Below are 72,089 nucleotides of genomic sequence, written 5' to 3' on the forward strand. Positions count from 1 at the left end.
TGCCGGTGCATCTCGTATCGCCGGTACGACGATTGGATTCTCAACTTAACTGGGAATTCTTTTTAGACCCTGGCACCACGTGCCTACGTCACCTACTACCAGTCTCGGGGACTAAGTGGGCACACTTCACCTTGTGGTGAATGTGTTTGTTTTTCGACCTCTACGCCTCTGATGATCAAGGACGCTACGCTTTAAGACGCACTTACATTTCTTTTCAGAAATACAAGTGGGCACACTTCCCGGGACGGAAATCTTTTTCTTTCTTCTTAAGAGCACCATACATTCTTTGGACAACCTACTTCTCCGGCGATAACGGTGGTCGGAGATGTCAAGAACTCAAGTCTCACTGTTCGGAGAAGGTTAAAATGGCGTGTCGCATCAGAATACATGGCGCTCGGGGACTAGCTGTGGGGGATATACCCCCGGGTACCACAAGATGGTACATGGGCCGCGCCATCCGAGGTGGCCCAGCCCGTAAGATCAAGACGTGCACATCAAGATTACAAGTTGTACTAGATATTGTAATAGTACCAAATTGGATACTTTACTTGTAACCTTGTCTCTTCGGAGTATATAAGGAGAGACAAGGGTCCCCTAGAGAAGAGGTTAATCTGTATACATCCCAATACAATACACCAAAGACACAGGACGTAGGGTATTACGTCGACCAGACGGCCCGAACCTGTCTAAATCGCTGTCTCTGCGCCTTGTGTCACCATCTGGTTCCTGATTACACGCATCCTACCGATAATCTACCACCACGGGCACCCCCCTCGGTGGACTGCCGACCATATTTCGTCGACAGCCACCCTCCCCTAGGAGGCCGTTTGCTCCTGTGCTTCTCTTGTCTTTAAATACGCGGATCATGTGCAAAACTGGTATCCTTCATTGTATAATGATGATTAGTTGTTTCATTCTGCATTTTATTTACTGAGGTTCCGGGGTTGTGGGTTGATGAACTTTTTTAGACCGAGACAATGGAATTGTGCAATGATGGTTAGTTCTTTCATTCTTCCATGATTCTTGCTATTTTCATTAGTTCTGTGATGACTATGTCATTGTATCTTAGCAATTCGCTTTTGCATGTATTATTTTGTTTTCATTAATTGCTACATTTTGTGTGCTCGTTGCTGACCATAGGTCCATTATCAGTGATGTCTTTACTTCACATAATTTGTTCGTTGCTCTATTACTGACCACACCTCAGTGCCAATGATGTATTTATTCATATCCATCTCTATCCACTTTCTTGCAGGTCTGGAACATCTGGACCTAAGGTCATGTCGATCAGCTGCATTCGATCTTTATACTGAATTGGTTATGCTTGTGATTTTTTAGTACATACACTTGCTTGCAAATCCACTTGCTTTTGACAGTGATTTTTCATTACATATATTATTGCTATTGCGGTGAATTTAAAAATGCTCCATACATGTGATCAGCTCCACTTCGATCTTTGCACTGAAGTGGTCTTGTTTAGAGGCCTCCTATTACCCTATTCATTATTGTTTTTTCATTTTACTATCCTTCTGTTTTTACAGCCCTTTGCACCGGTGTCTGTCGATCATCTAGATTTGATCTTTGCACTGAATTGGTTATGGTTGAGATTTTTATACTAATCAGAAAACTACCAAAGATTCCTTTATAGTTCTATATAATTTTTTCTTTGTCATCGTCTCTCTCATTGAGAGGTCTCCTAGTTTTTGGCGTTGGTGCTGGACATATCACATATGATATACCTTCAGTAATTACTCTGATGCTTGCTATTTGTTTAGTAGGCTATAGCTACAGCCAAAACCATGAACCTTGCTGCTTTTAACCTTTTTACTATATGCTGCGAACAAGTTTATCTTTCAGAGATTGATATAAGTTTCGACCGCTCCTCGCATCTGTGCTGCGCCGTTCGTCTCTAGAACCTGTTGTCCGTGCTTCAGTGCTTCTCTTAGTTTCTACGTTCATGAGAATTTGCAGGTTTCCTGTTTCCCTTTGCTGGTTGCTGATGCTTATATTATGCAAGGTGGTCAAGGAAGACAAGGGATTCTTTCTAGAAATCTGTTCGTGTAGCCTAGCAAAATCCGAGGTGACCTGGTCCTTTCTTTCGATTGCTCTATGTTCTTATTCTTTTAGATTTTCTATGTGGTATCTGCCGATGTGTGTCTGGCATCAGATTGCTTATAGTTGTTGGTCTTTACAGGTCTCAATTTGATTATCTCGATCCGTATTTCTGTGGATGCTTCGCGCCCCAGGGGCTCCTAGGATTGGTTAGTGACTTCATGTCTCCTGAAATATATGTTTAATACTATTGTTTGTACCATTGTTAGTTCCCTCTTAGATTACCTACTCATTTTTTGTTTTTACCCGACATGGTGCCATTGTTAGCTTACTCTTAGATTAACTATGTATTCTGGTTTTATGTATAGGGAGAGCATGTGTTTTGTAAGATGGTTTTTCTTCTCTGTGCTTTCCAATTCATACTTTGTTCATTTCAATAAAGATCACAGGTAGTTTATGATTCAAACCTAATCAAGGCACATGTTGAATGCGTCCATAACTGTGCTGATTCATTAGCGGTGCCTCCTCTACCCTGAATATTTGGATGAGTGCCTTCAAGATTTTTGATGAAATGTATACGTGGATGCACTGCCTAGTAGGCACCTCCTCGAGTAATCAAGTGCTGCATCTTGCCATATATGATCTGCGGATTAGTGATGATGTAGAAAAAGTAAGAAGCCAATAATGTTTCTTCATCCCAGTTTTTTTGCAAAATTTAAAAACATAGTGCTCCATACTCCTATTCTCACTATTCTAAATTCCAAGAAACGTCACACTAACAAACCATTTCGTTTTGAAAACTGGTGGCTTATGGAACATGATTTTCAGGAGGTGGCCCAAACAAGTTGGAATCGCTCCATATCCAAACCGTTCAACCAAAAAGCCAATTACCTCACTGCCGACCTCAAGAAATGGCGCAAGGCTAAACCCAAACTTGCCGACCAACTTGCTACAGTTGAGGACCAACTCCTTTAGCAACAATCCAAGCCCCCTCAACTGCAAGACTACGACCTCCAGAACCACCTCACCCAACAGCGCCACCAACTTCTTGCTAAAGATGAAGAATTTCATCTCCAGCGTGCCAAGAAGAATTGGGCCATCCACGGTGACCGCAGCACCTCTTTCTTCCACCTCTCTATCATCAAAAGAACCAGAAAGAACACAATTTCCTATCTTCAGAATACTGATGGTTCCCACTCTACCACTCCAGAACAGCTTGCCGATACCCTCACAGCCTACTTTCAAAATATTTTCAGCAACCAACTTACTCATGGCCATCCCCAACAAACTACGACCTCCTCTAATGCTGTCAATAGATTTGAATCCAATTTTGCAGATGAATACGAAGCAGGGCCTACACAGGATCAGTACACCAACTCCATACCAGAAGAGCACGAATTTCATACAATCATCCGGCATATGCGTAGCAACGCTTCTCCTGGACCTGATGGACTCAATGCAGCATTCTATAAAGCAGCTTGGCCATGGATACATGATGTCCACAATCTGGTACGTGATTTTTACACTTCAGCTTTTCTCCAGCCTGAACTCAATCACACGTTCATAGCTCTAATCCCTAAGAAAATGCAACATGTGCTTCCGCAAGACTTTAGGCCTATTAGTTTATGCAATGTTATTTACAAAGTCATTGCTAAATCTCTTGCTGAAAGACTTAAGCCTCATCTGCCCAACTACATTGACCACTCCCAAGCTGCTTTTATCCCGAATAGGCATATTTCTTCCAATGTTGTTATCACCCGGGAAATTATTCATTCTTTCCATCTCAAGAGTTGGACCCAGAAGGCTTTCCTCCTCAAGCTTGACCTTGCTAAAGCCTTCTATCGTCTCAACTGGGACTTCATTGTTGATGCTCTTAGACGTTTGGGCTTTCATAACAACTTCATTCGCCTTATTCATGCTTGTATCTCCACCCCTACCTTCTCTATCCTGGTTAATGGCGAACCTACTGCTTCCTTCTCCCCTCAACGTGGTATTCGTCAAGGCTGCCCGCTCTGGCCTTACCTGTTTGTTGTGGCCATTAATGAGGTATCCATTCGCCTGCAAAATCAGCTTTATAGTTCTAATCTTTCTGGCATCACCCTTGTCCTAACTGTCCCCCTATCCATTCCCTTCTTTTTGCTGACGACCTTATCCTTTGTGGCACTGCCTCAGTCCACGAGGCTACTAATAATCGAAGCATCCTGGATGACTTCTGCAATCTGTCTGGTCAGTCCCCCAACCTTCAGAAGTCCTCCATCCTTTTCAGCAAGCATGTTGACAGCCATACCAAAGCTCTTATTACTGCAATTTTCCCTGTTCCTCCTCTCCTCCCTCACACCATGCACCTTGGTCACCCTATCATTTTCAATCACAACGACAGGAACACAGCATATGAGTTCATTATTAACAAATTCAAAGATAAGTTGACCACTGTCAAGGCTAACAAGCTCAAACCATGCTGGTAGGCTCACTTACATTAAATCAGTCCTTGCTTCCATTCCGGTCTATTATATGTCCACGGTGCTTTTCTCCAAGACTTTTATTGAAAAAAAGTAATTCCATCATTAAATGGTTTTGGTGGGCCGGTATCCAGGAGGATAACCCTACCTCTCCTATTGCTTTTAGATCTTGGGAGGACATCTGCCAGCCCAAAGATAATGGGGGATTGGTATCAGGGGCCTTTATACTGTTAATAGAAGCCTCCTCACTCATGCGGCCTATGACATTGCCACGAACAAAAACCCTTTTCTTACTGCTGTCCTCAAGGCCAAGTACTACCACAATAGTTCTTTCTGGACTACTAACACCACTGGACCTAGGTCCATTTTTTGGTCCTCCATTTTGCAGGTTAAAAAAGACCTCTGCAACAACGCTATCTATCAGGTATATGCAGGTCTGCTCCTTGGTGCCCCATATGGAACACCATCCACGACCATTTGCTACTTCCTGTCACCACTGCGCCTTTGCCCTCCAAAGTCTCTGACCTCTGGATATCCAACACTCAATCCTGGAATATGCAACTTTTATCTAACACTTTTGATACCCAGGCGATCCAAGCCATCACCAATGTCCAACCTGTTCCCAATGATCAGCAGGACATTCTTAGATGGATACCTTCCAAGAATGGTCTTTGTACTACCAAAAACATTTACAGGTACCTGTCATCCCAGCAAATGGTTCAGCTTCCCCAGCAGGGCACCAGAAGCATTCTCCCCCAAGCCAATCAAATTCTGCAGCGAGCATGGAACAGTAAGTATCTACCTCCACTCATCAAGACTTTCACATGAAGACTTATAAGAAGAGCACTTGCCACTGCGGAACGGGCAGCCAGGTATTCCACTCACATAGACAAGCACTGCTCCTACTGCGGAGCAGTGGAAGATGATGCTCATCTCTTCTTCCACTGTAATCTATCCCGGGCTGTCTGGTTCTCAGCTAGCCCCTCTATAAGAACTGATACTCTTCCTCTTGAAGCTGATAGAGTCCAAGTAACTCTCCAAAGTTTTATTTCAAACTAACACCCGACTCTTTGTTTCAAAAGATACTAATCACCCTGTGGTATATTTGGAAGGCTCATAACGATAATCGCTTTCAAAGAAAGTCATGGACCCCTATGCAGGTACATCAAGCGGTAGCTGCACACATCAACACCCATCTGCAGGCACAAGCATCAGGTTTCAACACTACATGCGCCAACACCACAGACACGGCACCAACACACTGTTCCTCATCTGTACTGGGGACATCAACAGGAAATGGAATGAATCAGCTTACAGGACATCCTGACCACACCCAGCGAGGTATGCCCTCTACCAATGCAGGAACGGCCACACCCTATGAGGCATTGGCCAACACCATGACGCCCCTGCTGAACCAGAGAAGTTGGCCATCAAGATCGCCAGCCCAAGCATCAGGTATGAACACCTTAATGCTGCAGGACCACATGACGAACAGGTACACAATCTCTACTCCAGCTCTGCTCTAAGGCATCAGATGCTTTGTTGATGCATCCACGCTTCCTGATCAGCCATCAGTGATGCTGAGACAGGCTGGACTAGGGGTTCTCATTGTTAACACAGAGGTCCAACCAACGCAGACGGTATACATAAAAGCTAAGCTGGCTGCATGTTCTTCTGTGCTCATGGCAGAAGCCGCAGCCCTTGCCTTAGCAGTAAATGTCACTCAGCACAAGAACCTCACAAACATCACCTTCCTATCAGACTGTGAACAATTGGTGCAATTCCTCAATGCAGCTGACCACTCCAATCCTCCTGACCGGAGGATCAAACATTTCACTCAGCTGTTCTCCAACCAATAAAGATGCAGGAATCTCAAGATTTTCAAGATCAACAGGCGACTAAACACCACGGCGGATGCACTGGCTCGTCAGGCTCTCTCAGACTTAGCCTCTCAGGATATAGATTCTGAGTCTAATTGCTCCTATGAGCATCATGGACACCAGTGCTCTCTTCTTCAAGCTCTACAATCTGTAAGCTTGATCAATGTAAAGCTACTCTCAGCACGTTGCTGCTGATAATAAAATTGTTTCTTGTAAAAAAAAAACATTACTAGTGCTCATGTAGGAGTGGGAGACGTGCACACTGCGCAAGGAGGCGGACGCCTACCACCTCCTGCGCGGGCTCGATATGGTATCACTGAGGACCGTAGAAATCCTCTCTTGTGTTGCGTGCGCGTTGCTAAGTTCGGGCTTTGACAATCGCCGTCTGACCTTCCTAGGCCTGAACCTGCATGCTTGAGCTGCTGAGCACCATGCCAAACCACCATGACCAGCACATTGGACCTCGTATGGCTAGCCATGTTCGCCAGGTAGGAGCGTTGCACAAGGAATAGGACACGCAGCACCATTGTATGGGCCAGATCCACATGCGTACAGTAGATCAAAAGAAAGGGAGAGGTAGGGGAAGAGGAAAATGATGAAAGATAACACTATGTGGTATTTCTATCTCCGTGTCAGTAGTTAAGGCCCCATTTGGCCAGCTCTTTTAGGCCCCGGGTTCACGCTATCTCTTAAGTTCTCGTTTCGTGAGGAGAAAGAAAAAGAGCTCTTATAAATAGTGTTGTTGCATTTGTTACTGTAGGAGGCGCCGGAGCCGCAACGTGCCAACCCGGCCCTGAGTGACGATAGTGACAAGAGGGGGAACCAAAATTTGTACATGAATGGTATGGAGGAAATTAAACAAGCTTTGTTCATTTGCATCATTGTCCATGTCTCGGTTGTATACCGAAACTTAAATCTGTATGTTAGGATGGTCCAACCTTCAACTGTAATGTAGATCTCCTAGGGCTTTCGTCAAAAGCACACTCTTTTTCTTTAATTACAATTATGAGCAAATTTTTTGGTATTCGAGGAAAAAACAAGCTTACATCGTAGTAGCTAGAAGAAAGTTGGTGGCACGTGAGAAATTATCTTAAAAAGGATAAGAAAAACGGAACAGCATGAACAGGACCATGAAAATGGAGGAGGCATCTACGAAACGAAATATATCTTAGCTTTAAACAATCTCTATAAGACGAAATGAGGGCCAAGCTCTGGCCCCCCATTGGGCCACGTCGCCTCCTTTTCTTCACCGTTGATTCTCAGGCAGCGTCTCCTCCAGCCGTTGATCTCAGGTCTCCAGGCTCCAGCGGCTGCCGACTGGAGTTTCGCGAGCTTTCGCGAGGCTGCCGCTTTCCCCTTGCTGCGCCGCCGAAGCCTCCCTCCGCGCACCGCCTTCGGCTGACGGCCCCTCCTCCTTCCCCATCTCCTCGACCGCGGCCTGGGACACCAGCTTCCTTACCATGCTGTCCGCAAACCTCCACTTTCTTCTCTGCCCGTGCCATCCTCCACCTGCCGCGCGGCCAGCGCCTTCCTTTGCTTGCCGCGCTGCTCGCCAACCTCATATGCCTGGCCCGAATCCTTCAGGATGGGCCCTCAGAACGGGTGTGCCGTGCCCGTGTGCGGCGGACGATGTGTTGCTACTACACATTCATAGAAAAGACCTATTGTAAGCATTTTTCTAACATAGCAACATATCTGTTTGGCAGTTCCACAACCAAACTCCATTGATTTTGTCCAAATGGACCCTGTTTACTTTTAGTGATGGAAAATTATAGCAGGTTTGGACTTTGAATTGGGAAAGAATTCATAGTTGACAACAAGCTCTAGATTGTATTAACTTAGGAGTGATTAGTAACAAGAAAGAGCCATTTTTAAGTATTGAAACTTGGCGATGGCTGCATCATAGGGCCTTTGACTACTGTTGGGCATTGTGTCAATCCTAAATCAAACAATCAGCAGATATCGTACAGTTCTCAACTGTTGCACTTCCATTGAGAGGCAACAGTCAAACACCATATTCTACACTGGTCCAAATCTCACCTCATCAGCCTTTTGTGCTTTTTTTTTTTGTGAGATCGGTAGAGCTGAACGCCACAAATATTTTGTTTGCATTTTTCATGCATCATAAGCTAATAAATTTAGATGAAATATCTTACCGAATTTTTTACTATTTGGCCCTTTTTTCGAAAGTTTCTCTCAAATAGACCCCTGGCGGAAAGAATTCCGGAAATGGACCCTTGGCTCGGCGCCAGAGTGAGCTCGGCGCCACGGTCACTGGCGCCGAGGTCTTGGGCACGGGGAAATAGCCTGCCAGGGGCTTGGCGCCGAGCTCGGCGCCGTAGTGAATGGCGCCGAGACACCTGCATTTAACCCAGCCTGCACTTCTTCTCCGAGCGTTCTTTCTCTTATTTCTCCTCCGTCTCGGGTTTTTTTCTCGCCGCTTCACCCTACCTCACAATCACCGGCAACTTAGAATTTTGGCTATTTAGGGACTTAGCCAAAATTCTAAGTTGCCGGTGATTGTGAGGTAGGGTGAAGTGGCGAGAAAAAAACCCGAGACGGGGGAGAAATAAGAGAAAGAACGCTCGGAGAAGAAGTGCAGGCTTGGTTAAATGCAGGTGTCTCGGCGCCATTCACTACGGCGCCGAGCTCGGCGCCAGTCACTCTGGCGCCGAGCTAAGGGTCCATTTCCGGAATTCTTTCCGCCAGAGGTCTATTTGAGAGAAACTTTCGAAAAAAGGGCTAAATAGTAAAAAATTCGGAATATCTGAACCTACCACTACTCTTGTAAGCCATATTCAACTAGAGAAGGTTTATTGGTATATAATGTATCCTGGCTTTTCTTCAATAAACTGTTTCTGAAACAATATATGCACGTCATCCTTTTAGAGACATTTGGAAAAGATAAACATTAGTACTAAAGACATTCTCCCAAAATGCCAACAAGTTTCTGAGTGATATGGAAAGAAGAAATGATATCTTTGCCACCTGTTAAAATAATTTAATCACTACTGGCTATGTAAATAGAGGGAACTTTTTTTTAATGATTCGTTGTTGTTTATTCGATATCATCTTTTCATTATTTACGTTACTTAGTTGATGTAATGGATTTCCATTTAATCCTTTGCAATGATTGTTAATTCACACGGATGCCAATTGATGGAAAGCTACTATATGTTCAGTTATCCTTCCCGGACTACTTCACCACATTATCTCGATCTGTTTAGAGAGCAGTGAATGTGATACCTGACTATGTTTATTCAGTGCTTTGGATACAATTATAAAACATACAGTGAGTTGTTGTCCTTCAAAATTCACCTAAATCCCATTCAATCAAAGTTCCCTCCTATGTTATTGAAAAGACTATAGTTCAGGAAAAAACTAAAATAATCTATGAAATCCACAATCCAAAATAAATCATTATTCTCTCACTAATAAAATGTGTAGCTTGATTCACTCCAAAGAGCACGGGCTGATTTCACTCTGAAGGGCGTGGCAAAGCTGTGCCTATGTTTCTAGTGTTCATCATAACGGGACGAGAGAGATGGGCAGATGGCTGGGAATTTTGCAACGCGGATGGGTGTCCCAGTACAGAATGATGAGCTGCACTAGTTTCGGGTCTAGATAAAGGAGAGCAAGGTGGCCTTGGTGCCTGAAATGGGCCAGATTAGGCCTGCGATTAGCTTCACTAGCTTCGAGCTTTTTTTGGCGGCCAGCTGTGCAGGCGTAGACATTGATGGGCTACTTTGGTGTCACAACCTGTCATAATTTGCAAGGAAAAGTGCACGTTACCTTCATCAACTTTTATAAAAATCTGTTTTTCCTCTCTGAACTCTAAAACCACGTAAACCGCCTCCTTGAACTTTTAAAACCGTTCGTTTCACCTCCCGGACTGGTTATAGGCAGTTTTCAAAGACGGTTTTGTCTTTTTTGTTTTTTTTATTTCGGCTGAATCTTTGGAAAAAACATAGTAAATCACAGAAAAATCGTAAAATAAAAAATCTAATTTTGTTGGACTCCACATGAGAAGGTCTACACATTAAATATATAATATGGTATGCTTTAGTATATTTTTTTTGTTGTATCTTTAGATCTATATTTTTTGTAATTAATTTATAGCTATAGTTTCTATGGTCTAATTTATAATATAGATTTATAAATACTTTTAACAAGTATACACCTAAATAAATATATAACTAAGTTATAAATGATCCAATGAGTATGAATTTTTTACTATAGTTCAAGCATACAATAATTAGTCCACCATAAAAATTTCACCACAATTGGACTATGAAAACTATAGCTATGAATTAATTATAGAAAAACATAGATCTAAAGTAACAGTAAAAAATTTGTACTAAATCATATCATATTATATATTTACTGTGTAGATCTACTCATGTGGAGTCCAACAAAATCAGGTTTTCCATTTTATGATTTTTCTATTATTTACTATGATTTTTTAAAAATTTAGCCAAAATAAATAAAAAAGAAAAAGACAAAAACGCCTTTCAAAACCGCTTATAACCGGTCAGAGAGGTAAAACGAACGGTTTTAAAAGTTCAGGGAGGAGGTTTACCCGGTTTTAAAGTTCAGAGAGAAAAAGCAAACTTTTGTAAAAGTTGAAGGATATAATGTAGACTTTATGTCTAAGGTGAGACTAGTGTGACCAACTTTAGTGATCGTTTGGCTGCCGCACAAGTGTAGAAAGGTTCACTCATGGAAACAAATTCTATGCGACACCCTTGCACAGGTCTGGGCGATCAACAACCAGACGATGTGGACGCGTGGCCTGTGCAACGGCATCACATAAGATTTTTTCCTTCCCTTCTAATAACAAATTAAGGTCTCACACATCAATGACTCCAAAATATTGATAAGATTCTCTTAGACTTTACTTGCAAAAAAAATTGAGAACCTAAACTTTATGGCTGCGTTCGCCGGTCTTATCGGACTAGCCAGCCGGCTGATCCCCCCTCTCAATTTACTGTTCATCAAACCAATCAAACAGTGTTTTCCTCTCACAACAAAACAGCCGGAACAGTGTTTTTAGCTAAGTTTCAGCCAGCCGAACGGGGCCTATATTACTGATGCTTGGAAATGTTCAGTGCTTCACATCAAACTTGTTCGAGTGTTCCACAAAACAGTTCAGTCCTGAGCTTTACCCACTAAACTTGCTAGTCATCTTTCATTCAATTTGGTTGGAGCAGATTGTTCACGATAATCTTATTCCTAGAGCTTTGCATCCTCAATGAATTGAAGTACTACGGTGCATTTGTTAGCATATTCACTTCAGTACTGAACATACGTGTAGTGGTTTTCCGGTTCCGGTCTTTACGCCATCACCGTCGCCAAACCGAAATATACAAGTTGTCAATTATTGTCACCTCTCGACTAACAGAAGACGAATAAACAGCTTGTTCGCTTAGTCGTAAATGGTCGTGGATTATAAGCCAGAATAGTATTTTTTTTCTCACACCAAACCAGTCAGCAATAATAATCTACGATCATATACGATTATATCAGCACCAACCGAACAGGCTGAAAGTTTTTACTTGCTCCCTACCCTGTTTATCCTGCACCAAAAGTTACTCTGATGTCATCTCTGTCTCTTGTCCTTTTTAGCAACACTGTATGATGCTGACAAAAATTACCAGCAACAGTCATGATAAAAAAAAGAAATCAATGATGATACTTGGGGCAACGCAACCAAAAGTTCAAATATAGAGATATACACTATGTCTAGATATATAGTAACAATAATATATTTAGAAAATTTAAAATATCTTATAATTCAGAACGAACATTACAACAACCAATACAGTGGCACTCATACCACGCGCATGTGTGCTATAGAGGATCCGATATTCCGATCTATGAACGTTGCCATGGTGCACCGAGTAAAAATGTAAAATGCCACTCATACCACACGCATGTGTGCTATAGATAGTGGCGGAACCCGAACTTTTGATAAAGGGGGCCGGATAATGCGATGACACCTCGTAAATATAATAAATACATACAACAAGTGTATATATTTGGTATTCATAGCGAAAAAACACAATATTATTATAAAAAAATGGTGAAATAATAATTTTTTTACTATGCAATTGAATTTTTATAGGTATTAAACATTTTTCACTGTGCTTGGGGAGGGAGGCATGGCCCCTGCTGGCCGCTTAGTTCCACTGGTGGCTATAGAGGATCCGATATTCCCATCTATGGAATGTTGCAGTGGCGCAACGAGGAACTCTTTTTTTAATAAAGGAAAAAATTGGCTTCATTTTTATAATCAAGAGAATCAACCACTTATTATAGCATAAACAGTAACAAGAAAAACTCAACTCAAAACTTAATTCTAGCATTATTTGGTCATCCAAAGAAAGAAAGAAAAAATGCATCACGGTCGTGTCAAGTAATCGACGAGTCTAGACGATGCACTCCTTGTTGGCTTCACCATGTTCATTAATTTAACATCCATTGCAATACTTGCAAATCAACACATGTTCCAATTACAAACATTTGGTTATCACCTATTTTCCTAAATATATATAAAAAACGACCTCCATGGAAAGATCACTCCTATGGCATTGCGTTAAAAAGAAACTTCTCGTGCACAAGCCCAAAAACTTCTATTAGTCTTCACTAACATGTACTCCTATTTTCTTAAATATATGGTAGTATAAAGACTAATAGAAATATAAGGCCAACCCCAATGTGATTATTAGGATAATTCCTATAGGTTGTCATTTAAGCAAAATAATGATGTGGTATTAGAGTTAAAGAGGGTAGAGAAAATGGTTTCCCACGCAAGAAACCAGATCTACACAAGAGCCAAGCAAGAGAGAAATGAGGATAGAGAGATAATAGGAGAGAGAGAAGAGAAGTGATTGGATGAGAAGTTATTTTTGTAGAAACCATCGATTGAAAAAATATAATTTATACGTGTAATATCTATATAATATGAGATATAGAGATAGCAACAGGGAATTTCTCACCCGGAAATGTCTCCCCAACCCCGTCGCTACAGGGAGACAAATTCCGTGTCCTATCCCTGCAAAAACTTGTGGGGAAGCTTCTTTTCCATCCCCATCCCTACGAGTTCCCGCGAGGATCCCATCCCTATATAGTATATATTAATATAGCAATTTGAAATTTAATAGAAAGGAAGCATTAGTACATCAGATATGAGTAACCGAGTATATAAAAACCAAGTAAATAAAAATAAAATGAATCATCAAGGCAACGATGCTTAGATAATAACTTGATGAATAGTGGTGCACACATGCTTAGCAAAGGGCCTAATTGTGTCTATGCAGGGAAGGTATGTGGTGAACGGGGATGGGGAATGAGGAACCATCCTTGTCCCTGCGAGACGTGACGGGAATGACTTTTTGCATCCCCCGGCGACCGGTGACTAATGCCCTGTTCGCTTGGCTTATAAGTCGTACTTTTTCAGTCAACGAACAGTATTTTTCTCTCACAACAAATTAGCCAACAGTACTTAACACGGTTCTATCCTCTCCTAATAGGAGAATTCCCCATGGGAATCGGAGACTAAGGTCTATTGACATCTTTAATAATAAGTGTAGAAATTACCTAATAGTGTTTGGGTTAAGATTGCACTAACGAGTTGAAATATTATTCTTGTGAAAAAATATACCAATATCACTTTTAATCGATCAATTAAAATATTTCCGTGCATATTGATAGACAAAGTTTCGGATTTTTTGTGACATGCATTCTTTAGGACCGGATGTAGTCCGGAATAGAGGGTGTGGTATGCCTTGTGTGGTTGTTCTGAAAAGAGAATAGAGAGGGCACTTAGACAAAAGGCACACTGATTAGAGTGGGAATACTTGGTGGTTGGTACTACCGTTTCCCAAGTAACCAATGGGGAGACTTGGCCTGACAACTACAAAAAGGCGGTGGGTGTGCAGACACATTAATCCGATCCATATACCGGTTGCTACCACATTGCGTTCATGATACTACATTTGCATCTGGTTAGGTGACCGGTTCGTGTTGAATTAACTCCTACATGACCAATCACGCAACAAACCATGATTCAACATGTCGTATTAACTCCTACCGAAAAGGCAAGAAAATGGAGCGAAGAAGGCACTGCTCACCGAACTGCATACACAGGGACGTCAGCTCAACCGGCAGGATTTTTCTGTCTGAGATCAGGCATGATGCAACTGGTTTGCTGCAGTTCTGCCATGACGAAACAACTGGTTTGCTTCAGTTCAATCACGAAACAACTGGTTTGCTGCAGTTCTGCCATGACGCCAGGAGTTAAGGTTGTTGTTGGTTTGTGGCAAAATTTCCCATCGTTGGGGGAAAAATAGTTGACGATTAGTTTGGTTGTCAATGCAATCCATATGCTCCCTTACAGCATTTTGAATTTTTGTATGAAGCAAATATCCAGCAGCAGCAGCAGCACAAAAATTCACATACCATTTCTAAGGATCACAGCATAACGGCTTTTTTCTTAACTCAATTCAATCAAACCTTGCAGCTCATTGGCTGAAGAAATGTACATTTTCTTATCAACAATTCGTGTCAGAAACAATGAAATTGTTGTCACAGGTCCCTTTTTTAATCCAAATCACCGTTCATGTTCTGCTAGCCAAAAAAACAACAAACCTTTGAAATAAAAAGGAAGAGGGAGAGAAGAATACAAAGGAGTGATTTTGAGAGGAGTATCGCAGCAAGATCTTTATATCGTTAACTAAAGAATTAATATGTATTGACGATTCAGTGAATTGTAGATCAGCAGGCTATATTTAGTTTGGCCCGTAGCCGTGCGGATGCGACTTTTGCCACCTCCATGCGACTGACAGGCTCTCTCTGAGATCGGTATATTGAGCTGTCCAGTTGAGCTCCTTGTTGATCTTTGTTGGGTCGCTGTATACTTCTGCATAATCTCCTGGCCTTCTGCTGAGGTACTCAATTTTGATGTTAACTCCAGTTGCCTTCTTACAGGCATCAACAAACTCATTAACCGAGCGACCTGAACAGAAGACATACATAAATCAGAGCAAAGTGATACTAACACCACAAGAGAAGACTTCAGGGATGATTTACTTCAGTCTTCCAGCTTGATGCACAAATAACTATTGACCCTATGCAGATATTTGTGTAAATACTACAAAGATAAGTTGTCCCAGATTAACTGTTTGTGGGCCTCTATATGTCTTGTTACCATGTAAATTAAGCAAAGTATTTATCAAAACCTGTGCAGGGTACAACTCTCCATATGAGTAAATAATAATTATTCAAATAAATAAATAAATCTCGTGTTGTCAAACCTCTTCCTGTTCCAACATTGTAAATGCCGACTTTTCTAGGCTCTGCCTTGTTGAGTGCTTTCACATGAGCATCAACTAAATCCGTGACATCAATATAATCTCTTATGCAGGTTCCATCAGCTGTGGGATAATCTGTTCCTTTAACCTACAGAAAGATCATGCATAACCATCAGCTCCATCTTACAGAGTGCTTCCACAATAAAGTGCTACTAGTACATCATGCACACCTTGGCACGAAGCAATAGACTAACTTATGCTTTATTTCAAAGATACTGCTGCACAGTATAAAAGAAGGGTACCTTTAATCCTGGAATGACTCCTAATGCTGCATCGAAGCATGCCCCAGATATCCGACCATGCTCTCGGAGTTCTGGCCTAGGAGCCTCACCTAATCTTCCCTCAGGGTCAGAGCCAATAACATTGAAATATCTGGTGCAGAAGCCAAGATGTCGATTTAAACCAATTTCTGAACAGATAAGTTCAGATGCTCAAGGTCCTAACCTATGTAACTGGAGAAAAATATTACCTTAAAATCATGACAGCCATGTCAGCTCCCTTCGACTTTGAGAAATCTAATATGATATCCTCTGCCATTTTCTTAGCTTTTCCATATGGATTGATAGGGAACTAGGCCAAGGTAAGAGATAAACCAATTAGTACTGGTGACAACATGTCTGTTTGCACAGGTACCTAAAATCATAAAAAGAATGAAGGAAAGAATGCAACATTTACATAGCAACATAAAACTATTTGTTTCAGTAGCAAGCCGACTAAATAACATATTAACACAAAACATGGTTTTATTAGAGGACATATCAAATTCTCAACAAAACCACCTGAGGTGTGGCTTCTGTAATAGGCATCTTCTCTGGTTCTCCGTAGGTAGCACATGTACTGGAGTAAATGAGGGTTTTGACTCCATGAGATGCCATAGCCTCCAAAATCAGTAAAGTGTTCGATGTAATATTGTGATAGTACCTGTTAAGTTACTGAGACTGTTAGAAACATTACAGAAGTTTCAGATATTTTAAAACTGATTTTTAAATCTGTAAGAAATACGTAAAGATATTGATAGGAGTAAGTCCATGATCATGGCACTAACATTACAGTGTTCCATCAATTAAGACAAAATAATTTGTTTTAATACATTGTTTAGTCAGAGAGAAAGAGAGGTGCCGTTAGAGCTAAGTAAAAAATCAATAGGAAGGCCAGCACAAGGTAATATACTTAATGCTGTTTTCCCTGGCCAAGTGGCCATGGATGTTCAAGCCATTCTATATGAGAATGCATAAAGGTGTAAAAACCTGGATGATCCCCACATTTTATGCAGAATAGAATAAGATGATCCTCGATATCAATATAAGTGTCAAGGTAACAACGACAGGCTTACCTAAGGGGTTCCAATGTGCTCTCTCCCACATAAGCAACAGCTGCAAAGTGCATCACAGCATCAAATGCATTTTCAGCAAATATCTTGTTGACCTGGGAGCCAATTAAGTGAAAAGAAGACTTTGGATGTAACTCTCCATAAGCAGAAAAGGCACAAGCAAAGCAGCTTTAGAAGCATAAATGAGGATACAGATTTCTGGTCCCCCAGATCAGCAAAGATGAATTGTAGTCTCCCAGGCTGCGGAAATAAGCCCTGCAGAACCTTTACTGCTCCCATGTTTCCTCTAGATAGATTATCCTACAAGATGAACCAAACTGTGCATCAGCAGAACGCTTAAATAACAATTAGTTCACACATTTAGTACAAAGAAAAATTTGATTACCACAATGGTAACTTGATAGTTATCCTTTAAGAGCCTTAAAGCGGCATGTGAACCAATATAACCAGCTCCTCCTGTAACTAAGACATGGGTAACCCCAGGTTCATGGCGAGAAAACTGCAGGAATATACACACCACAGTCAGTTTTAAAGTTGGGAATCGGAGTACTATCAAATTCATCTAAGTTTTGTATACAAAGCACAAATCAGCATTAATTATCCAGATTGCTTGGGTGCCATGAAACAAAACACCAACTCTAGGCAGATAGCCAGATAGCTGAAATTGTCATGATGTCACTCAGGCCTTAACTGCAACAACCAAGCAGTGGCAACAAACACATGCATGAAAGATCAAGTTGGAACATGGCCTAGGGTAAAAGGAACTGCAATAACAAAGACTATCGGCTGGAGGGATGTCACTTTCAATCTTTCATCATCTGCTCGCTAGCACCACCACAAGAAGGTACGGAGATATGTGAGGGAAACGAGTAGGATGGTGCTCTTCACTTTTGTTTTCTCATTACCCAAGTGCGTATTCCATGACAAGATACCAGACAAGCTTTGCTGCATGTTCTAAAACTTCTTCAAACTAACATATCTAGTTGATGAAGTGCATTGCAAGAAAACAAAAGGAGGGGGAGTCTCAGAAGAGGTTACAAAGTTACTACCTACAGGAACATTAATTGATTTGTAATTTATGATATGAAACATGAGTAGAAGGTGGGTTGGAAAAGTTTATTGAAAGGAATATGATAGGATGGATAAGTCTTACCATGCTATTGCCACCAAAACCATGAGATTGCTTCAGAACAAATATACAGAGTGTTGTGAGGACCAGGGCTGCAATGATTTTCCCAACATTATGAGGCTTCCGCCTTGCATCAAAGTACTCCATCCCTGTCAACAAGAGAAACATACAAAGGGACCAGTCATACATTCAATCATTACAAATGAAGCACACTTATGATCAGATAGATAGATAGATAGATAGATAGATAGATAGATAGATAGATAGATAGATAAATACCCAAATAACCCTGCTGTTACTTATAATATGCAGCATAAGTATACTCTGGCATTGACTTGGAATGTGATCTTAGCAAAGTGGCTGCTCTTTGCTTACAGATATATCTAAAAAATCTAAATAAAGAGTTATACACATCCACCTGACTTCGATTGAAATATTGCACCTAATAGCTTTAGCTCCACTTGCCTGTCTTTCTAGCAACTGAAATCTTAATGTGCACATAACAAGTATTACTTCAGGCAGAAGAAACTCATCATTTGGATCGCAGAAAGGAACTTTTGCTCAGAAACATTCAACAAAGGAAAATATTGTCAGAAAATATACTAGTTGCCATACAGAATCACAGTTCCACTCATAGAAGTGAGTAAATAGCACCTTTGAAAGCTAGCATGTGCTTGTACACCAAGTGAATCCCATTGTAAGGCAAAAAAAGGATAGCTTTTCGAGTGGAGCACTAAAATATATTCAGTTTCCTTCATGGGGGAATGCATTAGATGGTCCAACTAAACATAAACAAAGCCAGTGGTGGTGGGCATACATGCTTAAGGGACCGTGGGGGTTAAGAGTGCATATCACTAGTCACTAGTATATCTAACGCAACAGTAATAACCGAGAAAGGGGCATCGAGATCTACCAGCCCTGGGCAGGCTTGCCCTCCGGTTTAAAGGGATCATGAAAGAATTTTGCTCCTTGAGATGAGGCTACCGATGGTGGAACCCCTACTCGCCACGATCAACGTGATTTTCCAGCCAGAAGATCAACTGCAGAACCATCACATGGTATACATCAATTGTACTGGTACAGAATCATTCCATCTCAACGAAATGGAACGAGGATCAGCGACGGGGCAGGCAAAACAGGTCACAGAGAAAGATTACAATTCAAACCATAAGCAGCAATACCGGATTTGTCTCAGGCGGACCACCCGATAATGTTCGCAAAAACTCGAAGTTAGCAGGTATCATGTGTATACGTATATTGGGGTCAGATCCGAAACAAATAGCTTACATTAGAGTTCGGGGTGCTCGGCTTCGCACAGCAGGAAGGGGACGGAACGAGGCGGGCGTACCTGGTGGATGCTCGTCGCAGGTGAAGACCTGGCGAAGGGCGGCGGCACTCGCCTATTCGTCGCCGAAGGAAACAAATGAGAGAGAGATGGGGGAGGAACGGATGAACGGGAGAAAGAAAAAGGAACGAGCGTACGTGCTCTTCCGGGCCGTTTGGATTCTGGGAAATGCGGTGGCGTCCCTGCCACCAAGATCCGTGGCTGCAGCGAGGAGAAGAGAGAGAGATGGGCGGGGTGGAGGACCGCGGGGGGCCGCCAAGGCGTCTGGAGTGGCGGTCCTTCGGCAGGCTGGGCACTGGGCCGCTGGCTGGAGATGCAGCTCTGCAACGAGGGAGAGGGCTGCAGAGAGGGAAAGAGAGGGGCGCAGGGCGCTAGAGGAGGAGGCTCGCTGCGGGATGGTGACGACTGACGAATCTGGGGCGGCGGAGGCGCAGTTCGCGTCGCGCGTGAAAAGGGTCGGGGACTCGGGGGGAGGAGGAGGAGGAACAAGGTGAGGGGGGAAAATAAATAAAAAAATAAATTGATAACTGACACATGGGTCCTATGTAGCGGAGAAGGAGTATCTCTATACCAATATTTTTTTTATAAAAAAAAAGTTGCACTGGAGATCCGCTTAAGAAGCTCAGATCGTTTCAGCATCCGACCTCTCATCTCACCAGTTTTATCCCAACGGCAAAGACGGATTACGGACACGAAAATACTTGTGGAATCAAATTAACCATGTCTATCGTCTTCCATATGCTTCTTTATTAATACCACTAGCAAATATGTCCGTGCATTGCAACGAGGCATACAACTTATACAGTTATAAGAATAACTGAAGACTTTATATTACTCTTGTCTTCCAATTTATTTTATAATATCTGAATGCATACTTAAATAACTCGTATAGGAACTGATGGCTTCGACATTTATCCAATGATCATGCTTTTTAGTTTCTCTTGGACTCGAGCACTGTGGCCGGACTTTCATACTCCGTCTAGACGCACGCTACACTTATTCATATTTGCACGATCACATTATACGCTCTAATTTACAATCACACAATACTCTAGTTCATATAGAGAATGAGAAACTACCTAAACATGTTTTGTTTTAATATTACGTATGGATATATCACATATATGTGCTAGCTTGGTAGCAGCTCATCTATATGTATGTATATAAAAATAAAAATAGAAAAAAATCAAGGATCGTATATTTTTTTATCAGAAAGGATCGTATATTAAAAGAAAAAAAGGAGTGACCGTTTGGTTTTAGCTGGCTGGCTGTAGCTACAAAGGAAAACTAAAAAAACAAAAAAAAAAGGTACCACAGAGTATCTTATATTTTTGTATTTGATTAAGATTCCTATTCCGATTACTCGGAGTTGGAGAGATCTAATTGGATTAAGATTTTTAATTGTCCATATTATTATATTTTTCATATTTCCTATTTGGATTATGATTCCTATTCACCCGAAATCGTATAGATCTAATTGGATTATGATTCCTAGTTATATAAAGAGAAAGGCTATAAGTGATTTTCCACATTCACAAAGTTAGTTAAGGGATGGCCGAACAAAAAAATAGGTGAAGAGAAATTTTACCTCTTTATTATTAGGTATATATTTGGGCATCGAATTATCACCAAAGTTTAATTTTAGCTATGAAACTAAAAAATGAACTTTTAACTATCTAACTATTGAAACGGTTTAGTTTAGCCATCTAACTATTTTTATGGGTGAATTTTCTAAGGTGAACTACATATGGCAGTGGAACCCACATGTCACCTTCATATTCCTCCCTTCTCTCTTTCTCCTCTCTCTCCCCAATCTCATACCTCACCCACTGCACCTCTTGTTTTTTCTAACCCGCTCACACGTCGTGTCCTTTGTCCCTCGTGCCCACTTCCTTCCTTCGATCTCCTACCCCACCCTCTTCGCGGTGGACACTTCTCTCAGTGTTGTGGTTGAGCCTGGAGATCACTCTCCCCAACGACCTTGTCGACTAACCATCACTCATCATCAGCTCGCTCTAGGCTCAATATGTAGAGTTCTGTAGTCGTATACTTATGTTTTTTCCCTTAGGCTCAGGCTTTGTTCGACGAGACTTATTGTTGCTGCGGCTGATTTGTAGGGCTGATTTGTTGTGAGAGAAAAACAGTGTTCCATGGTTGAAAAAGTAGGACTGATTCTGGTTTATAAGCTCAAATGAACAGAGCCTCAATACATGGAGTTCTGTAGTTGTGTTTTCCCCCCTTAGGCCCTGTTTGGCATGACTCCAACTCTGGGTGGAGCTGCTCCACTCCAGAACTCCAGGTGGAGCCAGCTCTGGGTGGAGTTGGAGCTGTCTGATGAGGGTGTTTGGCTGAGAGGGTGTCTCTAGCTCCAGAAAAGATGAGTTTGAGGATAGATTGCCATTCTTGCCCCTGGTTCGACTTGAACTACTTCTCACAAATATAAAATGAAAGTACATGCAGTGTAGTCCAAAATAATAATAAATTACATGCCATTTGCCTAGAACCAAAATAAGTTCATAGTTCCAAAATAAGGTTATTACAATAATCATTGCACTAATTCCATGCTAGGGCGATGGATGTAGCCATATTATCACGAAAGGTGTCCATAGTCACAAAGCTTGATTCCGAAGTTGATCCATCGGAGGCATGTTGAGACACGGCATACTTGTTGTACCTTTCTAGAATAGTAGGCATGTAGGTAGGATCTCTATCAAAATTAGCAAAGTCCACATCAACACTAGCATGTTCACGTATGAAATTGTGTAGGACCATGGTAGCAGCAACAATCTTCTTTTGTGTGACCATTGAATAACCGGGCATCTTGTAAAGGATTTGCCATTTCATTTTTAATACTCCAAATGAGCGCTCAATAACATTACGAACAGATGAGTGTATACGGTTGAACTTCTCTTTTGGAGTATTTGGTTCCATACCTCGATGCCACTCGGGTAAGTGGTATCTTTCACCCTTGTATAGAGCTATGTACCCCGGACGATTAGGATAGCCCACATCTACAACATAGTACTTGCCTACACATATGTAAAACAAGATAAGTTTGTGCATATGAAAGGATCAAGATGCCCAAGAGGGGGGGTGAATTGGGCTAATTCTAAATTCTCTTGCAATAATCAAATCCTACGGATAGCCCAATTAACCCCTTGTGCCTAGAAAAGTGTTTATATCAAACTAATGCACAACAACCTCGCAACCTAAGTTCCAAACTTACTCTAGCAAGCAATTCTATGGATGTAAAAACAAGTATTGAATTGCTCAAAGTAAATGCTCAAAGTAAGTGCTCAAAGTAAATAGAGAGAGAAAGGAACGCGGCGATGTTTTGCCGAGGTATCGGAGAGTCGCCACTCCCCACTAGTCCTCGTTGGAGCACCCACACAAGGGTGTAGCTCCCCCTTGATCTGCGCAAGGATCAAGTGCTCTCTACGGGTTGATTCTTCGACACTCCGTCGCGGCGAATCACCCAAAGCCGCTCACAACTTGAGTTGGGTCACCCACAAGCTCTGCCGAGTGAACACCAAACTCCCAATCACTACCAAGCCATCTAGGTGATGGCGATCACCAAGAGTAACAAGCACGAACTCTCACTTGACCACGCGAAGCCTAATGAGAAGATGGATGCACACTTTGCTACTCTTGATTTGCTAGTGAGGCTACTCTCTTGGATTCTCAAATCACAAACACCTCACTAGGACCTTGCTCTTCGTGGCACTCACAAACGTGTTTCTCAGCTGTTGGAATGAGCAAAAGATGCTCCACTCACGAGTGGAGCTTCTATTTATAAGCCAGCCTAAAAAACGAACCGTTATGAGCCTCTGCGGGACGACCGGACGCTCCGATCACTATGACCGGACGCTCCGGTTAGTTTAACCCGCGAACAGTTTTCAAGTGATGACCGGACGCTGTCAGGGTCCGGTCAGTACCGACCGAACGCGTCCGGTCGCTCTTGGATGCTTACTGTAAACGACCGGACGCTGGATACTCAGGGTCCGGTCACACTGACCGGACGCGTCCGGTCACTCTTTCCCAAGTCTGGACCCTTACTGGAGTCGACCGGACGCTGGCCCTCAGCGTCTGGTCACATGACCTCCCAGCGTCCGGTCACACCAGATTTGATCCCCTTGGTCAAATGAACTGACCGGACCCTGCGGCCAGCGTCCGGTCGCACCGGAGCCAGTGTTCGGTCAGTGTTTGACCCTCCATTCACTTCTAACTTCCGAACATATGTGAATGAAGTTTGCTCCAAAAGATCTTAGGCATTCATAGGAGCTACCTAGAGCTAGTTTTAACAAGTGTGCACCACACCTAACTCATTAGACTTAACTAGGTCAAGCTACCCGTTCATATCCCCCTTCATAGTACGGTCAAAGGAAAAACAAAGTCCTAAACTACTCTAAGTGTCTCTCTAACTCCAATTGACACTTAGAACTAGTTATCCTTAACCTTGTCGTCCATCCTTTGAAAACCGAAACGATTTCCATCGTAGAGGCATGACAACCTTGATTGCCCAATCGATCTCCATTACCATGACCTAACTTAATTGTCTCTGCAAAACACACGTTAGTCATAGTAATCTTGTATTGACATTAATCACCGAAATCCAATTAGGGGCCTAGATGCTTTCAATCTCCCCCTTTTTGGTGATTGATGACAATACCACCTCGAGTATGTTATGGAGTGAGGTTTTTGACGGGCTTGGTTCATATAAGCTTTTGTCAATAAGAACAAAAGAGTTAGTCACGCTTATATGACCCAAGCCAACACAATGTACTCAAAGAATATGAATTAAGCATGAGTACAAATAAATAAAGCTCATTTGCTTCGAAGTGTAAACACGGAAGCAAAAATAAATGAGCATTACACAGGTGATATGACATATAGATAAAGTAAAGTAGAAGTCACACATGTCAAATATCACAACCACGTAGATAGCACTATCACATATATATAAAAGTATGCATGAAAGTAAACACACGAATGCATAAGTAATAGTGTATCACACAAATAAAACTCCAAATGTATATAATAAGCTAATACTAGATAACTAGCTCCCCCTAAAACTCGCTCCCCCTAAGTCTACATACTCAAACCCTCTCCCCCTTTGGCGTCAAACACCAAAACCTAGGGGTCGGACGGCAGGGCTGCAGCGGACGAGTCGGGTGCTGAAGTACGTGGAGCAAGATGGAACTGGGCGCCATTATCATCTGACCCTGAGCTCTAAACTGACTGACCCTCTGAAGCAGGAAGTGTCGCTGAAGCGGTCTGGGTCTAAGCTAGAGCTGGTGCTACCTGTGAAGCCGCAAGTATGTCTGTCGTAGGATCTGATGAGGCGACAGACGAGGGGAGCCTCTGAGTAGTTATGATAGCTGGAGCTGCTGTAGACGGACCGGCAGAATGCATGTGAGGCGGAGTAGGCATGCCGGTCAACTCGCTGAATGATGCTCCAAGACTCCTAGAGACTGACGACTCAGGCACGAATAGTAAGGAAGTCTGCTCTGGTGAGAAACCCGTGTGATAAGGAGTGAACTGTGAGGCTACACCAGGTGAGGGTAACCACTAGGACACCTATACAGGAGGTGAAGGAAACTGAGCTGGAGGCTGTCCCTGACTCTGAAGCCCGATGGGCTGTACTGCTGGAGTCGTCGAAGTGGTAGGAGGCTGTGCAAGCTAGGGCGAAGTTTGTGGCAGTGGAATCCCAATGGCTGTCACTATATGCTGCATGAATCCCATGAGCTGCTGCTGCATAAGTAACTGCTGGTGCTGAAGAAGCTGCTGCTGCCGCTGAAACTCGTCCTGACAAGCCTGAAACTGTACGAAGTTGGCAGCTGTCTCCTGTGCCTGACGTGTCTGATCCTGCTGCATCCGCTCAAGAATAGCAATGAGAGTGGGGTCTGTTTGTGGAGCAGGTGGAGCAGAACTAGAGCTACCTACCTCTACATCGTGTCTGTGTGGAGGCATCTGAGGTATAGGCTGGTAGTCGTTGTTGGAGCTGTCACTATACTCGCTCACCTCTTGCTGTGCCTCTAGCTCCTCCTCCTCAGTGGCTGCAATCCCTCTGATGATCTTATCCTGCTGAGCTACAGACTCTGGCACGTCGGGGCGACGGCTAGGCTGACTGGGTGCCTGAGGAGTGGGGTGTCTGATCCTCTGTGACAGGTTGTAAGCTGGGAACTCTGTAGTGGCACCTGTATACTCATCCATCATGCCAGGGGGCTTATCAATTACAACTCTGCGGATGAGGAACGTGATCCAGTGAGCATAGGGAAGCTGCCTGCGACCCTTGAATCCCTCAGCTATAGTATTCTCCATCTCAGAAAGAAGGAGGTCCCAGATGTCAAACATTGTCATCTGCATGATGGCATTGAGAAGCCAGAGCTGTAAGCGAGTCAGGCCCTCCCTGTATCCCAGCCTGGGAAGCAGTGTCCTCCTGATGATGGCCTCTAGTATCCTCGCTGTAGGAGTCAAGTCACTGGGGTTCCTGCTCGACCCCTCACCAAAAGGCTCCTTGAAGCAATGCCGCACTAAATCTGTAGGGGCACTTGCCCTCCATGAGGACGCCTGGGAGGCTCCTGATGTCCATAGCAAACCTCATGCATCTTTACAGGCTGCTCCTGTAGTCTCAGTATCTCTCTGACCCTACTACTCGTCACTCTATAGTCTTTGCCGTTGAAAGCAAAGTGAATGAATCTATGATGTGGATCGATGAAGAGTGAGGCATAAAACTGACGAACCCAAGAAGGTACATATATCCCTGTCCATCCAATCAGATCTGACAGTCCTGGCAAATATGACAAGTATTGCCGAATGCCCTCTCCGGCTGCTGCCATAATGGACTTTATCTGACAGACCCTCTGTGATCTGAACACTGCCCCACTGTTAAGATATGCATTGTAGAAATCCTCCTGCAGTGGCGTGTAGAACCCCTCAGCTGCTCTCTCATCCCTCCTCGGAGGAAACCAAACCTCAAACTCAACAAACCGTAGCTGCTGAACCTACCTGGCTGTAGCGGCCCTCAAGTCGAGGTGAACCACTGGAGGCAGACCCTGTGGTCTGGGCAGAGGGCGTGAACCCCTACGTTGTGTAACTGGCCTCGGTGGAACTACAGCACTGGTACGACTCGAGCGGCGTAGCTAAGGTGCCGGCTCGGTCTTCTGACTCTCCTGAGTCTCCTGGACTGGCTGAGGCTCTACTGGTGGGGGTTGCTGCTGTGCTGACGGACCCTCCCCAATGGCAACCCATCGTCCTGCAAGCGTGGCAGTCCCGGCTGGAATACCGTGACGACGCTCAACCTCCTCAATTGCAGCTCTGACTGCGGGTGAAACTGGCTGATCTGCAATGACAACTCCGCTGCGGGTACCACCTCTCTCGGCACGCTCTGCGGCCTCTGCAACAGCTGCTGCTCTCGCTGTCTCTGCGTCGGGGTACTTCCGCTTCTTGGATGTTACCTGCTTAGTTGACTTGCCTTTAGATCCGGCTGGCTGGCGAGGCGGGGGCCTCCGATCATCATCACCTGGGCCACCACCAACATTCTTGGTGCGAGCCATCTGAACTGACAAGATGGTGAACTGTCGCTAATGAAGATCAACTGTCAAACTGCCGCTTTCGAGGCTTGGCCTCGATCCTTACTCGCGAGCTTGGCTCCGAGTTGACTGCCAACTGCCAGACGAAACACAACGGAACCGACACGCTGCATGATAGAATAGATGGATATACAAATAAATACCATATGTCTAATAGATGTGAAACCTTAATAGAGAAAACAATGTAGATGCGAATGTGAATCGAGTGGCTTTCTACCTGACGATCAGCGATCCGAGAAGAGAAAAGATATCACGCGGGGGATCCTCGGAATCGGGCTAGGGTTAGGTCAAACGCCCTGAATGCAATGGGGAATCAATGCGTTTAGAATTTGATCTAGGTCACAATTTGAGATCAAGAGTGAAGCACAAGACTTGCCTTACCAATCAATGGGAGGGTAGGGCAAGAGCACTTTGTCGTGAAGATCGGCAGCCTAGCAACGGCGGAGCAGCGAGCTAGGGCGCGAGGAGGCTGGAGCACGACGCCGCTGCAGAGGCACGGCAGGCGAGGGAGCCGAGCGCGGTGGCTTGCGAGACGGCGACGCGTGGCTGCGACTGGCCGGTGGTGGCGCAGGGTAGGGGCACGGAGGCACGCGGCTGGGCAGGCGCGGGACTGCGGCTCGAGGCTGGCGTGGGGGCCGAGCGTGGTGGCGTGAGGGACGGCGCGACGGACGGCGGCGACTCGGCGACGGGCTCGGTTGGTGAGCGAGGCTGCAGCGGCGCGGCGAGGCAGGAGGTGGTGGCTTGGATGCGGGCACACGGCGGCGCTGGTTAGGTCAAGGCAGAGGACGCGGGTTAAGTAATCCCCCAAATCGTGACAGAAAAGGAAACGGGGAAAAGAGTCCTTAGGACGCGCGAGATCCACTGACCGGACGCTCCGGTGGTAGCGACTGGACACTACCACCTAGCGTCCGGTCGATTCCAGAGAGGTCCAAATCCTCTGGAATCGGGACCGGACGCGTCTGGTGGTCCATGACCGGACGCAGGCTGGGTCCGGTTAGTACAACTTGATCTTCCTCCGATCGACCGAACGCTGAACCCTTTCTGACCGGACGCACAGACGCAGCGTCTGGTCACTCCTTCAACAGCAGTTCACCTCCTGTGAACTGACCAGACGCTGAACAGCAGCGTCCAGTGCAGCGTCCGGTGCACCTTTTCCAGCAAATCTTCAAACTTCCTTCGCGCTGCCTGTTCCCAATCAAGTCCCAACTTGAATAAGATCCAAATAAACACCAATTGGGACTGATGTGAGTGACCTCTCTCAAACCCTCATATTTTTCAAAATATTTTGCCTTAGGCTATAATTCTTTTTAAGAAAATAGACAACAAGAGGGCAAATGGAACAAAACGACAAAAACAACATTCATGCACATGTAATACTTGTAAGTAAATCTAGTTGCTTGTTAAGTTTGATCCAAGGTTAAGCTTCTTCACACGCTTTTCGGTGGTTATCTTAACCATGTTAGACAAGCCCTATATGCATTGCCACAAATTAAACATGTTGTATATTACAATGAATGTAAGGGACAACACAAGCTCAATTTTTTGTGAAGTTACTAAAATCAAGTACATTGAGCTCGTTCCGCAATCTACAAAATGTAGCCTCATCTAGCGGTTTAGTGAAGATATCCGCTAATTGATCTTCGGATCTTACACCTTCTAGTGATATATCATTTTTAGCTACATGATCTCTTAGAAAGTGATGGCGGATATCTATATGCTTGGTGCGAGAGTGTTGAACCGGATTATTTGCAAGTTTTACCGCACTTTCATTGTCGCACAAGAGAGGTACTATCTCTAAAACTACTCCATAGTCTAGTAAAGTTTGTTTCATGTATAATATTTGTGCACAACAAGCATCCGCGGCAATGTATTCCGCTTCGGCGGTGGACAAAGCCACACTATTTTGTTTCTTGGAGGACCAAGACACAAGTGATCTACCAAGCAAATGGCACCCTCCGGATGTGCTCTTTCTATCAACTTTGCATCCGGCGTAATCCGAATCGGAATAGCCAATTAATTCAAATAAAGCTCCTTTGAGATACCAAAGGCCAATGCTTGGTGTGTGCTTAAGATACCTAAGGATTCTTTTTACGGCAATTAAATGTGTTTCCTTAGGACTAGCTTGAAATCTAGCACACATACACACACTAAACATGATGTCGAGCCTAGATGTGGTTAAATATAACAAGCTACCAATCATAGAACGGTAGAGAGTTTGATCAACCGAGTTACCTCCCTCATCTAGGTCGAGATATCCATTGGTAGGCATTGGGGTCTTGATTGGCTTACATTCATCCATCTTGAATCTCTTGAGAAGATCTTTTGTGTATTTCTCTTGAGAGATGAAGATCCCTTCTTTCATTTGCTTGACTTGAAAACCAAGAAAGAATGTAAGCTCACCAATCATTGACATCTCGAACTCCTTAGACATCAATTCACCAAATTCTTTGCATGAGTCTTCATTTGATGATCCAAAGATAATATCATCAACATATACTTGACAAATGAAGATATGCCCATCAAGCTTCTTGGTGAATAGTGTGGTGTCGACCTTCCCAATGGTAAAGCCCTTCTCAATAAGGAAATTCCGAAGGCGCTTATACCAAGCTCTTGGAGCTTGCTTAAGCCCATATAGTGCCTTGGACAACCTATAAACATGATTAAGATATCTAGGGTCTTCAAACCCGGGAGGTTGATCAACATAGACTAGTTCATTAATAAAGCCATTTAAGAATGCACTTTTCACATCCATTTGATATAGTTTCATTTCATGATGTGATGCATATGCAAAAAGGATACGGATGGCTTCTAATCTTGCAACCGGTGCAAAGGTTTCTCTAAAATCTAAACCTTCAACTTAAGAGAACCCCTTTGCAACTAGTCTTGCCTTATTCCTCACAACAACACCTTGATCATCTTGCTTATTGCGGAACACCCACTTTGTTCCAATGACTCTTGCACCTTTTGGTCGCTCTTCAAGATTCCAAACTTCATTGCGAGTGAAGTTGTTCAACTCTTCATGCATGGCATTGATCCAATCTAGATCTTTAAGAGCTTCTTCTACCTTGGTAGGCTCATAGCAAGAGACAAAAGAGTGATGAGCAATAAATGAGGTAAGTTTTTGAGATCGAGTCATCACCCCCTTTGTTGGACTCCCTATGATGAGGTCTTGTGGATGATCTTGTAGAAGAGGTGTATTTCTTCTATTGACCACTTGAGGAGGAGGTTGTGGAGCATCAACATCTTGTGCTTGTACCACCATTTGCTCATAGGAGATATGAGTATCTTCATTTTCTACTCTCCTAATTTTTTCACCATCTTGTGGTACATTTGATAAAGAAGGTTGGTTAATGACTTGTGCATCATCTTCATCATCTTTTGGCTTGATGTCTCCCACCGGAATATTCTTCATAGCCTCCCTCAATGGTTCATCACCTACATCATCAAGATTCTCATGTGCTCCTTGGGAGCCGTTAGATTCATCAAATTCCACATCATATGTTTCTTCAACCAAGCCGGTGGCATGATTAAATACTCTATATGCTTTGGACTTCAATGAGTAACCAACAAGAAAACCTATATCACAACGCCTTTAAAACTTCCCTAGGTATTGCCGCTTCTTGTAGATGTAGCACTTGCAACCAAACACCCTAAAGAAGGAGACGTTCGGCTTCTTCCCATTGAGCAACTCATATGGTGTCTTGACAAGGAACTTTTGAAGAAATAGGCGGTTGGATGCATAACATGCGGTGTTGATTGCTTCCGCCCATAGAGCTTCGGGGGTGTTGTACTCATCTAGCATTGTCCTTGTAAGAGTGATCAAAGTCTGGTTCTTCCTCTCAACTACACCATTTTGTTGAGGAGTATAGGTTGCGGAGACTTCATGTTTGATTCTAACTTCATCACAATAAGCTTCTATGTTTGTGTTGTCAAACTCTTTGCCATTGTCACTTCTTATCTTCTTGAGCTTCACTTCAAATTCATTTTGAGCTCTCTTGGCAAACTTCTTGAAACAAGATGCAACTTTGGATTTGTCATGAAGGAAGAACACCCATGTATATCTTGAATAGTCATCCACAATCACAAGACAATAGAGATTTCCTCCCAAACTCTTGTATGTTGTTGGTCCAAATAAATCCATGTGTAGGAGTTCTAGCACTCTTGTGGTTGACATGAAAGCTTTGGTTGGATGAGTGTTTGCAACTTGCTTGCCGGCTTGATATGCACTACAAAGCTTGTCCTTCTCAAACTTCACATCCTTCAATCCTCTCACCAAATCATTCTTCATAAGCTTCTTGAGTGAGCTCATCCCAACATGAGCAAGCCTTCTATGCCATAGCCACCCAAGTGTTGTTTTGGTGAATAGGCAAGTCTTCAAGTTTGCATCTTCGGAGGTAAAGTCAACTAGATATAAATTGTTGTATCTAAATCCATTGAATATCACTTGATTGTCATCTACCTTAGATACAACCACCTCCTTCTTGGTGAACAAGCATTGGAAGCCAAGATCACACAATTGTCCAACGGATAGCAAGTTGAAACTCAATGAAGCAACATAGAGCACATTGGAGATGGAATGATCATTTGATATTGCCACTTTGCCCAATCCTTTGACCTTGCCCTTTGAATTATCTCCAAATGTTATTTTCTCTTGTCCATCTATCTCTTCATCTAGTGAGGTGAACATACAAGGATCACCGGTCATATGTTGAGTGCAACCACTATCAATAACCCAATGACTTCCACCGGTCTTATAGTTCACCTACACACAAGAGATTCAAGCTTTAGGGATCCAAGCTTGTTGAGGGCCCTTCACCTTCTCAACAAGTGACTTAGCCACCCAAATTTTCTTAGGCCTACTCTTGTTGGGGGGACCTAAGAACATGACTTTCATTTTTCCACTTGAATCTTTTCTAAGCATGTAGTGAGCATTGAAAGCAAAGGGTCTAGCATGCTTGGGCAAGGGTTGTGGTGGTGGAGTTTGACACTCATGAGCAAAATGGCCTTCTTGTCCACATTCAAAACATTTCTTTGGCTTTGGCTTTGGCTTTGATTGTTGGTGTTGAGCTTGAGCCTTCTTCTTCTCTACACTTGCCATATATCCAATGCCACTTCTATCCATCTTCATGACGGTATTCATGAGTAGCTCACTTTGGAGATGCTTGCCTCTAGCAAACTTGCTCAATCCCACCTTGAGATGCTCTTTCTCCATCTTGAGCTTCTTGTTCTCTTCCTTGAGAATATCATTGTTCTTCTCCTCCTTGAGTTTCTTGATTTCTTCTTTTAACTTCTCATTCTCAAGGATCACCTCTTTGTCATGATCAAGAGTTTCTAGCACAATGGTGTTGTGACTTTTCATCTCTTCAAGATCTTTCATGAGCTTCTCATTGTTACTCTTGAGCTTGACATACTCATTATAGTCATTGCATTCAACCACTTGCTTGCCGTTGCTACTAGATCCATGCTCAATGCTTTCATCAATTAAATCATCACATGAGGTAGCTATATCAATCTTAACAACATGGTTAGTAGCATCATGTGGCTCATTTGGTAAGAATTCTTGTGCAATAATAAGGGTATCATAATTGATCTTTAGAGTTGCATATTCATCTTTTAGCTTATTGTGACTAGTGATAAGCTCATTGTGTACCCACTCAAGTTTATCATTTTTATCTTTAAGCTCTTTCTTAGAAGATTTGAGCTCCTTGAGTTTGGATGATATAGAATCATTTGTTTCCTTTAGCTCATCATTAGCCTTTTCTAATGTATCACACTTAGCTAAGAGTGAATCATTTTTAGCATCAAGTTTTTCATTTGTAGCTCTACTTTTTCTAATGATCTTAGTATATTTTCTTAGTATTTTGATAAGATCATCATATGTAGGTGAGTCATCATCATCGCTATCACTATCATCATCACTAGCATGTTCATCATCACTACTATCATCACTCTTAGTTACCTTGCGTTCACCTTTGGCCATAAGGCATAGGTGTGTAGAGGATGATGGCGATGGTGGCGATGAAGATGCAAGATCAATAGCAATGGCGGCCACCTTTTCATCGTCACTATCATCATTGGATGATCCACTTGATGAATCAATGTCCGTGAGCCAATCACCGACAATATAGGCCTTGCTACTCTTCTTCTTCTTGTAGAACTCCCTCTTTTTGCCATCTCTCTTCTTGTATGGCTTGTTCTTCTTCTTTTCATCTTCATCACTTGAATCATCTTTCTTGCCCTTATTCTTGAACTTGTCTTTCTTGGGCTTTGTGCATTGATGAGCTAGATGACCAAGTTCGCCACAATTGTAGCAATCCATCTTGGAGATTGGCTTTCTTCTTGAGCTAGTGAAGAACTTCTTCTTCTTGCCATCAAACTTGATGCCACTCTTGTTTAGCCTTTTTAGCATCTTGGTGGTCTTTTTCACCATGAGGGCAAGGCTTTCTTCATCATCTTCATCACTTGAGCTCTCATACTCAAGTCTTGCTTTGCCCTTGTCTTGGCTAGCTTTGAATGCTAAGTCCTTCTCTTTCTTCTTTATAGAGGATGAGCCATCTTGTGGTGTGATGTGCATGTACATCTCATGAGCATTGATCTTTCCCAAGATTTGTGTCGGTGTAGTGGCGGAAAGATCACCTTGATGTAGCACGGTCACAATGTGCCCATATTTATCAATGGGGAGGACACTCAAGATTTTTCTCACAACGTCGGATGGTGACATTTGAGTGAGTCCAAGCCCATTGACTTCCTCTACAAGAACATTTAATCGAGAATACATCTCATTAGCACTTTCTTTGGGAAACATCTCAAAAGAATTTAGCTTTTTAATCACAAGATGATAGCGTTCCTCACGCTCACTCTTAGTTCCCTCATGGAGTGCACAAACATCCGACCATAGTGCATGGGCGTCTTTGTGGTTCCTTACACGATTAAACACATCTTTGCAAAGGCCTCTAAAGATGGTGTTGCGAGCCTTTGCATTCTATTTTTCATAATTCACTTCATCGCCTTGAAGTTGTGCGGCATTCCTAGGTGCTGGGAACCCTTGAGAGACGACTTTAAGAATTCCAACATCTAGAGCTTCTAAGTAAGCCTCCATGCGGATTTTCCAATATGGAAAATCATCTCCCTCAAAGATAGGAGAAGGTCCATCCCCGTGAGACATCTTGCTCTAAGCGATTAAGCTTAAAAACGTGAGCACGAGGCTCTGATACCAATTGAAAGGATCAAGATGCCCAAGAGGAGGGGGGTGAATTGGGCTAATTCTAAATTCTCTTGCAATAATCAAATCCTACGGATAGCCCAATTAACCCCTTGTGCCTAGAAAAGTGTTTATATCAAACTAATGCACAACAACCTCGCAACCTAAGTTCCAAACTTACTCTAGCAAGCAATTCTATGGATGTAAAAACAAGTATTGAATTGCTCAAAGTAAATGCTCAAAGTAAGTGCTCAAAGTAAATAGAGAGAGAAAGGAACGCGGCGATGTTTTGCCGAGGTATCGAAGAGTCGCCACTCCCCACTAGTCCTCGTTGGAGCACCCGCGCAAGGGTGTAGCTCCCCCTTGATCCACGCAAGGATCAAGTGCTCTCTACGGGTTGATTCTTCGACACTCCGTCGCGGCGAATCACCCAAAGCCGCTCACAACTTGAGTTGGGTCACCCACAAGCTCCGCCGGGTGAACACCAAACTCCCAATCCCCACCAAGCCATCTAGGTGATGGCGATCACCAAGAGTAACAAGCACGAACTCTCACTTGACCATGCGAAGCCTAATGAGAAGATGGATGCACACTTTGCTACTCTTGATTTGCTAGTGAGGCTACTCTCTTGGATTCTCAAATCACAAACACCTCACTAGGACCTTGCTCTTTGTGGCACTCACAAACGTGTTTCTCAGCTGTTGGAATGAGCAAAAGATGCTCCACTCACGAGTGGAGCTTCTATTTATAAGCCAGCCTGAAAAATGAACCGTTATGAGCCTCTGCGGGACGACCGGACGCTCTGATCGCTATGACCGGACGCTCCGGTCAGTTCAACCCACGAACAGTTTTCAAGTGATGACCGGACGCTGTCAGGGTCCGGTCAGTACCGACCGGACGCGTCCGGTCGCTCTTGGATGCTTACTGTAAACGACCGGACGCTGGATACTCAGGGTCCGGTCACATTGACCGGACATGTCCGGTCACTCTTTCCCAAGTCTGGACCCTTACTGGAGTCGACCAGACACTGGCCCTCAGCGTCCGGTCACATGACCTCCCAGCGTTCGGTCACACCAGACTTGATCCCCTTGGTCAAATGAACTGACCGGACCCTGCGGCCAGCGTCCGGTCGCACCGGAGCCAGCGTCCGGTCAGTGTTTGACCCTCCATTCACTTCCAACTTCTGAACATATGTGAATGAAGTTTGCTTCAAAAGATCTTAGGCATTCATAGGAGCTACCTAGAGCTAGTTTTAACAAGTGTGCACCACACCTAACTCACTAGACTTAACTAGGTCAAGCTACCCGTTTATACCCCCCTTCATAGTACGGCCAAAGGAAAAACAAAGTCCTAAACTACTCTAAGTGTCTCTCCAACTCCAATTGACACTTAGAACTAGTTATCCTTAACCTTGTCGTCCATCCTTTAAAAACTGAAATGATTTCCATCGTAGGGGCATGACAACCTTGATTGCCCAATCGATCTCCATTACCATGACCTAACTTAATTATCTCTGCAAAACACACGTTAGTCATAGTAATCTTGTATTGACATTAATCACCGAAATCCAACTAGGGGCCTAGATGCTTTCAGCACACAAATATGAAAAAGAACGTAAGCAAAAATATTTACCTTGAGGTGGATGTGGGAAGACATCTACATCTGCTTCCAATGCATGGTACAATACACTAGTGTCATGCAAAGAACCCGGTTGACCCACAGCCACATACGTGAAGCGCATATCAAAATCACAAACAGCAAGCACATTTTGAGTTGCAATTCCAGTCTTACCAATATATCTCACTTGTTCTTCAGGTGATAAAAACACACAAATATGGGTTCCATCAAGTGCACCAATGCAATCCTTAAAATGTGGATATGCTCTCTTGTCATTCCTAATCCTCTTGTGCACATTGCGAAAATTAGGATCTGTTGGTCTCAAGAAATCTTGTGCCATGGCAACCACACAATCTAGAACTTCATGAAATTTTCTACTAATGGTTTCACCTGAGTGTTTGAACTTATTTTGTCCTCTTCTATTTGACTCACACCCACATGTGAATAGAAAAATGGCCAACATTTCATATGTATTAATGTGTTTCAATGGTTTTAATCCGTACCTCTCAACCAACACATCATGAAGATCATGAAAAATAACCTCATTCATCTGAAGCATTCGATGACACTCCTCTGGAGTGTTTACCGTCTCCATCAGCCATCCCATTCCACTTTGTTGTGAAAACATGAACCTCGGCGGTGCCTTGTCCATATACAATTCATGATAACTTTATGCTAGTTTTGCACTGCTCTCAACCATTTTAAAAAAATCCCCATCACTAGAATCATCAGACTCACTTGAAGACATCTGTGAACATTGACATAAATGAAATGTAAGATACAACCGCCATACAACTGCAAGTACAGAAAGCTACAGAAAGCATCCTCCTAAGCCAATTGCCATACAACTGCAAGTACAGAAAGATACAGAAAGCTACAACTGCCATACAACTGCAAGAAAATAAAACTACCATACAACTGCAAGTACAGAAAGCCAATCGACAAGAATGAATCAAAGAAAAGAATATAGCATACAACTACCATACAACTGCAAGAAAATGAACTACACAAAGCTACAGAAAGCTACAGAAAGCATCCTCCTAAGCCAATTGCCATACAACTGCAAGTACAGAAAGCTACAACTGCCATACAACTACAAGAAAATAAAACTGCCATACAACTGCAAGTATAGAAAGGCAATCGACAAGAATGAATCAAAGAAAAGAATATAGCATACAACAGCCATACAACTGCAAGAAAATAGAATATAGCATACAACTGCCATACATAAATGAATGGCAGGAAAATAGAATATAGCATACAACTGCCATACATAAGTGAACTGGAATAAAATAGAATATAGCATACAACTGCCATTGAACCTAATCTCACTACCATTTCTACTTGTCATATTTATCATTGTACTTCCTCCTAAGCCAAGTGAACCTAATCTCATTAGTAGGCAAGGTCATGAACATCTCCCTTTGCTCCTTCTTCACAAACAGTTCAGTTGCAATGTAATGTTCATTGCTATCATAGTCGGCCCCACAAGCAATCACAACCTCCATCACTTCATCAATAGAGTATTTTCCATGTCTCTTCGAAACATATTCATTGGCTGAACTTGCCATACTGTTTACTGCTTCTTGAATTAGGAGTGCATTTCCAGACTTTGCCTTCTTGCCACTTTTTTCAACAGGCCTAGCCAATCTCTTGCCACTTGTAGGTGGAGGAGAAATACCAATATCCTCCTCTTGTGTTTCAGGAATGACATCATCATCTTGTGGATCAAAATTGGTTGCCTCCTCTTGTGTCTCATCAACATTTTCAACATTCACAACATGAGGAGACCAATGATCAATACCAATAGTAGTGATGTCAGCAAAACACTTGGCTAAGTCATCTTCATTCTCAAGGCCCTTCTTTTTGAACTTTCCACAATCTGGAATGTCCTGAAATAAGCAGAACAACGGGTATTATTATAAGTATTACCAACAGATTTGTCATATGTAAAACAAATATAGTAAAAATTTTGAACCAACTTACAGCTCTAGCTTTTTTCCACCATTCATCATCCATAGCAATAGTCTTCTTTATAGAGCTTTTTTCCACCATTCATCATCCATAGCAATAGTCTTCTTTATAGGATCCCAACCGGTCCCTGTTTGCCTCAGCATAAGTTTCTTTCATGCCTTGAAATCTTCCTTCAACTTGTCCCATTTGTTCTTGATCTGAACCTTGGTAGCCACAATTTCAGTCCTTTCTTTGAACCCTTTCTCAACCTCAGCATAACCAAGTGCATTCAAGTGTGTGTTTGGCCGATTTCCTTTTCCAACTTGTTCGGCAAACAACATACACAGCACTCGAGTGTTCTCTGAGTTCCAATCAATTTCAGGCATCTATCGAACTCACAAATTTCATATTAGAAGGCAAGTTACCTAATGTTACTTGCAGTTGCTTATGTACACAGTAAACTCTCAGTCTGTTGCATTGCCAAGATCTGGCAAGAACTGAGGAACCAATATAATCAATAACCCTGAGAAAGGTGTACTAGAAACTGGTACTTGCATCTATACCCTCACTTCAACTATATCCCCATCCTAAACATGGAGGTGAAGTAAGGAGCAACTTATTATTATACCAAACAACACACTCTTTTCTTTGATTCATTCTACAGAAAGCTACAGAATGCATCCCCTATAAGCTCAGGTTCTCACCAATCATAACAATCAACAGAAGTACAGAAAGATAGTAGGTCTGTAAGCTACAGAAAGCATCCCCTATAAGCTCAAGTTCTCACCAATCATAACAATCAACAGATATCATCATTGCTTAAATGTTCAGAAATCATAACAAGCACTACTTGGCCATTAACCCAAAGCAACTTCTCTTCAAACAGAGCGTGATGGAAGGATGGAATTTCATCACACGGTATTTACCTTTTGTTTGCAAGACATAATATTAGTGTTGAGACAAGAGATATCATCATTGCTTAAATCCTTGTAAATTTCAAGCTAGGCAATACTTTCAGCACACAAAGCATCGAACGGCAGCCAAAAGGCACCGATAGAACGGCGGCGGGCCTTTGCGGCGGGCCAAAACATCAAACCAGCAGGCACCATACCTTGTGAACGGCGGCGGGGGATCTACGGACGACTGTTGGCGGGCCTCTGCGGCTATCGGTGGGGAGCTACGGCCGGCGGGGATCTCCGACGGTGGGAGGATGCGCCAAGCGTCGGGGCTTCTGCAGACGTGGCGGGAGGCGGAGCTAGGCGCCTGGGCGGGGCTAGAAGACCAACGGCGGGCCTAGGGCGGCCGGGTGCGGGGCTCGGCCGGGCAGCAGCGGGTGGACGACGGTCGTCGGTCTGCTGGCGGCGGCGGAAACCCTAATGCGCCGCGCCGTCTCGCGAGAAGAGGCAGGGCCGAGAGAGCCGCGGGACTGGGAAGCGAAACGTTTTTCGGGGAGGGGGAGAGAAGCGAAGCGAAACGTTTTTTTTTGTCTGTAACCAGTGGCATTGGTGGGTAATTACCCATCAACTCTACAAGGAGGTTCAAAAGAGAGGGTTCTAGAGCAGCAAAAGAGGTGCTCCAAAACTCCATCTCCATTTGCACTACAGCTCTATGGAGTTGGCACCTCTGTGGAGTTTTGGAGTTGGGGTGTTTGGCTGGATTTTTTAATGGAGTTGCTGGAGTTTAGAAGTGGAGCCATGCCTGCCAAAGTTGCTCTAGGGGGCGATGTTAAGCAAGTCGTTATAATATCCGAACTTGTTTGATTCTCCCACATTTGTTTGATTTATTTGAAACGGTCATCATAAATTATGGAGCACTGTTTTGATTTATCTAGACTATTTTTTTTTTAAATCTAGACTATTAGTTGATCTCGAACTGCGGAACATGGGAATTTTAGGGAGTTGGAGTCGGAGGCAGAGGATGCATCGTGGTGGCATGGAAGCGCAGTGGCCTGTTGGGCCGAGGAGTAGGTTGGGCAGCTGGGAGGTGTTTCGTGGGCCAAAACTAGGGGCTGATCAGGATGCTAGTCCGTGAGCCGGCCTATGGAATGGAACCGAACAGGCCGACCAGAGGGAGCGCCTTATGTTTATGGACTGGGTTGTTAGGCAGGGATTCTTGGGTGTTGCTGGTCTGAAAGTCTGAAGAACACGTGCATATTTTTGCTTCAATGCAATTTGACTAGTCAACCTATCAACAGCTAGCAGGTACTGTAGCAAGTAAGATCTCGAGAAGCCACGTAGTCTCCGTGCTTTCTTTCTCTTCGTTCTAAAAAGAAATAATGGGGTGTTTGGTTTCCACGGACTAAAATATTTTAAACTAAAATCTGTATTTTAGTTGGACTAAACAGTCAAACACTTGACTAAAAGTGGACTAAAATCCTTTAGCCCACAAAACTAGACTAAAATTGACTAAAGGTGTTGGGGACACTCATGCCCCTCATTTATTGTCCCCTCTCTCTCCTAAAGTAAAAGAGTGGGTAAAAGAGTCTTTCTTCAACATCATTTAATGACTTTAGTTTATTTTAGTTCAAAAAACCAAACATTACTTTAGTTTGCTTTTAGTTCATAGACTAAAGTGGACTAAAACTTTAGTCTATGGACTATAGAACCAAACAAACCCTAAAGGCGCGCTACATGGGTAATCAAACAGCAGCAAAGCGCTCACATAAAAAATCCAGTACGGACTGACCGGCCGGTCATCAGCCGGGGGGGTGGCGGTGGTCACTCCACTTAGGGGCTGCATATCGAGCCATACTCGACTCGGCTCGTTAATATTACGAGCTAGAGGGATAGCTCGGCTCGGCTCGCTAGCGAGTTCGAGCTGGCTCGTTTAGCTTGTGAGCTACTAAAAAATAGGACACATATATTTATAATGTTCATGTCATAATAATTTCAGAAGGTGACGTCTACCATTACGCAACCATACATGATTAATACATATTAGGTTCACCAAAAGTATCAACCATGCAACATAGCTGGTCCATCCATGATCCATGCATTTTCAGTCTACTTACTAGTTGCTTGTCACCATAGACTTAGAAAAATCCACAAATTCAATGTCAACATCATCATCTTCTCTCTGAAAAACAATCCATCAATCAACATTTAAGTATCACAACAATTATAAAATCAAAATTCATATGAAACAACTTAAAATAAGGATTACATATCAACGGAATAGGTGTACACTTCTAGGTTGACATCATCATTTTCTGGATTCATGGTCATGTGCTGATAGGTCTCAGCTCGTTTGAGCTCATGAGCAGCTCGCGAACTGGCTCGTTAAAACAGCTAGCTAGACTTCCTGTTCAGCTCATAAAAAGTTAAAACAAGTCGAGCTGAGCCAAACACGAGTCGAACGAGTTGACGAGCCTTGAATATTTTGTAGAGCCCTAACCCCACTTCAAGGCAGCTCGAGGCATACCGTACCTGTCGCCGTCCGGCATTTTGTCCTGCCTGATTGCTAGTCCGTCGGTGCAGGGCGCCGAGGTCCAGTTTAGATGCAAAATTTTTGGCAAAATGAGTCTGGTAGCGTTTTCATTGTTATTTGATAATTAGTGTCCAATCATAATCTAATTAGGCTTAAAAGATTCGTCTCGTGGATTTCATCTAAACTGTGTAATTAGTTTTATTTTTTATTTATATTTAATGCTTTATGCATGCGTCCAAAGATTTGATGTGACAGAGAATCTTAAAAAAATTAGCAAAATGAAGTGGAACTAAACAGGGCCCAACACAGGCCGGCCCGCTGGCTCTGTTAGAATAGACCACGAGCAGGGCTTCGGGACAGGGTTCATTTCAGTGAGCTATGCCGGCGGGGCCATGCCCATGCGCAAACGTACGTAAGATCCACGAGTTGACTCCGCGCGCGACGCAGATCGGGGTACGTGTTCTGCTCGTCGTCCCAACCCCCGCCTCGTGTCGGTTGCCCCGTTGCTGTTGCGAGATCGATAAACAATCACTAGCTTCAGTGCCTGCACCTACTACTATTTTAGCCGAGATGGCGCTGTCAGGCCCGCCCGTCCGTTGATCCGTCGCTGCAATCTGCTCTCGTGCTTCGTGGTTCGTGCCCTGTTGCTCGCTGTTCTTGCGATGACGATATATGTTGATGTACGCTTACTCCTGCCCGCGTGCGCGCGCGCAACCAATGGCCCCATGTATGTGACTCACGCAACGCTTGCATATGAGGAGGGGTCAGTTAGTGACACGAACAGGAACAAATCAGGATCAGGCCGGCAGAACATGAGTCAGTTAGTGACACGAACGTCGCAACTATCTTGAAACTGGTTGGTGTACGTCAGTACGTACGTGCCGTGACATACCGATGATGAGCATCCTGGTGTTAGGTTAGCTGAGACAGAAATGAGGTAGTAGGTAGCTGGCTCAGTTTACCCGTCGGCGTAACGACGACGACGATTCATTCGCACAAATTGTGAACTGCATGCGCGGTGCAGGCCATGAATGGGCCATCATGGAATCATGTGCTTTGTAAAGCATGGTGTATGGAGCAGCCAAAATTAGCTTGGCTGGTTTGTTTGCCTCATCATATCATAGCCCAACTCCATTTAAGGCTTTGTTTGGATGCGTATATATTCGTCTCAATCCATCTGTATTGAAGTGGATTAGAGTGGAATTAAAGTAAATTACATTTTATTCCACTCCAACACATGTGGATTGAAATAGATACACATGTATCCAAACAAGACATAAGTGTGAGATGACAATACACCTTAGCTAGCTCAAATTGGCGGAGCTTTTTCTGTAATCGGAGGAGTTGTTCGTGCGGTTAGTTCTGGGCGGCGCCACTAGAACTAGAACACGGAACCGTTGAACACTGAATCGACGGCTCAAAGAGAATCAGAAAAAAGGACCAAAGGCCGTACGAAACGAGCACTATCAGGAGAGGAGATCGCCAAACAATCCTGCCGACCCCTCCCCTACAGATCACTCAGACCCATGATCGCAGCATCAAATCAGAGAACGACCTGCCGGGAGTTGCATATATACCGAATTCCAGCGCCTTGTATTAATGGTTCCCTTTCGAGGAGGTGGTAGTACCGTAGTAGGTACGCAAGATCGGTTGGCTGGAAAAATAGCTGATGTTAACAGTGATGCTGATTTATTATGAGAGAAAAACACTGTTATTTTAATAAAACGGTATGTCTTATAAGTTCAGGTGAATATGGCCATATCTAGCGCGCATCTCACGTTCTTATGTTATGTGAACGATTTTTTTAACTATATGTGAATGAAATTGTAAGCCTGCCAAACGCCAACTAAGGCAAGGTCGTATACTGCACAGTGCACGTATGGTCCTGGTCCCCCTAGGATAAGGATACTTGGCCCTGTTGTACACGTACAAACAGCACAAGGGACCAATGAGATGCTGCATCAACCAAAACCCCATTTATAACACGGTACACGGAGATGGATTTGGGGCCAGTTTGGTTGCCAATTTTTTTTTTTTTTGCAAAACGATATTGTAGTGTTTTCGCTGTTATTTGATAATTAGTGTTCAATCATAATCTAATTAGGCTTAAAAGATTCGTTTCGTGGATTTCGTCTAAACTGTGTAATTAATTTTATTTTTTATTTATATTTAATGCTTCATGCATGTGTACAAAGATTCGATGTGACAGAAAATCTTGAAAAATTTAGTATTTTGGGAAGGACTAAACAGGACCGTGCTTGACTCTTGCTATAAGTACAGGTACAGTACAGGCGTCTGCATAGGGAAACTGTAGCGCGCATAGGGAGGCCGTGCATGTGCAGTACAGGTACAGCACATAAGTACATGTACAGTACAGTCGCCAGCCAGCTTTGGACTGGCTGCCTTCATCACAGCCTGGTCCGCCCCGTACTGTACTCCCTGCCGCCGGAAGCGACTTCGAGCACCCCTTTTCAGGGCGTGCCCAACGCTACAACTTGGATATATGCCCCGGCTTCCACGTTTGCATACAGGCTCCACGTCAGGCTGTGTTTAGTTTACGAAATTTGACTACTATAGTATTTTTGTTTTTATTTGGAAATTAGTGTTCAATCATAGATTAATTAGGCTTAAAATGTTGGTCTCGTAATTTTCAACCAAACTATGCAATTAGTTTTTTTTGTCTATATTTAATGCTCCATACACGTATCGTAAGATTCGATGTGATGGCTACTGTAGCATTTTTTGGGAATTTGTTTGGGAACTAAGGCGGTGTTTAGTTGGAGGAAATTTGAGAATTTTACTACTGTAGCACTTTCGTTTTTATTTAGCAATTAGTATTTAATCATGGACTAATTAGGCTTAAAACGTTCGTCTCGCGATTTCCAATCAAACTGTGTAATTAGTTTTTTTTAATCTACATTTAATGCTCCATATACATATCGTAAGATTTGACGTAAAAACTACTATAGCACTTTTTGAGAAAACTTTTTTTTTAACTAAACAAGGCCTAAAAAGCACTCAGCTGGTGTGTGTGCTTCGCAGCATGTCAGAAGTGCTTGTAGAAGATCCTGCTGCTTGGTCTGACAAAAGGTTGGAGCCACCGTCCCTACGCACGTTGTGGGCTTCTGGCTGCTGAGAAACAACTCTGTGGCGCGCAGTTGAAAGTTACAGTGCATACAGTAGCTAAATTTTCAAATTTCGTGAACTAACACATGCTGTGTTTAGTTGGAGAAAAAGTTGAAATTTGGGTACTGTAGTATTTTCGTTTTTATTGAGCAAATAGTGTTCAATCATGGACTAATTAGGCTCAAAACGTTCGTCTCGTGATTTCCAATCAAACTGTGCAATTAGTTTTTTTATCTACATTTACTGCTCCATGCACGTATCGCAAGATTCAATGTGATAGGTACTGTAGCAATTTTTTTGGAAATATTTTTGCCTAAACACGCGCACAGCCTTAATGTACTCCGTATGTGCTTGCACTGTGGCATTTGATGCTTGCTGCTTCATGTACGTGGATCTTTCTTTTTACATGAGACTACTAGCTTGCGTTCGCTTGCATTGCTGCTGGCCAGGCACACCCGCACCAGGGACAGTGAGTGACGACTGACGACGCAGGCAGGGGCACGGCGCCACGCTGTCTTTCACACTCTTGTCCTTGTAGTCTCACTCCTATCCGCGAGCAAGACGCTCTCGACTGGACCGACGGTTGGTGGCCATGGTGCTTTGTACTCCTACTTGTACGCTGTGGCGGGCGAGGCAACAAGGCAGAAAAAGTCCCATTAGTCACTAGCGGAGACAGAAGGACAGGACTGTCCTGTTGAGGGTTCAGCTGTAGAGAGACCAGAGAGCTGTCCTGTTCAGGGTTCAGTTCAGCTGTAGAGAGACCAGGTCTCTTGCGCCAGCCATACTCGTGGTATCTTGCGCATTGCAAAGGCAAATTCAGATAGTATTCTGCATGATAGCAGAGACTTCGTAGCCTGGCCATGTGTCTGCGGCTCCGCGGTCTGCACCATTATTAGGTCATGAACGGCTGAGCATTGGCCATGTGGGGGGACAGAGCTACAAGATGTTCCGGTCTGATCGATGGAGTTCCGTTCAGGGTTTGCATTGACCTGAGAATGGCAAGGGTACTAAACCGGGAGATGCGATATGGTCTAGTAGTAGATTCTCGTGTTCATGTAAACCTCGTGGTTGGAATCATTGGAGCAATGAAGGCTTGGCGACGCTGGTGTCGGTGGGTTTCAATCTTTCTAGGCAGGGAATGGATGGCTCGTGGACGCAAGGGACAGCAAAGCTCGCACATCGGCACACGTGGATCACACATTGGGGGGCCCATGGACAGAGGAGTACGTGCAGCGTTACTGCATCGGGGGCTCTTAGGCCTGGTTTAGTTCCTAAAAATTTTCACCCCAAACTATCACATCGAATCTTACGGTACATGCATAAAGTATTAAATATAGACAAAAAAAAATTAATTGCACAATTTAGTTGAAAATCGCGAAACGAATGTTTTAAGACTAATTAGCCCATAATTAGCCATAAGTGATACAGTAACTAACATGCGCTAATGATTGATTAATCAGGTTTAATAAATTCGTCTCACAGTTTCCAGGCGAGCTATGGAATTAGTTTTTTTTATTAGTATCCGAAAACCCCTTCCGACATCCCCCAAAACATCCGATGTGACATCCAAAAATTTTTATTTCGTGAACTAAACACAGCCTTAGCTCTACCAAAGTACCAAGAACAAAGATAGGACTGCTCTTGGTGCTCCACCTCTACTGCACCGTGCAAATTCACTACCGTTGCTTTTGTTTACCAGCACAGATTTTCTGCCCGTACGATGTTGCTTCTTCCTTTGAGATGGCAACGGCAACGGTTGGTTTTTGTTACAAGTACAGAAAAATGGCATGCACGCGGTAAAAATCTGATAAACAGAGCTCGATTGCTGGACCATCACATGGCATATTGGGAGCTAGCTGTTTCCTGATTGCCCGAACATATGCTGGCACGTCATCCACTTATGCTGGATTCGCTGGTAGTACTAGTACAGCCCAGCAGTCCAGATTCCTTTAGAGCACTACAAATGCCCTCTGTTTTGTAATTTTACGTTTCTATAAATTTGCTAAGAAGTTTACTCGAGGTTTACATCTCTCTAATTACTTGGCATCTACTCCCACCGTCAAGGCAAAAACCGAGTTAGCACCGAGTTCAATCATCTTGAGCTTGACTAAATTTATGTTGAAATTTTAGCATCTAGAGCAGGAGCTAGTGCAACGGAGAGTTGCTTGGAAGCGCTAACTGGTCCGTAGTAGAAGTGGTGCCAGACCTCCCTGGCGTGCGTCCTTCAATTCACGGGAGAGGAGAGAGAGGGACGAGATATGTGTTTCTAGCATGCCACGCGTCGCCAATTGCACATTAGTTTACAAGATTAAAAGCCTCTAGTGACATACTTAGCAAGTTTAAGGACATGAAACTGCAAACTAGTATTTCAGGAACATAGATGACATCCAAACAAAATCTTAAGGACAGCTCAGTAGCTGATGCACTCTACTCTTCTTTTAGCGTCGTCACATACATTTCAGCGTGTACTTGACGCTACGGTTACTTAACGGTACATGACGCCAGAGCCGGGACAGTCACTGAACATGGACCCACCGTGATTAACCAACAATGCCGATGGGCCATCTGACAATATAGCACATGATTGACGAAGCTTGAGATATTTTTATTTTGTTTGTGCCGAGAAGCATCAGCCTGAATTCGTCTAAGATAAGCTATTTTTGACATTAAAATAGGACCTAGGCCGGTTTTAAATCGTCCCCTGGAGTTTTGGTCTAATCTAAGCAAACTCTATGAATTGACCTGAAAATAGTATCATATTGATTTTTCAACGGGATAAAGCCACCCCTGGTCCATATCCAACTACATAGTGGATCTTTTATCAATTTATCTATTATTTATATTTATTTATTGATTTATTGACTTTTTACTCTTATTATTATCTCTTCCAACCCTTTTTTGTCATATATGTCCCTCAACGGGATTTATGGGTGTTCTAGGTGGCCTTGCCGATCTAGAAGGCCCCTGCCGTGCGTATTCCCGAGAGGCGTTCATAGAGAAGTGTTCATAGGTTTATCCGGTGAAGAACGAGCCTCTAATCGGCCTTGCCCTTAGGACCTCCGTGCGTCTTCCTGAGAGGCGTTTGTAGGTTTATCCGGCAAAGAACGAGCGTCTAATCGGTCTTGCCCTTAGGACCTCCTTTTAGGACCTCCTTTTGCTTCGTGCTAGGCCATTTGCGGTCTCTGTGCCCCTACCGGTACGTGACCCGAATAGACGTCAATAGCTAGCTTATGGAAGTAGGTAAGCACCCCCAAACAGAACTATACAAAAGCCACGACCGTGTAACCTTATCCCCACCTAGGAATCCCTCTTGCCTGGGGCAACATGCGTGATATAAGGTCAACAATCCAAGGACTATACTTTTCGGGGTCCATCCGCCGTCTTTCTCAGGCATCTGGCTGGCTGGCAGCCCCACCGTACGTCACTGTTTAAGCAAACCCGTCGTACGCAGCGGCACATCACGGCAGTAGGCAAAAGGAGGACGCAGTGCCACGGTGGCACCGAGACGAGAAATCCTCGCGAAACACGACGGTTTCCATGCATGCATGCCATATCCGTCTCATTTCTCGTTGCAGACTTGCAGCACACATTGTCCCTTGTCTCGTCTCAGCACCAACCACCAGTGCGTTGTGTGCGTACCGGACCGGACGGGACGCCAGCGGCCATCCGAAAAAACGCCGTCCTTTAAAAGCCCACGCGCACCGCCGATCACGCCTCGACATGTCACCGGAGAAGGTGTAGGAGCGGCTGCAGCGGCGGCTGCGCGCGAAAAGATTAGGCGCGCACAGGGGCACGGGTCGCCTTGCCGGTCAGCTTTCCCTCGCGGCGGAGGGAGGCCTTGCTCGTCTCGGCGACGCTGACATCCTAACCGACGCAAACGCAACGCGAGGGCGCTAGAGGGACGCGCGCGTGAGCGTGATCGCCCCACCAGAACCCCCGCGCACCTCATGAGATGCCGTCGCATCATCAGCGAGGAGTGGAGGACCACCCGGAGGCCCGCTCTGATCTGATCATCTCACGAGGAACAGAGCATTGCGATACGGCACTCCAAACGCAAGCACCGGTCCGCAGGTGCAGCAGGGTTCCGGAAAGGTCCTATCGTTTTGCCTTTCTACCATACCATATACTCCTACCAGCAGGAGAAACGAAACGACCAAGGTTTTGCCGGAGCTACGACATATAAAAGGTAAAGCTTTTTGGCGATAAAATACACATGGTTTGGCGTTGCCAGGGGCGGATCCAGCAGTGGGGTGGGGGGCTCAAGCCCTCCTACCCAAACCGAAACAGTGTAAATTACTGTAGAGCTCCTATGAATTTTTAGACAAAGTTCTATAATGTAGGGGGACTGAGACTTAAGATCGAACAACAGTATTGTTCAGTCCCCCCTAAAATATTTCCTGAATCCGCCGCTGGGCGTTGCTAACCTGAATCGTACACAAGACAAACACCAGGAATGGTAGCCGAATGCTCACATCAAATCAGCAGCCACCCAGTTAAACAATACCTGACATCAATAGCTTGAGTAGTAGTTCTCTAGAAGGCTGAAGGAGTAAAGAGTGCCTTTCTTTCTAACATCACAAATGATGGACACGGCCTGTTCGCTGGTTGGTTTCTGGGCTGATAACTCAACTGGTACTGATTTATTATGAGAGAAAAATACTATACCATAGCTGATATGCCCTGAGTGAAAGCAACGAGCGAGCGAACAGACTGAATCAAAACACGATGGTAGCCGATAAGGACAATAGGTGCACCAGAATGGACGAGCCTAGTTTTTTTTTTTTTTTTGCCTTTCATCTTAAATATAGCTGTAGAATCTATTCGGATACAGACACACACCACCGCACACACGCACACCTCTCATACACACGGTATACGAACAAACTTATAACTATACCTAGACAACGAACGCAGCTGAGAGGTACTCGAAGATCATCAGACTCCGAGCGTGACAGGCACATCACTTGACCATTATGGCACGTCTGCGCAAGAGGCAACTGAAATTATTTAGAAACTACTGTTCTCCGGTGAGACACCGGCGTCGAAGCCAGGCTTCTAACGCGGGCGGGCAGCGTGCTCACCTGCACCACTCGCCAACCGAGCCAGAGCCTAGCTGAAGCTGAAACTGTGTGCCTGGCGCCCTGGCGAGGGCAGAAACCGACGCGTGTGGCGGGCACCGAGCGGGGCCCGGCGCCCTTCACCACCTCACCACCGGCGGGGCCCTCTTGGCAGCGAGAGTACCGCACGGATGATGCCAAGCACCAATTGGCACGAAATGTTCTCTTTTTTTTCCACGCACATTGTTCACAGACGCATTGAGTTGAGCGGAGGCCGACAAGTAGATGCTAAGTGGGAGCTGGCAAGGAAAGTGAGATGATCAGAAAAACAAAAGGTTCTTGAAGGAGAAGATGAGGTGCTGCTGGCTTGGAGAAAACAAAAGGAGAGAGAGAAAAGAAAAATCCCTCGACGAAATTTATATGCCGATGAGAGGAGAGCAGCAGCACAATAATGATTTACAAAAGAATAAAGCGGCGAGGATGGCGAGCGGGAGTGGCAAGAGGCCCCACCGGAGGAAAGGGGGAGGAGGAGGAGGACCCCCGAAAAGAGAGGCGGTCTTGGGCGGTAGCTCACAAGTCCCGTGTTGCTTGCAGCCTCCGGCTTTAAAACGCGAGCTAGGTTTATCCGGCTTTAAGCGCGAGCGAAATGGTTGTTAGTGTCAGTCAGTTCGTGCACGGCCACAAAGATGAGGATTCCAAGTTACTCATGTTTGTGAGCGATTGACGGTGACTCGGCCGTTGATGGTACAAGGAACCACAGGTCCATGGTGGTGACTGCGGAGGCGGTAGAGTCCAGGGGCAGAGCATTAAGGGTTTTGCAGGTGTTGCATTGGACTGACTGACTCTTCATGAGATGGATGGGTGGATTGTGGATTTGATGGCAAGAGTGAATGAGCAGACACCCAACGGCAGAGGCCACGCCCACAGGGTGAGAGGGAGAGATGAGGGGCAAATGCTGCAAACGGCAAAAGTCTATTTCTCTGTTCCTTTTATTTATTGTGATGAGGCTAAGCCTGAAGCTCTGTAGAGTAGGATACAAATGATTTTAGTAACAAAACGATCAAAAAGGAATGGAGGAAGGGATCACTAAGAACAAACATGAACAATCTAACACAAAACATATAATCCACTGCCCATGGGGTAAAAAAAAAGAAGAAAAAAAGGATGAAAAAACATATAGGTTTGAACAAGTAATGTTGTAGACCAAGAAATTAGAAGCTCAGAATTTGTACGGGGTCGGCCAAAGAAGGAAAAGAATCTTTCTTTTTCGAGTGTTGTGGTATTACCGGGACTCCTCGGCGCCGGCGCCGGCGGGGCCGTACAGGTCGAAGGGTGCCCAGAGCGCATCGAGCGGGCACGGCCGCCCGGCGCCCAGCCGCGCCCATGGCTTGCCGGACCCGGACCAATGCAGCAGGCTCACGGGTCCCGGGTGTAGGTCGCGGCAGCTGCCCAGGACATTGTCGCCGCCGAGGCCGTGCTGGTTCCACCGGTGCTCGATCGGCGCCACGTGCCCCGCGAACACCAGCAGGAAGGGCGGCAGCGACCCCAGCTCGTAGATGCGCCCCGGCGGCGACTTCTGTATCTCCATCCAGCGCTCGATGCGCTGTGTGTAGCCCGCTTGCCGCCACCGCTCCAGGTCAAGCACCATGACCCCCGTGTTGAAGTAGCACGGCCGCCGCCCCACGAACGTCCCGGCGAACCGCTGGTCCGACCAGAACCGACCGGTGAAGTACTTGGTAAAGTTGGCGTGGCAGTACTCGGGGGCGCCGACGGTGCTGCCGCCGAGGTCGGTGCGCCAGAGCTTGGCGACGTCGTCGACAAGGACAAGGTCGGAGTCGAGGTAGATGACGCGGCGCACGCAGGGCTCGAGGAGGTCGGCCAGGTAGTTGCGCGCATAGTTGAGCGGCTGCTCCAGCGCCTGCCGGACCGACGTCGAGATGAGCCCGCGGACGCGCTCGGGGTCGAAGTAGTAGACCTTGAACCGGAGCTGCGGGAAGACCGCGCGGACGAGGTCCCCGAGGCCCGGGTCGGAGACGAGGAAGTGGAAGAAGACGCTCTCGGGGCACCTGGCGTGCTGCACCACCGAGTGGACCGCGGCGACGGAGCCCCTCAGGTACTCCTCATCGAGCGTAATCGCGATGTGGACGAGCGAAGGGTCGCAGACATTGGCGGCGGTGCCGTTGCCCGCGGCGCCGCCGCAATCGGCGGCATTGCGGAAAGACGGGGCGCGGCGGAAGGCGATCCCCCTTGGCGCCCCCTGCGATCTGGCCCGGGAAGCGGACGCTGCCGTCGAACTGCGACGACCGGATGGCCTCGGCGGGCGGGAAGGACTGGAGCGACGGCGACAGCACCACCATCGCCATGGCAGCGGATAAGAAGCCGGACAGGCGCGCAACCCACAGCATCGCGCTACCCCGGCTCGGCCACCGCTTCCTCGCGCCGGGTGTCCCGCGCGGCGGCGGCCGCTGCTGCTGCTTCGACCACCCCACCAAGACGCCGTACAGGCGCGCGATGGCCTCCAGCGGCGGCGCGGCCAGGCTTTTGGAGGCGGAAACAGAGGGGAACACACACACAGCGGGCAGGCAGCCCCCCGCCTCCTGGACCTCAATTGGATCGCGTCACGCTCTCCTGGCAGGTGGCGGATCGGCGCGTGGAGTGGAGGAGAAGCGAGCGGGAATCCATGCGAGGTCAGGCGAGGTAAATGGGGTGGACTGCGGAACAGAGCAGCAGGATGCGGAGTCGGCACCCACCAGCCCACCGCGTCAGGCAGGCAGGCGATTTCCCCCTCTCGTCCGTCCCCTCCCCTCGCCTGCCACCGCTCGCCTTTTCTCTCTCGGCGCGGTGGCGTGACGGTGGAGTCTGCTGCGATGCTGCTTGCTGCTTGCTGCAGCAGCTGCTTATTTATCTGCCGCTCTAGTTTTGTTTGATTTTGCACGGCGATTCCGGGTATCGGAGTTTATTTCTCTCCGCCTCTCGTCCTCTTTTTTCTCTACTAGAGAGGGGAGCGGGGGAGGAAGCAAGCGCCGCTGCTGGCCTGGCCTGCTAGTAAGCTGCCAGCGGACGAGGCCGCCGACTCACCGGCCAGTTTTGCCGCTGTCCCTCCATAAAATTCGGTTTACCACAACGGCTTATTAATTTGGGTTATTGTGTGTTTTTTTTGTTAACATATTTTGAACTTCTATTTTGCACGAGTTTAGGCAAAATCAGTCAAAAGAACAACGTCTACTTTGTGGTTGTATGTGATGGTTGTTGTACATGATGTACTATATATACTTGAATAGTTGAATGCATCTACAAGTTTTGTATAAGTTTGACTGGCTACCAGGTTTTAATATGAAAATATTTTTTTTACCTCTGCAAAGGTGTCAAAACAAAGGTAAATTCAGAAAAGTGCTGTTCCATGTTTAATTTGTAACGTGTGTGACAAAAATTGATTAAATGTTTGAAATTTGGAGACGCTATCTGCTTTGATTCAACCCATTTTTTAGTTCTGTAGTTCATGCAAAAAAAAAAATTGTGGTGGTGTGGGGGTGCTACAAATGGTGCTTATTGATATTTGACTCAGAGATTTCTAGCGATCCTGGCAGGTTAAGAGTTAAAGAGAAGAGAGGCTATAAATATTTCCACCCCTTCGCAGACTAGTCACTTACTTTGCTAATTGGAAATTCTGTGTTGATGCAAAGATCGGTCACATACACCAGCTAGGGCTAGGATCAAAGAACACAGCAAGAATCACACTTATATGGTGAGGAACGAAGAGGTTTACGAGCAAACCATGATAGGGTAACCAATCGTGCTTATGTCACAAAAAACGACTAATTTAGGGCAAGGACATCAGAAGGTTGCTCAAGGTCAGATGGTAAGCCTAGAGCGTCATCCTTGGTCGTCGGATCAAGAGATGAACAACAACATGGGGTTAGAAAAAGGATTACGTAAAAAGAGTCTTAAAAGTAATTTAGATGACTTGTGATATCTTAATCAGCCATGTACCCCCTATTTTGTAGGGAGCAGGGGTGGTCTTATCTTGATTGAAAAAACAATGTGGTACTATTATTATGTCATTTTATAGAGCTTTTTTTTAGATTCATGGGCCTCTTAGTGGCATGGACCCAATTTAAACGTCAACATTCTAGTCAGGCTTAAAATTTCTGGGACATGAATTTTCGGCTAGCCTCGGAATTTCCAAGACATGAAAAGTTAGCATTGTTTCATGCACAATTAACGGATGAAAAACTACAGGACTCAGTATATCCGTTTAGGCACGGAATTTCCGTGCTTCTGTTCAAATGTGAAATGTGTAGGGCAGAACGTAGGTGGCACCGATCATGATCCCACGACTAAACCTGAGAATGGATGGGCATCCAAAACCAATCAACGAAGTTCAACAGAGAGTCCAATTAAAATAACGCCCCATCCAATCCAGTCCAATTCAATGCTCCTGACATCCAAAACGTCCAACACAATCCATGTGCTAGGCTGCTGAAGCACGATCTCGCAGCGGGTGGCCGTTGTCGCCGTCGACTCCATCGGTCCCCCCGCGCCTCTTCCGCTCAATAGGTGTGGAGTTTTTCTTTTGTCCAGTAACATCCAACGCTAATCAAGAGCAAATGGATATCCACATCCAATCAAACCCAAATCCAACATAATCCAAACGCGAAAGTCCAACTCGATCTTTTTTTTTGAAACTAGTCCAACTGGAACTTGGACTAAGCCAAGTCCATTCTCAGGTTTAATCCCACCATAATAAACAATGCTGAGTGCCTGAGTCATTTCAAAATGTTGCCAAAAAGATCACAGTCATACAGTAAAAATAGATCACACGTCTTGAAACGGGAGGGAAATACAATGCGCAAAGGTGTTTACGATAAAATTACCACCTTCGTATGTTCAAGTTGCGCACATGCTGGTCTCGATTTCGCCGACAGCGAACGCCCGCGTCGGGACGGGGTGTTTATCGTTGGCGTTTCGAGTTTTTTTGAACGCCTCCGGCTGTGGCCGAGCTGACAGAGCTGAGATTTGCCCGTCATCGCGTCGGGTTTAGGAGTAACGTGCGCGCGGCGTGCGCGCGAGGCTGCGACTGCGATCGCCGCAGCGAAGCCAAGCGGAAAGGCGGGTGGCCACTGGCCAGGCCAACCGGGGCACGGGGCAAAGAGTTGTCCCGGTTCACGTTGCCTCGGTCTCCACGTTTTAGCCGTTGGCACCCCCGTGTCGCTGCCAGAGGAGCCCCACCGCTCCTGACACCTTCGCTGCCGCCTTCCGGCCGGCGATGACGCGCGCGCACGCGCGGGCGGGCGAGCGAGCGGCGCCTGGCCAGGCGGCTGTGAGGGATGGGCGGCGGCCACTGCCCTGCCCGATCCCGCCGAGGTGACTCTTGAGGTCTGAGCCGTGGCGCGCTGACACGTCTCGGTGAGCCCGCGCCGCGGCCAGGCCTCGTGTCCGTGTCCGTCGTCGCGTGCGTGCGCCCTCCTCGCCGCGACGTGCTGAATTGTCTCGGCCCGGCTGATGGATGCAGCCGCGATTTTTGCATGTTCTTTCTCTCCACTGGCCCGGATGGATAACAAGATGAGAGAAAATCGAGAATACTAAGGGCGGTATGGCGCTGCTACTGCAGAACAGCTGGCCTCGACAGCGGTATACCTGTCGCCCCAGTGTTGCAGTCGTGACACGTACTGCCGGGTGTCCTGTTTGATAAAGCCTTGTCTTTTCCAAGGGAAGACAGGGGGATGGGTTTTGATTTTTTTCAAGAACTTGCACGAACAAAATACAGTTTGGTAGACCCATGACTGTCGCACAGAGTACTGTATTTATGAGGAAAACAGCATTATCCAGTGAGCTGATAGGACTATAACTAAGCCCTTGTTTGGTTCCTGGTCCTAAATTTTACATCATGTCACGTTAAATGTTTAGACACATACATGGAGTATTAAATATAGACTTAAAAAAATAACTAATTGTATAGTTTGCGACTAATTAGCGAGACGAATCTTTTAAATCTAATTAGTCCATAATTTGACAATAAAGTGATATAGTAACACATATGCTAATGATGGCTTAATTAGGCTTAATAAATTCGTTTCGTGGTTTACTGATCGATTCTGTAATTTATTTTTTTATTAGTATCTGAACACCACATACAACACTCCATATAACATTAGATGCGACACCCTATAACTTTAAACGCTGGATCTAAACCAGTCCTCTTTGGCCGTGAATTGACTTGTTTGCTTCGTACCGGAAGTTCCTTGGTCTCATCAGAAGTTCCTTGCCACCAACTGGAAGTGAGAGTACGGAGGGAGCTCCACGTGATGCCTCGGTGCAGCCGCGTTTACTCCGCCTACTTGGTGATGCCTACGCTGTCCAGCTGTGAACAAAGAGCTTTGGACTTTTGCTGAGTTAACATGGTAAATTGCAAAGCCTGAATGTAATCATGCTAGCCCTCCTCCTGATGATTGGGCTGGAAAGGTTGGTTGCGTTGAGGCTTTAGCTCGGCATGACCGAGAATAAAGCAACAGGTGGTGTGCCGGAGCGCACCGCGCACATGGCGAGTTTGTGGTGGCAACGGCAGGTATTTATCCTTGATACGAGCTGCCCCAGTCTTCTGACAGCCTGATTGTTTGTTGGTTTTAGTTAAGGCTTATCAGTCAATGAATAGTATTTTTTCTCTCACAACAAACTAGCACCAGCCGAACTTATCAGCACAGAAACCAACCAACGAATAATAAGCTCTTAGATTGCAAAATCCTAGAGGCGTCGCCCAACTGCCAAAACATATTCCATTTGCTAGATTAGCTAGTGTTGCCTACAACGTGACCCATAAATGTTCCAAGTTAGGTCATTTCGCTCGGTGTTATTGGCCCTGTTCTGTACCCTGCTTCAACCGTATTTTTCAGCGAATAAACAGTGTTTTTCTCTTACAATAAATCAATATAAAGTTAAATTTTAGCGAAACTAAGGGAGCCATTATAGTATGCCTACGTAGGAAATTAGCTTCCCGGAAGTAAAGACGCAGAATCCGATGAAGTGTGATGTGAATGCTACGTTTGTCCAGCTTTCTCGTGTAATTCAAGGGAAGGAAAAGCCTTTAAAGACAGCGGTTGGGTCGAAACATTGCTTGAGCAAGCAAGGCATAGACTGAAGACACGAACTATCATTCTGTCGTAACTATTAAATCGGCCAGCCTGCTAGTGATAGAGGCATCGTTCGCTTCTCTTCTAATTTATATTTTTTAACTTATTTTTTTCAGTCGAAATAATATTTTTTTCTCACAATAAATCAGTCGGAACAGTATTTTAACTTATTTTTTCAAGTGAACGGAACCAGAATCAGGGACACGAAAAACTCAGGAGCATAAATTATCTCCATGGAGTTGGCGAGGAAAAAACAATGTTGATAGAGGTTAACGAAGGGTCAACGGTCAACACAACAAAACGGACATTTTTTTTTTTGAAGTGACTACTTATCATTCGGCTGAATCCTGTTTGTGTTTCAGTCGATTTTTTGTCAACCATTCAGAACATGACGCGTGCACGTAGAGCCGATAAGTACAGATAAAAAAATATTTTTCCGATCGGCAAAGACAAATTCTAAAAACAGACGCCAACTAAAAAAGAGTCGTACGACATATGAGACCACACGCCGTTATCGTAGTGGCTCAAGATGTAAAAATCCAATAACAGACCATCCTCGAACAACAAGAAAGAAATACTCACTCATCTCTAAATGACTGTCGTTTTTTGCTTCCTAAAAAATAACTTTGACTAAATATTTATTAAAAAATATTAATATTTACGATACATAATGAGTACCATTAGATAATATATAAATTTAGTTTTTTAATAAATTTATTTAGAGATATAAATATTATCATATTTTTTATAAATTGAATCAAAGTTATGAACACGTAAATTATGGCGACAAACATTAAGGGCCGACAGAGGGAGTACACGAGAACGAAGGGGGAAGAACAGACCGACCCATCCAGAAAAATATCTACAGCGTCAGATCGGAAAAGAGAAGGGGACAGATGAGGACGAAAGGGAAAGCAAAACCAAAAACAGAAGAACATGGAGATCAAAACGATGAATCAACTGAAAATAAGATATTACTTATACTATTTCATCACTACCTGCTATCCCCAAATCTTTGGACTTGAAAACTGCATTTCATCTAGTAAATCAAATGAACCACCAACAAATCTGCAAAAAAACATTATATTGGCCGGAGCTCCTCTAGAATGGCATCCCCACATGGACATTCTGTTTAAGTAGTTTCTATGAACAAGATAAGGTAGAGTACACTTAGATTTGAGGCTGAGGATGCTTGTGTTGCCGCTTGAGAAACCATTTGCCTCTGGATCTCCAAATGCAGTTCATGAGCCTGAGATAATCGGGAGCAAATGACACTAGAATGATGGTGCTGCAGCTGAATCAAGCAATCAGCAGCTGCTTCTGATCAAGCCAAAGCTACAGCTGCTGCACGAAGTTACTGAAACTTAGTACCTGAAACATGATAGAGCTGAGTTACTTAAATTGAAACTAGGATAATGAAAAATAAAAATGATGATTGCCTTGGTGCAATAAAAACTTAGACGGAATATATATTGCGGGACAAATTGTACATGGTCTTAGGTTTTCCAAGCTGAATACCTCCTAATGTACTTATGTACACAACCCAAACAAAATTCTGCCTGTGAGACCAAAACATGGCTAATTTCTGGCAATGAATTAGAGAGAGAGAGGCAACATGCCACTTGGACTAGGAACAAATGAAAGAACAGAGTGAAATTGCTACTGAACAAATATAAGGACATTGAGGCTGCCAGTTTGCACAGAAAGCTACCAGCCAATTAGAAGTCATTATGGGTACTTGAATTTTTTTACTACTGTAGCTAGAAAAAGGAATAAGTAAGACAGGAGAAAATCACCCACTGCTGCTCTGGAAACAAAACTGTGGATTGCAATGCTGAAGAGGACTAAGACAGGAGAAAACACACCCACTACAGCTCTGAAACAAACTACAGATTGTAATGAAACTGAAATACTAAACATTCAAAATCTACTGCAGTTCAATGAAAGTCTAATGCAGGTTACAAGACTGAAAACGAATCCTAGATTCACTGGACTGACAAAAGTGAACCTGAACTGAAACTGAAAATATAATGTAATGGACTTGAACTGAACCTGAAATCATAAACCTAGATTCTACAAATCAACTTAATGCAGTTCACTGCAACTTCACTCAAACTCTATTGCAGCTAGTTGAAACTCTAATGTAGTATACTGAAAACAAGTGCAGGAACCTGAACTCTGAAGCCAAATGCATCTTCTTATAGGAATCCTGTCGGGTACCATAAAAAGGGGTCCCCTAAGCAAGAACCGAAAAAATCGCTTAGACCTTATAAATATCGAAGCCAAGAGACAACCACCGGTAAACCCCCACCTTATCCGAGGCCCGGCTGGACCACCCGGCCTACCTCAAACAGTATCCGGGCTCACCCGAAGCGGGCTCGGCCCAGAACGAAACCACGAGGCCTCGGACGAGGTACCGGTTCTCCGACTCGCCCGAGGCCCCACGCCACAAGGCCTCGGACGAGGTACCGATTCTCCGACTCGCCCGAGGCCCCGCGCCACAAGGCCTCGGACGAGGTACCGATTCTCCGACTCGCCCGAGGCCCCGCGCCACAAGGCCTTGGACGAGCACCCTGTTACTGACTCGCTCGAGGCCGGCTCGGCATCAACCCCGTCACCGCCGCCTTGATCGACTTCTCTGATGGGACGTCACATCCAACTAACGCGTCCAACCACTCCCGCGACGTCAGCTGAACGACGGCACGATACAGTGGAGTGGCCGACGAGACGGGAGTCACTTCGACGGGTCTATAATGGCACCCGGCTCGGGGGCTGGAGTGGTTCTGATCTCCCCAGACGGGAGTAGGCTCCGCTACACCATCCGCCTCCACTTTTTGGCTTCAAACAACGCCGTGGAATACGAGGCCCTTATCAACGGACTACGCATCGCCATCGAGCTCGGTGCTACGCGACTCTACGTCCGCGGCGACTCAGAACTAGTCGTTGATCAGGTCATGAAGGAGTCCTCCTGCAAAAGCCCCCTCATGACAGCATACTGCCAAGAGGTGCGCCCTTGAAGGGACAATGATGCCACCGATTTCCTTACAAAACTGGCCGCCAGGCGGGATCCATCCCTAAGCGGGGTCTTCATCAACGACGTCCACGAGCCATCCGTCCACATCCCGGAAGGTCCGACCCAAACACACCCCGATGCCCCGCCGACGCCCGGGGACTTCGACCCTAGTACCCGTACGTCACCCGCGAACGTCGCTGTACTAGCACTTGATCAAACTGACTGGCGAGTACCGCTACTCGCCTACCTCCTCGAGGAGGTTCTCCCACCCGAAAGGGCTGAAGCCCGACGGATCGCTCGACGTGCAAAGGCCTTCGTTGCGCTCGATGATGAGCTCTACAAACGGAGCCCATCAGGGGTACTCATGAAGTGTATCCCCACCGACCAAGGGAGGCAGCTCCTCCTTGAGGTCCATGTCGGCATTTGCTGGCATTACGCGGCCCTAAGGTCGCTGGTCGGAAAAGCCTTCCGCCAAGGTTTTTATTGGCCAACCGTGCTACGAGATGCGGAGGAGGTCGTCCGCAGGTGTGAAGGATGCCAGTTCTACGCTCGGCAAACCCATTTGCCGACATAGGAGCTCCAAACCATCTCCGTCACCTGGCCGTTCGCGGTCTGGGGCCTCGACATGGTGGGACCCCTCAAAAAGGCCTCAGGCGGTTTCACTCACCTACTCGTAGCAATCGACAAATTCACCAAGTGGATAGAGGCCAAACCTATCACCAACGTCTGGTCGGAGGAGGCAGTCAAATTCTTCCTCGACATCATCTACCGGTTCGGTGTTCCTAACTGTATCATCATTGACCATGGGACCAACTTCACCAGAAAAAAGTTTCTAGACTTCAGCAATGGATACGGTATCAGGATCGACTGGGCTTCGATCGGACATCCACGAACCAACGGTCAGGTCGAACGTGCCAATGGCATGGTCCTCTAAGGACTTAAGTCACGCATCTTCAACCGACTCAATAAGTACGCTGGGCGTTGGGTAGCAGAGGTTCCAGTGATCCTCTGGAGCCTAAGAACGACCCCAAACCAATCCACAGGATTCACACCCTTCTTCCTGGCCTACGGGGCTGAGGCAGTATTGCCCTTCGACCTCGACCACGGCGCACCAAGAGTGAAGGCTTTTGACCCCGACCGAGCCACAGAGGCTCAACAGGACGTGGTCGACCTACTCGAAGAGGCCCACGAAACGACCGTCATCCGCTCCGCTCGCTACCAACAAACCCTCCGCAGGTACTACGAAAGGAAGATTAGGGGAAGGATACTTGAAGTCAGCGATCTCATGCTCCGGAGGACCTAATCAACGAAGGGAAAGCACAAGCCTCTCCACCATGGGAAGGGCCCTATACGGTGATCGAAGTAATTCGACCAGGCACCTATCGACTGGAGGACCACAACGGCAACGCTCTCACCAACACTTGAAACATTGAATAGCTATGCTGTTTTCCCCTAAATATGGTCTAAACCGTTTTTTAGTTAGAACATGCTCTCGAAAGAGCACCCCTGCCCGAAACACTTTCGGCCTGGGTCGCTCGGGGGCTCCATAAGGGTACAATATTGTATATTACCTCTTTTTTTCTTTTGTCATCACATAATAAACAACTTTGTCCCTGAACGGAAACACATTCCATGTCCTTGATTACCCTACGTAACTCTGTTCTTACTATGAAACCGAATGCACCCGCCTTTTCCCTACGGACGCGAGCAGTCGAGCCCCGCGGGCCACGCCCCGGACTCCCAAGGTCGCACCCTACATGACAAATGGGCAGGTACGAGAGAGAAAGGGTAAGAACAAAGGTTATGCCAGGATATAAATAGGGAAAGCATATCGTGGTTCTGTCACAAGGACAGTACCAATGTATTCATTAAATACAAAAAATTGTTCACACGGGGACTCACCCACAAACTTAACTTTTACATTTTCTACTACTGCAAATACCACTGCGACCACCAAGGACCCGCTCGGTTCCGCTCCCTCAGCTTCGGCAAGCACAAACGGATACCTCAAGGGCGTTGCACCCATAGGTGTTCAGTAGGAGAATAGGGGATCAAGGTCCTGGTCGAACATTTCCAACTAAAGCCCTCCGAACCCCGTCACTCCAATCATCAAGGTAAGTACTATCAAACCCCCTCTATTTCATTACAAATCATTCATACATCCATACGCGCATTCATCTCATACGCCTGAACCCCCCGGACGGTTAGGGCATGAACCGCTCAGGGGCTCGGGAACTAAGCATCGCACGTGCAGTGAAATGCACCAGAACGCTCCGTGTTGCGCCACGAAGCGGCAGTTGCCTCATTCAACATGAGCAAACAATAGAGCCAGGGGAGAAAACCGTAGATGAGCACCGTGCGGCCTTCGCCTGGTCTGGCAAACCGGGTCATCTCAACCTTCTCGTTCGATCCTGAACCTCTCGCCAAGGTTACAGAATCTCCATCAAGGGGATGCCATTAGGCCACCCAGGTCGGTCTCCGAAACGACCTAGGCATCTGTCGGGTTGCAGGTAAAGGAGTAGTGGAATGCCACAAGAGGGCTATGCCGACCCCGTCATGAACAACGGACCCAGATTCTGCTCGATCACATCCGTTAGCGAGCTCACCAAGCTAGTCTTCGAGCCCGAGCGATCGAGACAAGCGACGAAACTCAGCCCCTCCGGTTGTGAGGAACCGGATGGGGTAGCGCAAAACAGCTCACATCAACCCCCACGAAGGCCCGACAAGGCTCGGGGGCTCAAATGCCAAAAACCTTGGGACCACGACTCCGAACTTGCATCGACATGATCTATGACATCCAGCTACGGCTTGGGACCGCGACTCCGAACTTGCGTAACAGCTTCACTTTTGACTGCGCTACAAAAAAAATCCGAGGACCACGACTCTGAACTCGCGTAACAGCTTTACTTCTGACAAAAACCCTGGGACCGCGACCCCAAACTCACGTCGACAGGATCTACGACATCCGGCTACGGCCTAGGACCGTGACTCCGAACTCGCATAACGACTTCACTACCGACTGCACTCCAAGAAACCCTGGCCGGGGACCACAATTCTGAACTCGCATAAAAACTAATTGAACTAACTATCTCGGCTGCCCAGGCCGCTCCAACATCAGGACCCACGAGCTCCGTCTCGTCCATCTCCGGAACTAACCATTTCAAAACCACGGCGCGCATCGGCACCAGGATCAGTAAGTTCCGTTTCAATCCGATCTTCGCGCCTAAAAATGCCTCGACTACACAACGTCACCTTGATTGACAAAAATCTGTCTCAGACTAAAAACACGCACACAAGCTCCAAACACCCCCAGACGGTTCTTCCCGAACCGCCCGGGGGCTCGGGGGCTCCACCCGTGGGTGCGCTCGCGCGCACCCATTGAACACAAAACCTCTCCCGCTGACAAAGCAGAAACCCCCCCAACCAGTTCTGCCCGAACCGCCTAGGGGCTCGGGGGCTACACCCGCGGGTGCGCTCACGCGCACCAGCCGGCAAGACAAAAAAATCCCCCAGACGATTTGGCTCAAATCGCCTGGGGGCTCGAGGGCTCCTGTCGGGTTCATAAACCCGGGGTCCCTCGGGGATCGGCTTCCACGCCTGGGCTCGGCCTAGGAAAACAACATGTAGTTCATGGGCTGGCCCAAGAGCCTAAAACACAACAGGCCAGATGGGTAATCCGATCGCCGACCGAAAGGTCTATCCAAAAGAATAAGTGCCCGCTCATCTTCTTTGGCCCACCTCTTTGCCCAGAGCACTTGCTTCGGGCACCAGCCACCTCCGAGCGATCTCTCCAATCAGAAGGCCTGGCCTAAAACGCTGCTTCCTACTCCGACCCCATGACCAGGGCTCATAGGAACCCTGCTCACCGCTCTTCTTCGATCGGCGCACTCAGAGCCGACTGGAGCCATCCGACCGGGGGCACCCCGTTCGGTAGGCACTAGAAGACGTGCGGAGAAAGGCAAGGCAAGGCTCACAAGTCAAAACCACTGTACTAGGGACCATACCCTGCATGAAATAGTACTCTATAGCCACTTTGACATAAACAGTATTGTAGGCGCCGACATCTCCCCCTACAGTATTGTAGGGGCTGGTAAAAACTCCCATACAGTAAGCCCCCCGTGTGTCTCTGGACATCGATCGCAGTATGGGCACCAGGATTTGCCGTACCGAGTGAACATAGCATGACTCCTCACATGCCACTAGGCATCAGATAGTATTTGCAGGTACCGACGTCCATCCTTCCTGAAGAAGATAACACGACCTCTCGTGCGCATCTGACATTCTACAACGACATCAACAGTGTTGGGGGCGCCTACCATTATCCAATCTTCATCAGCATGGGCAACAAGGCTTAGAAACATCCATACTCTCTCCCTCTCACCTGTAAAGCCATCCCCTTTATCTATAAAAGGGGATGCGCTCCCTCCAACAAAAGGAGGTTGACTTCTTCAAGTTCAGACTCACTACATCGATAGCTCACAATCCCTCAAGCACACGTTTGGACTTCTAGCTCATAGCGGAGTTCTGGTCACCCTCGGCCCTTCCGGTCGGACCCGACCGGGCCTCTTAAACACCCCTCCTTTCTCCTTCTCGTTTGTAACCCCACTACAGACTTCGAGCACCTAGGCTCAGGAATAAAGTCACCAACCGACCCCGACTGGATGTAGGGCACGTTGCCCGAACCAGTATAAATCCTGTGTCATTGAGTGCTAGGCCACCTCCAATCACAACGTACAATAAAACTATAAATATTTACTAGTTGGTCATTTTCTGCACCGACAAAAGCAAAAAAACAAGAAAGATTAAGATCTGACCCAGCTAGAAATTATATATCGGAAGAGGAACAAAAGATAGTTGAATGCATTATCACGTTGAATTATCAAGAGGAGATTATGTGGAAGCAAAGATCACGGATTACTTGGCTTAGAGAGGGAGATAGCAATACTAAGTTCTTTCATCAAAGGGCAACCAGAAGAAGAATGAAAAATAAAATTGTAAAATTAAATCGACTCGATGGATCAGAATGCACAAATGTAAATGAATTACATGAAATGGCAAGAGATGATTATTGCAACTAAGGGCGGGCCTGGTGCAAGCGGTAGAGTCTTACCGCCTGTGACCGGAAAGTCCCGGGTTCGAGTCACGGTCTCCTCGCATTGCACAAGCGAGGGTAAGGCTTACCACTAACACCCTTCCCCAGACCCCGCATAGAGCGGGAGCTCTCTACACTGGGTACGCCCTTTATTCGAGTCTGAAGGAACCTCTAACATGCATCTAGTTTTAGACCATGTTTGTCGAAAGGTAACGGATGACATGAATAATTTTTTGTGTGCCCCTTTTACTGAAAATGAAGTAAAGAATGCTCTTTTTCAAATGTGTCCAACGAAATCGCCAGGCCCTGAGGGATTTCCTGCACATTTTTTTTCAGCGTAACTAGGATATTTGTGGTGAGGATCTAACAAGGATGGTGCTGAGGGTTCTTAATGGAGATGATATACCCACTGAAATCAATAGCACGTTCATTGTTCTAATCCCAAAGGTGCTGAATCCAGTATCTTTGAACCAATTTTGACCTATTAGTCTTTGCAACGTGGTATATAAAGTCATATCAAAGGCTCTGGCTAATCGGCTGAAAAGGGTTCTTCCGGATATCATTTCCCAAGAGTAATCAGCTTTTGTCCCTGGTAGGATCATTCCTAACAATGTCCTAGTGGCATATGAATACTTACATTTTATGCGTACAAGCCGATCAAAAAATAATGCTCATTGTGCTTTGAAATTAGATATGACAAAGGCATATGATAGAGTCAAATGGAACTATCTAGAGGCTACAATGTTAAAATTGGGTTTTATCCGACCTTGGGTAGATAAAGTAATGAAATGTGTTACATCTGTTTCCTTTCCAGTCTTATTTAATGGAGAGAAGCTGCAAGAATTCAAACCATCAAGAGGAATACGACAAGGAGACCCAATTTCACCCTATTTGTTCTTGTTATGTGTTGAAGGACTTTCAAGTATGCTGAAAAGTGAAAACGGTGTACAAGGAATTCAGATTGCACAATCAACTCCAAAAATCAATCATCTTCTGTTTGCCGATGATAGTCTACTATTTTTTAAGGCTACAACAAGTGAAGCAAGAGTGGTGCAAGATTCCATATTAAAATATTGCAATGCATTGGGTCAAAAGGTAAACCTAGCAAAATCATCTATATTTTTTAGTAAAGGATGTAGACAGATCACTCGTAATGAAATTACATCTATAATTCATATGGAGAATGAGTCCTTAAATGAAAAGTATTTGGGTTTGCCTACTGAAGTAGGAAGATCAACAAATGGAGCTTTCCAGTATCTTAAGGATAGAGTTTGGAATAAAGTTCAGGGTTGGATAGAACAAACTCTGTCTGCTAGAGGGAAGGAAGTTTTAATCAAAGCTGTTGCCCAAGCAATTCCTACCTATACCATGGGGTGCTTCAGATTGCCTAAGGGATTATGTGAACATTTAAATTCTCTGTTGCGAAAATTTTGGTGGGGAAGTGATAGAGGCAAAAGGAAAACAGATTGGTTAGCATGGGAGAAGTTGGCCCAACCTAAATTTATGGGGGGGATGGGATTTAGAGATTTAGAAATTTTCAATTTGGCCCTGTTAGCTCGCCAGGCTTGGCGCATTCTTATTAATCCTGAATCTCTATGCTCACAATTGTTAAAGGCTATTTATTTCCCCTCAGGTAACTTTCTTATTGCGCATATTGGTTCCAAGCCATCTAAGACATGGAGAACAATATGTGATGGGATTGATGTGTTGAAACAAGGACTGATTAAGCGCATCAGAGATGGTGAAAGCACTCTAATATGGGCTTGCAATTGGATACCAAGAACTAGAATGTTCAGACCTATAGCCTCTAAAGTTCCTGAACATCCAGTGCTAGTAAGTGAGCTGATTGATCACACTTCTATGACATGGAAAGCTGAGTTGGTTCGGAATTGTTTCTTTGATTTAGACAGTGATGCAATCCTCCAAATTCCACTCAGCATGAGGAAACAAGAAGATTGTTGGGCATGGCATCATGAAAGAAATGGTTTATTTACTGTTCGTTCTGCATACAGGATGTTGATTGAAACAAAGAAAATTAGATAAGACTACTTTGAAAGTTGTGGCAATTGTTCTGATGTGCAAAGAATTCAGAATGAATGGAAACATCTCTGGAGGATGAAGATGCCATCAAAAATCAAAGTTTTTTGTTGGATGAAAGTCCTAGTTTGGTTTTGGTTAATTGATGAAACCTATTTGGACTAACCCTATGCTCTAAGTGTGGATTTGAGATAGGTTGATCTGGCCCAAGTGAAGGAGCTAGGTGGCACTCATGGATGGAGATGGCCACATGAAATTAAGTCCATGGTGATGGTGTGGACATGTGATGGTGATTAAGCTCCGGACTTTGGAAAAGAAGAAAGAGAAAAACTAAATTGGCTCAAGGCAAATGTGATATCCATAGGGCCATTTTGTTTTGGTGATCAAGATGCTATAGAGAGTGTGATCATATTTAGGATAGATGGTCGTACTATTAAGATGAGAGCTCTTATCGGACAACTCGATCATCTAGTGCCACTAGGTGTTGGAAAACATGCATATGCATTTTAGACCTAGTGCACAATCGGTGAGAAAGTGATTAACCTTTGAAAATGATTGTGAAATTGCTAACACAATTGCATGTGATGGTGAAACACTTGGAGTGTTAGCACATTTGCAAAGGTGGTGAAAGAGGTGAAGAAAAGGAGATGAAACTTAGCTCAGGGTGCTGCCCTGGGGGCACCGCCGTCCCCTGTCCGATGCACAGCCACCCCTATGACGGTGACTAGCAGAGGAGGCCAAGAGGAAGGTGTTCTGGGGGGCACCGCCACCCCTTGTCCGGTGGCCACCTAGACTCGGTCCAGAAGTAAAGTGTGGACGTGGTCACCACCAGTGATGGTGTACACCGCCATGGTGGGGGTGGTGCACCGCCTGGTGCTGTCTAGTGCCACTGTCCTTTTTCTCCTGAGAGCAGTCGAAGTGGTGATGTTCACCATTAGGGGACCACTGTGCCTAGGGTGGTGCACCATCCTATTTATCCAGAGCAGGTAAAACAGGGGGCTAGCTCGGGGTGGCACCGCCACCACCTGTCCGGTGCCACCGTTGCCTATCCGGTGCCCCAATGGGGATGACCGTTGGAGGTGTCCGGTGACCGCACCGCCACCCCATGTCCGATGACCGCACCGCCATGTCCATTGCCCCCGTAGAAGTTGACTCAAAGGGGTCATGGCTCTATTTGCTTGTGGGCTTATAAATAGAGGTGGTGGCCGGCCTTGGTCACTCTCTTGGCACTTTCAATAGCTACATACACCCTTTGAGAGCTGAGCACACCACTTCACTCACTTGCACACTTGATTTCATCATCTTGAGTTAGATTGGAGAGCCTCTAATACATTGCTTAGTGGTCTAGCATCTTTCGGCACTAGTTGGGCGATTTGGATTGGTGGAGATCTTGTTACTCTTGGTGTTTGCTGACACCTAAACGGCCCGGTGATTAGTGGATCGTCGAGCGAAGGAAGGTGATTGTCTCCGTCTCCGATCATTGTGATTGTGAGAGGTTCTTGTGCCTTTCCCGGCAGAGCGCTAAAGGCAACTCTAGTGGATTGCGCGTGGCTTGTGGACCTCATCTTGTGTTGGTTGTATGGCACCCGGTTGTGGGTTAGGCGTGTGATGTCTTTTAGCACGTGAACCTCCAAGTGAGTGAATTGTAACACCGTCGGTGTTACACCCTAAACAAACAACTAAACCAAGTCATGAGCGTCATGTTTATGTGATAAAGCATGTGGTAAAGTGTTTAGATCAATTTCTTGTAACCTAAAATGACTAATAAAAATGTTAAATGAAAGTTGATTCAATAGCTCATGTACATCAAGTAGGGTTGAAAACCATTTTTTATTAAGGAAAAGTATTATAGAACATGTGTGTGACACCTAAATAAGGTTTGAAGTACAAACTTTGTAGATGATAATGCAACTCTTGCTGTAGAAAAAGTGCATTGCTAGCTAGTATTTCTAATGGCCTAAAAATGAAACCTGAAACTGAATCCAGCTCAAGACAAGATTTTCAAGTTTAAAAACAGGGTGACGATGCTATATTGGTGAATTAATTCTGTGCAATTTAGCTAGGCAGTGGTATCAAGTTTTAGCTCATGCTGGTAGTCTGATATGCCTGCTTTAGCATAGTGAAGGTGGTTTGGTCTCAACTTCCATAGTCCGATTGTTTTTGACGCTTTAAAATTTGTGCACATCACATGTTCGGTCTGTGTGCACGGTCACCATGCGCCTATGCTCGCTGTGGTCATCCCGGCTAGGCCACCCACGCAGGGCCGCATTGCTGGGCCAGGGTCGCCCTCGGTCGGTTGTGGCTTGGCTGCGGCCTAGCCGCCACTAGCCGCTGCCACGTGGAACCGTCATCGCTGCTCGCCTAGTCGTGCGGTGCTGCTGGCTGCCCCGCCGCTCCTACCACACTACTGCCCCTGCCCATGCCGTGGCACAGCTATTGCCGGTGCCGTCGCCTCGCCATCACGTCCGCACCCCCCTACACCACCGCATCGCTGCTGGTTCGGTCCAATGCCTACCACTGCTACACGCACATGGCTGGGCTCACCTTCGTCTTGCCATTTGTGGCACTACGGCCGCACGGGTAGTGCCTGGTCATGGACGCACGCGTTTGGTTCGCAGTGTCTGCGCGCATGTCTCCTCAATTGCGTCGATCGCGTTCCGCCAAGACGAGGTCGAGCTAAGCTCCACCTACCTCTCTCTCTCTACTTCCTTGGCCGGCTAGGCCACGCCATTAAATCCGTTAGGGAGAGATCATCTTGAGCCGATTCATCGCGTCGCTGTCTTCACCATCAAGTCACCTAGCCACCTGACCCCACCCCCCTTGGACCGAGCCTAGCCAAGCTTCAATTTTGGCATTTCCTCACTGTTAGGCCGATAAGGCCGTGTGCGTCAAAAGTCGATGGCGGTTCCCCATCGAACTCGTCGTAGCCAATTCGTTTGCACCACTAGCCTCGCCTTGACTCCCTCTCCACCCTGCGCACGCCAAGGAACCGTTACCGCCTCCCCGGCACCACTGACACGGCCGTGTCCACCACAGCTAGTCGCCAAGCTCGCCGCGTGCACATGGCCAGCCCATCCCCGCCCTCCTCCGCTACAACCACCATACCGGTCAAGCCCGCGGTAAGTCCTTGGTGCTCGCTCGCTAGCCGGTTAGGTCCTTAGGTGCCCTAGTTCGCCATAACAGTCGCGCCACCGTTGTGGATGGCCACGCGTTGCCGCAACTTGCTCTAGTGAGTCTCGTCGCCCCGCGTTGCTGCTTAGCTGTGTGAGCCTCTGGTGGCCGGCGTAGCCACCCATTGCTAATGCTCATCGCGCCGCCTTTCACGGGTTAGCCGGGTGTGTGTGGGGGGGGGGGGAATTAGAGGAAGGCGGGTTTAGTGAAGAGGTCAGAGAGAGAAAGAATTAGTAAACAAATGGCGACATAGTTTTGAAAAAGGTCGGGGTCTCTTTTGCAAAAGAGCCGCACCCGTGCAGGTTTCCCTCTTGGGCCACGTTGATGGGACAGCTGACGCGCGCAGTCCGCACGTTTGTGGGCCGCGATGTCGGTTTCATTTTTTATTTTTCTTAGAAATAGGTAATAGCTTTCTATTTTAATTTTAGAGCTAGATTTGTATAATTAATATAAATTTATATAGGTGTCCAAAAATTGTGAAACTAATTTTGTTAGGTTTCTAAAATCATTATCTACCTGACAGTGTAATTAGTTTATACATATCTGTGTTGATACTAAAGGTATTAAATCTTGTGAAAGTGCTAAGGTAATTATTGTAGGATTTTTGTGGTAAATTGGTGACAACTTTAATCCTGAAATTTTTAGAGTAGCTTCATTGTATTATTATGTGCTCACTGTAATTTTTGTAGCCTTAGACTGGACTAAAAATTAGGGTAGTTAAATGTTCTATGTTTAAATATACATTAAATCTTTAATAGAAATAAAGACATACCATTGAATTGCAAAACTAGGTGCTTGTTAGTTGAACTCAATATCTTGCTTGATGAAGATGATAGTTAGCTTGGTATCTTAGTCGTTAGAGCTAGCTTAGTAGCATAACATGTGTATTCTTATTTTAAGAGTTGTTGTTGCCTAAATACTGAATTGTTGCATCATCATCATCACATGGATATAGAGAACGAGTTGGCAGAGATCGTGACCAACGATGAGCCCGAGTTCGAGGAGATCGTCGAGGAGTACGAGGAGGAGATTCTTGTGCAGGAGGAGGTCCTAGAGCCGCCACTGACTGACTCAATTGACACCACACCTGTCCAAGGTAAGCCCTGGTGCATAACCCTTATTTTTTATAATCACTATAAATATATGTGATGTGCATTTACGTTATAGGAATTCTATGGAAACCACATGCATATATTTCCATCCTAAGAGTCCTACTAGTGCAGGTTTGAGTAGCTGCTATGCTTAGGTTGTCGGTGGCATGAGCAATCTGTCGTTACTCACAATAGGTGATTATTATTACTTTCATAATAAAAATGATGAAGAAAAAATAGAGACCAGGCAGGGATATGGCATGGGTTATTAGTGGGTGTAACAAGTTGTGTTGCGCGGCCACGGGGCTTAGCTTGGTTACACTGTTTTTTCTATCCGTGTCAATTGAGGACTGTCCATCGCTGTGGATGATAGTCAGGTCACAGACTTACTATCCTGAGCACATACTTGCTTATGGGAGCGGGAAGGCTCATTGCGCTCTTGTCGTGGGTTTTGGCTCTTTCCGAACTGACTGATTAGAGGCGGGGAAATGTGGAGGTCTAAGCACCATGCTGAGACCGGATCTCAAGTGTGGGGCTTGGAGTCCAAGTTTGGATGGGGACCTAGACCCCTCGACAGGAGTGGAGTGGGTTGGTCTCATTTGTGCCTGGGGTACAAGCGAGTCATGTGTTTCATTGTACCTAGCTGAGATACATTGGTTCGCGAATCGCCATTTCCGAGAGACGGTACGACTTGGCTATGGTCTATCATCGTAGTAAAAACTAGAAGATGGAAGATGGTGAAATGGTTCTGATTGCTCAACCCTTTCTAGAAAGTAGAACAGGTGTTTACTTAGAATGATTAGCTAATTAAGTAATCATGACTGCTAATAAAACTTGACCCTAAGAACGTACTTTTAGTAATGCTTTTTCGCAAAGAAAAGAAAACAACAGACCATATTGCCTATCATGTTCCTTGTGAATCGGGAAACTATTCCCACTAGTCGGGTAAGTCTTGCGAGTACATTGTGTACTTAGGGTTTATTTCACCCTGTTGCAGGTGCAGCTTGAGGAGTTAGCTCT

General features: G+C 45.3%; 3 protein-coding genes and 1 pseudogene across 12 annotated transcripts; all 4 read right to left on the bottom strand.

The window, feature by feature from the left end:
* Positions 1 to 14,871: 14,871 nt before the first annotated feature.
* On the bottom strand, positions 14,872 to 20,055 carry LOC136546336 (probable UDP-arabinose 4-epimerase 3). 10 transcript variants are annotated; one of them, XM_066538348.1, is made up of 12 exons: positions 19,704 to 20,055; positions 19,570 to 19,621; positions 19,135 to 19,261; positions 18,246 to 18,370; positions 17,478 to 17,591; positions 17,285 to 17,392; positions 17,096 to 17,187; positions 16,542 to 16,683; positions 16,232 to 16,332; positions 16,005 to 16,134; positions 15,706 to 15,850; positions 14,872 to 15,407 (listed from the first exon to the last, which is right to left on the bottom strand). In XM_066538348.1, exons 3-12 carry the CDS (start codon positions 19,172 to 19,174, stop codon positions 15,181 to 15,183), a joined length of 1,224 nt encoding a protein of 407 aa, XP_066394445.1. In that variant the 5' UTR covers positions 19,175 to 19,261; positions 19,570 to 19,621; positions 19,704 to 20,055; the 3' UTR covers positions 14,872 to 15,180. The 10 variants fall into 10 exon arrangements, with proteins under 10 accessions (XP_066394445.1, XP_066394432.1, XP_066394424.1 ...); XM_066538335.1 differs by having other exon boundaries at positions 19,509 to 19,621; XM_066538327.1 differs by having other exon boundaries at positions 19,403 to 19,621.
* Positions 20,056 to 22,119: 2,064 nt separating this feature from the next.
* LOC136500548 (uncharacterized) lies at positions 22,120 to 36,388 on the bottom strand. Its single transcript, XM_066495925.1, has 2 exons — positions 35,992 to 36,388; positions 22,120 to 22,595 (listed from the first exon to the last, which is right to left on the bottom strand). Exons 1-2 carry the CDS (start codon positions 36,314 to 36,316, stop codon positions 22,120 to 22,122), a joined length of 801 nt encoding a protein of 266 aa, XP_066352022.1. The 5' UTR covers positions 36,317 to 36,388.
* Positions 36,389 to 37,316: 928 nt separating this feature from the next.
* On the bottom strand, positions 37,317 to 38,315 carry LOC136500559 (L10-interacting MYB domain-containing protein-like). Its single transcript, XM_066495934.1, has 3 exons — positions 38,107 to 38,315; positions 37,963 to 37,984; positions 37,317 to 37,868 (listed from the first exon to the last, which is right to left on the bottom strand). Exons 1-3 carry the CDS (start codon positions 38,313 to 38,315, stop codon positions 37,317 to 37,319), a joined length of 783 nt encoding a protein of 260 aa, XP_066352031.1.
* Positions 38,316 to 50,783: 12,468 nt separating this feature from the next.
* LOC136546397 (probable galacturonosyltransferase-like 7) lies at positions 50,784 to 52,082 on the bottom strand (annotated as a pseudogene).
* Between the last annotated feature and the right edge of the window lie 20,007 nt (positions 52,083 to 72,089).

This window comes from Miscanthus floridulus, chromosome 1 (genome assembly GCF_019320115.1).
Source record: "Miscanthus floridulus cultivar M001 chromosome 1, ASM1932011v1, whole genome shotgun sequence".
Classification (NCBI taxonomy): domain Eukaryota; kingdom Viridiplantae; phylum Streptophyta; class Magnoliopsida; order Poales; family Poaceae; genus Miscanthus; species Miscanthus floridulus.

Coding starts and splice junctions, on each gene's coding strand:
- LOC136546336 (XM_066538348.1), bottom strand. CDS start 19,174: ATGATCCCTTTAAACCGGAGGGCAAGCCTGCCCAGGGCTG. Junction 16,684..17,095: donor AGCACATTGGAACCCCTTAG/GTAAGCCTGTCG, acceptor GTAACTTAACAG/GTACTATCACAATATTACAT. Junction 15,851..16,004: donor GAGTCATTCCAGGATTAAAG/GTACCCTTCTTT, acceptor ATCTTTCTGTAG/GTTAAAGGAACAGATTATCC.
- LOC136500548 (XM_066495925.1), bottom strand. CDS start 36,316: ATGGCACAAGATTTCTTGAGACCAACAGATCCTAATTTTCGCAATGTG. Junction 22,596..35,991: donor CTTCCCACATCCACCTCAAG/GTAAATATTTTT, acceptor ACATATGTGTAG/GCAAGTACTATGTTGTAGAT.
- LOC136500559 (XM_066495934.1), bottom strand. CDS start 38,315: ATGCCTGAAATTGATTGGAACTCAGAGAACACTCGAGTGCTGTGTATG. Junction 37,985..38,106: donor TTGAAGGAAGATTTCAAGGC/ATGAAAGAAACT, acceptor TATGGATGATGA/ATGGTGGAAAAAAGCTAGAG. Junction 37,869..37,962: donor GGTGGAAAAAAGCTAGAGCT/GTAAGTTGGTTC, acceptor TGCTTATTTCAG/GACATTCCAGATTGTGGAAA.